This window comes from Mustela lutreola, chromosome X, assembly GCF_030435805.1.
Source record: "Mustela lutreola isolate mMusLut2 chromosome X, mMusLut2.pri, whole genome shotgun sequence".
Classification (NCBI taxonomy): Eukaryota; Metazoa; Chordata; class Mammalia; order Carnivora; family Mustelidae; genus Mustela; species Mustela lutreola.
The window spans coordinates 22337232-22409320 of NC_081308.1; the positions used below are offsets into that span (position 1 = coordinate 22337232).

At 49.6% G+C, this 72089-nt stretch overlaps 2 long non-coding RNA genes across 2 annotated transcripts; both read right to left on the bottom strand.

The window, feature by feature from the left end:
- Positions 1 to 6900: 6900 nt before the first annotated feature.
- Positions 6901 to 13231, bottom strand: LOC131821483 (uncharacterized). The gene is made up of 4 exons (XR_009349922.1): positions 12510 to 13231; positions 10937 to 12032; positions 8362 to 9437; positions 6901 to 7588 (listed from the first exon to the last, which is right to left on the bottom strand). It is a non-coding gene; the product is annotated as an uncharacterized LOC131821483 (long non-coding RNA).
- A 755-nt stretch (positions 13232 to 13986) lies between these two features.
- Positions 13987 to 18850, bottom strand: LOC131821570 (uncharacterized). Its single transcript, XR_009349945.1, has 3 exons — positions 18129 to 18850; positions 16556 to 17651; positions 13987 to 15056 (listed from the first exon to the last, which is right to left on the bottom strand). It is a non-coding gene; the product is annotated as an uncharacterized LOC131821570 (long non-coding RNA).
- Positions 18851 to 72089: the final 53239 nt, after the last annotated feature.

A 72089-nucleotide genomic window follows, 5' to 3' on the forward strand; every position in this document is an offset into this window, starting at 1 on the left:
TGCAATCACGTGGTGATTCTAGCTGTTCCTGAAAAAAATATCTTTACTGGGGCATACTTACACTGACACCTGGTATAAAGCTAACCTAGCAAACACTTTCTTTCCAATACAATTCAGTAAAGAAAATGTTAAGTTGTTTGCTTTCTCCTGCCAAGGGCAAGAGCACACACTCCTTATCTAAGGACTATATCAACTGTACTGCTCTTGTTTCTTTTTCATTTTCATTTAGGCTCCACATCCAGTGTGGAGCCGCATATGGGGCTTGAACTCACAACCCTGAAATCAAGACCTGAGCTGAGATCAACAGTCAGATGCCTAAGTGATGAGCCAATCCAGATACTGCACAGGGACGCCTGAGTGGCTCAGTGGTTTGGGCCTCTGCCTTCCACTCAGGTTATGATCTCAGGGTCCTGGGATCAAGACCCATGTTGGGCTCTCTGTTCCACGGAGAGCCTACTTCTCTCTCTCTGCCTGCCTCTCTGCCTACTTGTGATCTCTGTCTGTCAAATACATAAGTAAAATCTTAAAAAAAAAAAAAAAATATATATATATATATAATGCATAAAAGGGACTCTGGTTTTACTTGGATCACAGCTCTGGTCTATTACATTGATTATGCTAACTGAATCTTGTCACAAGGAAGTAGCAGCACCCTAGATGGCCAAATATAAGCATTAAAATCCTCAAAAGCAAAAAAAAAAAAAAAAAAAAAATACTCAAAAGCTCATTTGCCGCATCACTGAAGTTACTAGGTATCCAATAGTCTAAGTTATATTGGGATAGTCCTTTTAAAGTGGGAAACAAGTCAAACTTACCACAACAAAGAAAGAAGCACAATTCTTGCAACTGTGAAGCAAAATAAACCCTGCTTAGGAGTGCTTTTCCGATCAATTTCAGTAACTAGCCACTTTTGTAGAAGGCCTCAAATGATAGAGAATTCTATAGCAAGCTCAGACTGTGCTTCAAATACATGAGCACGTGATAAAGTGCCCGTGGCATAGAGGCAAAACACAAACACGAATCAGAGCAGAGACCCCCTAGATATTTGGAGAAAGGCAATGCTGCTTTATGCCAAAAAATTTTCCCCTTTCGTTGGATCACAGATTGGGCCCTCATAGACAGAGGGCAAAAACAAAGGTGGCCTCCCAGGATGGATGGGGGGCGGGTTTAAGAAACACGAGAACTTACCCTCGAGGTTTGTTTTAGGGGCCCGATAGATGAGATCTCGACACTGGTCACCAGAATTTTTTTTTTTTTTTTTAAGTAAGCTCCCTGCTCAACGTGGCTCTTCACATCATGATCCCCCAGTGATCTAGAATCGCATGCTCTACCAAATAAGCCAGCCAGGCATCTCCACCACCAGAATCTTAGTTTACAGAAGGGGCCACCGGGCTCAGTCACAAAATACGGAGCAGATGGGCTCGGTAACACGGCACTTTGTCCAGGCTACATCCTGGCTAACAGCTTCAGCATTGTGAGCATGCACAGGCCGAGCATGCGCAGAACATACATTAGGTGCACAGGTGTTGATAGGGCGCCTCTGACCGCCTGAATTAACTCCCGGGTCAACCGGCGGTCATGCCCTCTCATTGACCTCTTCCACCTTTCGAAAATGAGGTTCTAGTTTGGTCTAGACACTGATAAAGAATGAATGTGGGGCACCTGGGTGGCTCAGTGGGTTAAGCTTCTGCTTTCAGCTCAGGTCATGATCTCAGGGTCCTGGGATCGAGCCCCGCATCGGGTTCTCTGCTGGACAGAGAGCCTGCTTCCCTCTCTTTCTGCCTGCCTCTCTGCCTACTTGTGATCTCTGTCAAATAAATAATAAGGAAAAAAAAAAAAAGAATGAATGCATGAATATAGAAAATCAAGTGAGCATGCAACCACAGTTTCCCATGATCAATTATGTGCTATCAGACACATATATGTTTGAACTTATATATCAATATTCCATTTCTTTAGATGAAATGTAGGATACTGGTGCAAAGCAGCTTTAATAGCACAAGTAAATTTTATGAGCATGTGGCTCATACTCCTACTGTACCTACTTCAGCTAGTTCCTCCTCCCTCAAACCCACACCTATGGCTTCCAGGGGAGTTCCCTGAGACAAGTTAAAAGAATCAGGAAAAAATAGACCTGACTTGTGGATGATTCTGCACGTCTGCAGGGACAAGATGGCAGCACAATCTTAGCCATCACAGCCTTACAGACAAGAGAGCTTTAACAGGAATTCCTCTCAATGAGCAGAACCTTGAGTTCACTTTGTCCTCTTCGTATAGAAAGGGACAACACCCATGATACTGTTACACAGTGACTTCTGGACAGTTTTGGTAGTACTAATAAAATTTTGATATTAGCTACTTTTGTTCCTTTAAAGCTCTAGGCACCTGCTCCTTCATGGCCTCATAAATTGTTCCACTAACAGCTTTTCCTCCTCTTGCCTCCCAGTATTAGGGGAGGTAAAATGATTCCAACAGTGTCTTTCTAAGTGTCCGCCATCCTTTATTGGTCCCCTTAATCCTGTCCTTGCCTCTTATATAAAACCTTCACTGAATTCAATCAGACCTTTTTGAGTTAGCATTCTATTTTCTGAGGGAACCATGACCAATGTAGATGTGAGGCAAGCAGAATTGCCCTTCTACTTCTAAGAAGTATAGAGATCCAGTGAAATGTAAAGTTCCCAGAAGAGAGCTGTTGCTGATTAGACTCATAATTAGACCATTCTATGGATGTGGTTTACCACTGAGATGTAGCCTATGTGGAAAATCATCAATTTAACCACCTCAGAACACCCAAATATAACAGCAGGGGAGAAACAGGGTAACGATGACTTCCAAAAGTAATTTTATTTAGAAAAACAGTAAAGAGGAGTTAACATATAGTGGTTATTGATTCCATGCATGTACCATCTCTTTATGGACAAGAATGGTAACAGTTGTAAGTGGAGAGGGCTCTGATTACCTAACACACCTTACCTAACACCTAATACCCATCAGGGGAGTTTTTCTTGTCTACCTCTTTTCATGAGTGTGGACGAGAGACTGTATGTATAGGAAAACCACTACAGTAGGTAAGTGCAGACCCATTTGCCAGATATGGGCTTTCAAACCACCACTGAAAACTGTAATCTGTTTGTTTTTTAACTCTTCTTCGGTTTAGGTGCTCTTTTAGATGTTGGTAATTGAAAGAAATTTAACAGAATATGACACTTGAATGTGAACAATGACTTTATTTTTTTCTGAATCTTCATAAGCAAGCTTCTTTAGTCTGTTATAGAGAAAAGGAAATAAGAAAGTAGGGTAAGCTCATGCCATCATCAGTTTTATTTCAAGACTGAAGGAAACTGCCTAAACCTAAAAAAAGATGGCACATCTGATCTGAATTAAGATTCTTGGGACTGAGTTCATTCATGTGTTCAATAAGAAATTACTGAGCACCAGCATCAGGCACTCTTCCACCATTGGAGATTCAATAATAATAAAGATTGCTTAAATTTTAATAGAGCTATTTAGAATTAAAAGAAAAACGTAAAGCATATTCTATGAGTCTGTAAGTATACGGAGTAATATAAGGCAAGGCAGACGGATAGGGATTTTTGAGGAGTAAAATAAGAATCCTGATATTAACAAGTTGGTCAAAGGAAGTCTCACTGAGAAGGCCTCATGTGACTTACAGCTTGAAAGAAGAAAGGGAGGAAACTACGTGGCTATCTTTAGAAGAGCAGTCTAAGCAAGGTCAAAGGAGGTGAAGGTTGCCAATCAGGGTGTGTGGGCACTAAAGGCACATTTGATTTACTTAATCTTTAGCTCAGGGCTTAGGTTTACAACCCCACCACTGTTGACAGATTGGGCCAGATCATTCTTTTTTTTTTTTTTTTTTTGTGGAGACTGTCCTGTATGTTACAAGATGTTTACCAGCATCCTGGGTTCTACCTGCCAGCTAGTTGAGAGAATCAAAATGTCTTCAAACACTGCTAAATGTCTCTTGGGGAGCAAGATTGTGCCTGCTGAGAACCACTGACTAGGGTAACATAAATAGCGATGGCCAAATATATTTTCTTTAATTGCACAGCAATCATCTGCTAGGCCTGTGAAATGAAGAATAAATTCTTTTAGTTTTGGTTTTTCTTTCTTTTTTTTTTTTTGGCCTTGCTACATACTCAGTTTGAACTCAGTTGGAAGAATTTCATGATAGATGATTTTTCTGGTCCTGAAATGATATTTATTTTTCTAGCCATTCCACCCGTGTTCCACTATGTATGGTTTCTCTAGCTGGGACAAGGATTCAGAGTTCAACTGTGGCCATTACAGTGCAATAGGCCAGACCTCTCTAATATATATCCATTCAACAAGAGCTTTTGTAGATCATGGGTGCAGAGGCAGGAAAAGGTTCCGAGCAAAGCCAGAACCCTTCATGCTACCATGTAACCTCATCACCCTCAGTACCTTGCAAAATTCAGGGGCAAAAACTGGACTGACAAACTGAATACTTAAAGCACCAGCCCCATTCACTCAGATGATTTTTTAAAATTTTAAGTGATAGACCTCTGTAAAACCTAGAATCTAAGAGGTCGAAAACACAGAAAATTGTCCCCTGGGTAGCAGTAATCACAAAAATACTGATAGGTATGCCAACATACACACACAATTCCGTTACAATCCTGATTCACTTTGGATATATTCAGACAGAAGGTTCCAAAATTTCGATATTCTTATGTTAAACACACCCAGCTGAAAATCATATTCAGTAAACATCAAAAGAAATTTCCCTTACATCTCTAAGCCTGGATCCTATCCTTCCTTTCCTCATCAATTCTAATGTATTTGATGCTTAACTTTTTGCTAAACATATTATTGGAAAATATGTATTATTATTTTATGAGCATGTATTTTTAATTTATGTAAATGGAATTTTTCACTGAGCCTCATTTTTAGGATTCATCTGCATCGCTACATGCATTTCTAATCAGTTGTTTCTAACTACTGCATAATGATCAATTATTTCTAAAAGTTCTTTAAAAAAAAAAAAGATTTTATTTATTTATTATTTGAGAGAGAAAGCAAGAGAGCACCAGTGGTGGAGGAGAAGTAGGCTGTCCTCTGAGCAGGGAGGCCAAGATGGGGCTCAATTTCAGGACTCTGGGATCATAACATGAGCTGAAAGCAGATGCTTAATCAACTGAGTCACCCTGGTGTCCCCAAAATTTCTTTACTATATACTCTCCCAGTGACGCACATGCCAGTAGCTTCTAATTCTGTACAAATAATGAAGCAATGTATATCATCCTTTAACTCTCTTCATGGGTCTACCTAGGAATTTTCCTGGAAAACATACATGGTAGAATGGCTGGACCACAGGTCACATTTATTGACTTGGATGATGTAGCACCTGATTACTCTCTGGAATGGCTGTACCAATAGAACATCATACCTCCACGCCCTCACCAACACTTGGGATTATCCAGCTTTCTAAATGTTGCCAATGCATTCTTATTACAAATGACTTATTACAAATGACTGTTAATTAACATTTTCTGATTCACTCTGTACTCTAAACAGCTCTACCAATGTTATTTTCACTTTTTGGATTTCCAATTCTAAAAACTGATCAATTACCTACTAGTGATTATGCATTTTTCTTAAGTTGTAGCTGTTTCTTGTACAATTCAGTACTAATTACTTGTCTATTTTAGACACTGTAAATATCATGTGTTCCCTCATTCCTCAAAAACTGTCATGTTTGTGGTGGTTGTTAATGAACAAAAATCTTCGTCTGCAACGTACTACAAATTGTAAAAAATTTTGCTTTCTCTGCTTTCTATTCAGTAAACATAGGATAATCATCTATGAAGTGCTGAACTCCAGGGAAGAGATTGTTAGTCCCACTCACTGGGGGTTATTACTTGAGGAGAGAGAAGCATAGTTTTAATTAAAGGAAGATTTAAGTGAGAGAAACATTAAAACATTAATATGGGAATATAGGAAGTGGAAAAATATGTATTAATGAAGATAGGCTTTACTGAAGTCAAAAGTGAAAAGAGAAAAAGACTTCATTCTTCTGTGAGAAAGGGAGGCAGGCTTTCTACCCCTCTCTTGGCTATCCTCCTGAATTTTCTCAGTGTTTCCCTAGTGGAAATGACAGCTTCTTAACCTTTTTTAAGAGCATTTATTGAGACAGACACTGTCTTGGAGCCAGTGATGTGGATATGGCTAAGAAACATATCCTGCCTTAAGGTTACAAAAAAAAAATCTAGACACTTTTCTTTTCACACACTGGGTTAGGAACATCCTCAGCTTGTTTTTAGTCAAAGTATTTAACTCTGAAATTCCATAGTTGTTCTTTCTGGATTGTATTCCGCATATCTAAGCATCACCCTTTATAACATTAACAATTGTTCATTTAAATTCTGTATTTGTTTCATTTAACACAGCTGAGTCCCACAGGGAGATGGTGCAGATATAGTTAAAGAATGAGGAAAAGGCAGATAATAAATATAATAATAAATTGGATGGAGATTGATAAAGACTTGGAAGTAGAATGTTGATATAATCAGATTTTCATTTTAAAATGATTATTCAAACTACAGTGTGAGAAATGTGTTAGGCTTATTTTGCTTTGAAAGTAGTGGATAAGATCAGTGTATAAAAGTAAGTATGAATATGTTTTAACAAAGCAGAGGAAAGGCAAGGTAGTCTTTACTATAGAAACATCACCATGATGGAAGAACATTCACAAAGAGAATGTTTATGAGGATTAATTCACTAGCATTTAAAGACTACATTAACAGTTTATATAACATCAGGTGAACTATCGCGGATGACTTTTAGTTTCTGACTTGGCTGATATCGTGTATTATCCCCAGGCATGATGTTGCATGGTCTGTCATAAAGAAATACCACGAGTAAGATCGTATAAACAGAAATTTATTTTCTTACAATTATGCAGCTATATGTCCAAAATCAAAGAACCAGTAGGGTCAGTATTTAGACAAGCCCTTCTTGCTGGCATGGAGAATGCTTTCTTCCCCATATGTGCACATAATAGGTTTCTTCTGTATATACATGCACAGAGATCTCTGGTGTCTCTTCCACTTCTTTTTAAAATAATATTTATTTACTTATATTTAATTACTCTATGCCCAATAGGGCACTAACTCATACACCAGATAAAGAGTTACATGAGCTGGCCAGTGGGCCAAACAGGTACACCTCAAAAATTCCTTTTTCAGGGAAAAAAATTCCTATCATATTAAGGCCCCATGGATATGATATCACTTCCAAAAAATTAACTCCATAAGCATTTTCTCCAAATATAGTCAAGATGTGGAGATATTTCAACGCATTAAAATTAGAATTACAAATGCATAAAATAAAAGATTATGGATCCCAAAAGAAAAGGAGAGTGGACAATAACGGTGAACTCATTGGTTCAAGCATCTATAGCAAAGCCAGGCATGCGACACGCTGCACAGGACCATGAACACACTGTCCACATGTCACCATTAGGAGAACGAGGTGCCCAGTGACCACAGAGACTCCAATTGAAGCAGAGCAGCATCCAGAAATCAGGCCAGGAGCAGGGAATCACCTTCTGGAAGAAAAGAAAGCAACAGAGTAAGGAGATGTTTTGCAAATTGCATATATATCCTTAGTATATACTGGCATCGAGTAACTAATAACGTGATTAGATGGGAATGATTCCGGATAGGCTGCATCACTTCTCTTCTCTAAACCTCTGAAATCCACAGCACACTTGCTGCAAGTTTGATGCAAACATGCTTTTCAAAAACCCCAATGGACACACCCATTGGGATGGGGTAGTTGCAACAGACTATTTAGGGTGGGGCTGGTTTGTGGGCTAGATGAGTAATTTATGAACTACAGACATATTTGGTTGAGCATAAAGAGTATCTACACGTCCCCCGGTTGACACTTAAAATGCCATTTCCCTCTGCAAGTTTTCTCTTGAAATAGAATGATTTTATTCCACTTAAGTGCAGAGAAAAAAAAGTGGCCACATGGCTACTGCCAGAATATTCCTGCAAGTAGGCACAGTCAGAGGGAGTGTGCTCAGGAATCTCCAAAATCCTGATTCACCCACACTGATGAAATTCTCAGAGAACCTCCTTCCAACACAGGCCCTAGAAGGCAATGCAGTGGTGCCCCACAGGAGCAGCATCCACGTCACGTAAGAACTCCTTACCAGCACAGAGGGCCCACATCGCACTTGGTAAGTAAGTACTGGGACAGAAAATCTGGGGCTGGATCAGGGGACCAGCAATGTGAGTTTTAACAGCCTCCCTGATGACCATAGTGCATGCTGCCATGAGCTAGACACCTAATCGAATGGGAGGAACCACTTACTAGGATGCGGTGACCCCGAAGAGGATCCTCTTTTGACAGGACATCTTCTGCACCTCTGGAGCAGCCAATCCTGGGAGCCTAAATGGTGCTGGGGGTTGGGGGTGCCATAGAAACTGCCACACCGGTGAGTTCCTACAGCTTCCTCAGGGGGGCGAGAGTGAGCACCTCTACATCCTCAGAGAAGCTGTCAATCAGGGATCATCTCCAGTGTGTCCTTGGAGCAGGCATCACCCAGAGCCATCTTGGGACAACAGGCTTTCCCGGAGAGCCTCTTCCTTTTCAGAGGTTGGAGGACCACTCCCTGTGTCCCCTATGAACTTCCTGCTGGGCTGGCCCTGAGGTGGGCTAAGGCCCTGAGGCCTCTCAAACGTGGCTCCACGCAAAGGCAAAGTATCTTTCCTCCTTCCCTCCTGAGTTTGGGAAAATGCCTGACAGGGACGTACCTGCCTGCAAAAGGTCTCGCCCGCATCCTGCTGCACCACAGCTCCAGGACGGCACTTTGCTGAGTGAAGAGCGAACGCCTGCAGAAGCGCTGCTGGCCGGGTCCTTCGGCAAGACCGTCACCGTCCGTCACCTCACTTCACAACGTGGGAGTGGGGCAATTCCCCAACTTCGGCGCTTGGCCTTGGCCGTCTCTGGCCAGATGCTCACGCAGAGGAAGCGCTGCCTTCAACACCCGGTTGAACGCAGGCTTGCAGGCAGATGTTTGACCACCAGACCTTCACTCACAATGCGTCTCACTACAGGCAGTCGGGGCCAATGTCCTTTCCCTTCCCACAGGAGAGGAGACAGGGCCTGAAGCGACCGCAAAGCAGTAGTGCTGCATACTGCAGTGGCCTCAGACTGACCGTGGACAAGGCAACGCCATGCCCAGAAGGGCCAAGACCAGGCACCTCCTCGTGGTGTGAAATTGCCCGTCATCTTGCTCAAGAGCACAGCTTCTGGGGCTGGCTCCCCAGGAACCAGGCGGACCTCGACTTTTCCCAACCCTGCGGCCTGAGGACAGTTGGTTCAGGCCCTCCGATTCCAATGCTCCTACATGGGCCAAGCTTCCACACCTCGGCCCTGAAGAGAGACTGAAACGAGATGAAAAACACAAGCTTCAGTACAACATGTGGCCCACAACCCAGCAGCCGTCTTTGCTCCTCATGGACTCACAGTTCAGGCTCTGCCTACGATTGTCAAAGGGCAGTGAGAGAGCTATCTCAGTTGTGTTGGAGTGTGGCCTGTTACACTACAGTGACCTGACTGAGACTTTCTGTCAAGTGCAAAATGCAGGGGCCCACAGACGACAGATGTGCCTTGAAGACCTTAGGAGTCTCAGAAGGTTATCGGAGTGTGTCAGTGTGCCCGTGTGCATGTGTGAGTGTTACTTGAGTTCAATTGCCTACCCGCCTGCATGCCTGTCTGTCTCCGTTTTAAACCGTTTATGTGGCTCTTGCTAAGGGGACAGGGCAGCTGTGTCTCCCTGGCACAGTCAGACCTTAACTCGTAGAGCAGAGCAGTCACGCCACAGTCCCTTCCTCGGGTCGGCGACCCCTGGCCACCTCTACCATACGAGATGCCCACTGTAGCCACCCACACCCACCCGGGCAGACTCTCAGAGGCAGAAGGGGACCCAAACAACGTGGACGTGAAAAGCACACCAGGGATCCCACCTGGTGTCGGAGAGGCCACCTTGAGGAAATCCCTCCCGCGGTCACTCCTCCTAATCAAAATTTCCTGCAAAGGGAAGGCATTTGGGAAGTGAACGGAAAAACCATGGAAGCGTGGATTTTTTGCCATTTAGTTTTGTTTTGTGTTTTTGTTTCTCCCCACGCTGAACTTGTGGTTATCCTGAGGGGTGGGATCGCCAGGGCCCCAGGAGGTACGGGCACCTCCTGCTGGGTCAGATCTCTGGGGTTCCCAGCCCGTTTTGCTCTCTGCCTCCCCTGGCCAACCATACATACATATACAAAGGATCAAAAGGCCTTGTCCCCAGACATCTCAGGAAAACACCTCACATCGACCCACCTCCCGCCCTGGGGCAGAGACGACTGAGAAACAGACCCCGGGCCTTCTCCCTGCGCCACTGGGGAAGCATCTGCTCTCCACGCAATTCCATGTAATTGTCATCCACACCGCACTACACGGCACTGATACGGACACCGTATTTGACTTCACATTCAAGTTCTACTTCCCTTACTAGGCTCAGACTCGAACGGGAACTCTGTTCATTTTTCCCAAGCGTGGTGAGATCGTGGGTGAGTCTGTTCACCTGACACGTGACCCTCAGATCCCGGAATCAGGAATCTCTTGCTTCCCAGGATATCTGCACTGGTCTTATTCTCCCGTAGCCTCCCTTCCCGGGGCATCCTTGCCTGTGCCACTCGTGGTCACCCGAGGGGGACAGTCAGACTGGACGATGTGGGATCCGCCGTGCTCACGGGAAATGTGCACAGTCCCAAGGCCCGCTCGGACATACTGAGCCTTAAACACTGAGAGTACAGGAAGGGGTCCAGCAGCCGTCCTTCCGCAGACATGACGCATGTTCACGTCTGAGAAACGATCGTACGGGGCGTGGGAGAACACTCACTGTGTGCCATGTGGAATCCAGAGTATCTTCACTCATCCTTTAGCCGGAGGCTCCAGAGGAGGCAAATGTGTCTTCCTGTCTTTCTATGGGCCCTCGGGGAGCACGCAGTCACCGCCACCCAGGGAACGTCCTCAGGTCCCTCCTGGTTCTGTACTCTCCTGGTGGTTCTCAGAGAACATGCAAATAAAGGATGACTTTCCACGCTAAGTGGGATGCCCATGTTGAGCGGGACTCTCTGGACCAGTGGATTCTCGGGGGGAAGCTTCTTTGCTTCAGAAGAAGACTATGAGCCACTCACTCACTGCATCTGCACTGAGCATCCGCAGAGCTGGCCTCACAGGGACACAGTATCTGACGCCTCTTGCCCTTGGCCTGCAACAGGGGCAAGCAGACGGATGCTCTGCCTCTCTCTTTCTCTCTCTCCCCCTTGCTAGCTCGTGTCGTTGGAGGACATAGGTGCCATGCAGAAAGAACCCTCTGCAGTTCTGCTTCCGAGGTCCTCCCCAGCAAAGTCTGGAGCTCTGGGCTGACAGGTGAGCGATGGCCCGTTGAGGGCATCAGGCAAGGTCCCTTGCAAGAAAACCCAGCCTCTGCTATCGAAGGAGGAGGCTACGTGCCGCTTGTGGTTTTGGCTTTTGGCACACGGTGCTAAGGTCTCATGTAGGAGGTGCTACAGCTTTCCACATGCAGAGCAACCCACCCTTTGAGGCCCTGGTTGACCCACAGCACCTTCAGGCCAAACACTTTGGAACTCGTGGTACACACGATGCATGTGGACATCTGCCCCAAGAGGGAGAGAGACACACGTGAGATTACCACGGAACAGCAGAGGCTGCGTACCACCGTGGACTCAGATGGACCATGGAGAAAATGTCTCTTTGCCCAGAAGGATAGATAACAGGTCATGGATCTCTAGCAGGCATGAGACCTCCTCCTCGCCATGCTCAAGAGCACACCCTGCGCTCACACTAGGTTCCTCGCCGACCTCTGCCACCAGTTTATCCGTGGCCCCAACAAAGTCATTTCTTTTGGAGCCTTGGTTCCTTTTTCTTGCTAGAGGGTCACACTCAGATTCTGCATTCCTCATTCGGTGAGGCTAAAGTGACACGAGAAACAGAAGCTTCAGTACAATGCCTGGTCCACAACACAGGGGCTCTCACCAGTTGTCACAGGACCAGAGTCCAGATTCGGTTTAAAGTTGTCCATGGGTGAGTTAGCTACGCCCTAACTGTCAAATTGCAGGGCCCAAACAGCAGCATTTGACAGCGTGGAACCTTTGGGGAAATCCTAATTCACGGGTGTCCTACCCAAGCAGACCACCCTGCAGTGTGGGTCATTAACCTGACAATTTTATCCCAAAAATTTTCTTAAGGGAAAAAAGATAAGAATAAAGAATGCAAAACAACATTGTCTGCTAGTCCACCTTCTGAACAGACAATGTTTGCATGGGTGTAGTAGGACATTAACTCAGGAGCAGATCAGGCGTCCCCAAAGTGAGGTCCCTGGGGCAAGCAGTGCCGTGGTGCTGGGAGGCACGGCAAGGTCTTTAGCTCTCCAACCAACCCTGACCTACCTCGGAAGGAGGACTGGAGGCAGTGCGGTTTTGCGAGAAGCCCTCCAAGGACTCCCTCGGTGCTGAAGTTTGAGGAAACTATTCTCTTCATCACTCGCCGTCAGAATCTCAATATGTCAAACCACACGATTTGGCTGCAACATTCCACTGATGAGAAAGGCATCAGAAATGCCCCTGATCAGGCAAGCAAGAAGGGATCAGCTCACGCTAAGAGGGTAAGATGTCAAATTCAGAAGACCCATTTCAAGGACACTACCGGAACTAGGATTCCAAATACCAAAAGAAAGGTAGCTTGGACGAGCAAAGCCAACCAGCACAGATACAGGAGCTCTTAGGATTGAATTCTTAGGATTCAATGAATTCCCATGAATTCTTGGATTCAGCAGCCACAAAGAAGCTGGGGATGGGGCTATATGCAGTGAAAGTACATAAGCTTCCACATGTCCCTGGTGGGGAAACTACTGCGTACGAACTATAGGACTCCCCATGGAATCTCTGAAATGTCAGAAACCTGGATCGAGAAAGCTAAGGTGAGCCGACACTGTCTCTGTACTCTTTGGTTCAAGTGGCTACAGTGGAGCCGGGCACAAGACATGTTGCACGGGACCATGAACACAGTGTCCACGTGTCACCATTGGGAGAACGAGGTGCCCAGTGACCGCAGGGACTCCAGTGGAAGCAGAGCAGCATCCAGAGATCAGGCCAGGAGCAGGGAATCGCATTCTGGAAGAAAGGAAAGCAACAGAGTAAGGAGTAGTTTTGCAAATTTGCATATACATCCTTAGTATATACTGGCATCGAGTAACTAATACCGTGATTGGATGGGAATGATTCCAAATACGCTGCATCACTTCTCTTCTGTAAAGCTCTGAAATCCACAGCACACTTGCTGCAAGTTTGATGCCAACATGCTTTTCAAAAGCCCCTAGTGCGGCACGCCCAATGGGGTGGGGCTGGTTTGTGGGCTAGATGAGTAATTTATGAACTACACTACTTATTTGATTGAGCATAAAGAGTATCTACACATTTCCCGGTTGCCACTTAAAATGCCATTTCCCTCTGCATGTTTTCTCTTAAAATAGAATGATTTTATTCCACTTAAGTGTGGACGAAAACCAATGGCCACGTGGCTGCTGCCAGAATATTGCTGCAAGAGGGACAGTCAGAGGGAGTGTGCTCAGGAATCTCCAACATCCTGATTCACCCACACTGATGAAATTCTCAGAGAACCTCTTTCCAACACAGGCCCTAGAAGGCAATGCAGTGGTGCCCCACAGAAGCAGCATCCACGTCACGTAAGAACTCCTTACCAGCACAGAGGGCCCACATCGCACTTGGTAAGTAAGTACTGGGACAGAAAATCTGGGGCTGGATCAGGGGACCAGCAATGTGAGTTTTAACAGCCTCCCTGATGACCATAGTGCATGCTGCCATGAGCTAGACACCTAATGGAATGGGAGGAACCACTTACTAGGATGCGGTGACCCCGAAGAGGATCCTCTTTTGACAGGACATCTTCTGCACCTCTGGAGCAGCCAATCCTGGGAGCCTAAATGGTGCTGGGGGTTGGGGGTGCCATAGAAACTGCCACACCGGTGAGTTCCTACAGCTTCCTCAGGGGGGCGAGAGTGAGCACCTCTACATCCTCAGAGAAGCTGTCAATCAGGGATCATCTCCAGTGTGTCCTTGGAGCAGGCATCACCCAGAGCCATCTTGGGACAACAGGCTTTCCCGGAGAGCCTCTTCCTTTTCAGAGGTTGGAGGACCACTCCCTGTGTCCCCTATGAACTTCCTGCTGGGCTGGCCCTGAGGTGGGCTAAGGCCCTGAGGCCTCTCAAACGTGGCTCCACGCAAAGGCAAAGTATCTTTCCTCCTTCCCTCCTGAGTTTGGGAAAATGCCTGACAGGGACGTACCTGCCTGCAAAAGGTCTCGCCCGCATCCTGCTGCACCACAGCTCCAGGACGGCACTTTGCTGAGTGAAGAGCGAACGCCTGCAGAAGCGCTGCTGGCCGGGTCCTTCGGCAAGACCGTCACCGTCCGTCACCTCACTTCACAACGTGGGAGTGGGGCAATTCCCCAACTTCGGCGCTTGGCCTTGGCCGTCTCTGGCCAGATGCTCACGCAGAGGAAGCGCTGCCTTCAACACCCGGTTGAACGCAGGCTTGCAGGCAGATGTTTGACCACCAGACCTTCACTCACAATGCGTCTCACTACAGGCAGTCGGGGCCAATGTCCTTTCCCTTCCCACAGGAGAGGAGACAGGGCCTGAAGCGACCGCAAAGCAGTAGTGCTGCATACTGCAGTGGCCTCAGACTGACCGTGGACAAGGCAACGCCATGCCCAGAAGGGCCAAGACCAGGCACCTCCTCGTGGTGTGAAATTGCCCGTCATCTTGCTCAAGAGCACAGCTTCTGGGGCTGGCTCCCCAGGAACCAGGCGGACCTCGACTTTTCCCAACCCTGCGGCCTGAGGACAGTTGGTTCAGGCCCTCCGATTCCAATGCTCCTACATGGGCCAAGCTTCCACACCTCGGCCCTGAAGAGAGACTGAAACGAGATGAAAAACACAAGCTTCAGTACAACATGTGGCCCACAACCCAGCAGCCGTCTTTGCTCCTCATGGACTCACAGTTCAGGCTCTGCCTACGATTGTCAAAGGGCAGTGAGAGAGCTATCTCAGTTGTGTTGGAGTGTGGCCTGTTACACTACAGTGACCTGACTGAGACTTTCTGTCAAGTGCAAAATGCAGGGGCCCACAGACGACAGATGTGCCTTGAAGACCTTAGGAGTCTCAGAAGGTTATCGGAGTGTGTCAGTGTGCCCGTGTGCATGTGTGAGTGTTACTTGAGTTCAATTGCCTACCCGCCTGCATGCCTGTCTGTCTCCGTTTTAAACCGTTTATGTGGCTCTTGCTAAGGGGACAGGGCAGCTGTGTCTCCCTGGCACAGTCAGACCTTAACTCGTAGAGCAGAGCAGTCACGCCACAGTCCCTTCCTCGGGTCGGCGACCCCTGGCCACCTCTACCATACGAGATGCCCACTGTAGCCACCCACACCCACCCGGGCAGACTCTCAGAGGCAGAAGGGGACCCAAACAACGTGGACGTGAAAAGCACACCAGGGATCCCACCTGGTGTCGGAGAGGCCACCTTGAGGAAATCCCTCCCGCGGTCACTCCTCCTAATCAAAATTTCCTGCAAAGGGAAGGCATTTGGGAAGTGAACGGAAAAACCATGGAAGCGTGGATTTTTTGCCATTTAGTTTTGTTTTGTGTTTTTGTTTCTCCCCACGCTGAACTTGTGGTTATCCTGAGGGGTGGGATCGCCAGGGCCCCAGGAGGTACGGGCACCTCCTGCTGGGTCAGATCTCTGGGGTTCCCAGCCCGTTTTGCTCTCTGCCTCCCCTGGCCAACCATACATACATATACAAAGGATCAAAAGGCCTTGTCCCCAGACATCTCAGGAAAACACCTCACATCGACCCACCTCCCGCCCTGGGGCAGAGACGACTGAGAAACAGACCCCGGGCCTTCTCCCTGCGCCACTGGGGAAGCATCTGCTCTCCACGCAATTCCATGTAATTGTCATCCACACCGCACTACACGGCACTGATACGGACACCGTATTTGACTTCACATTCAAGTTCTACTTCCCTTACTAGGCTCAGACTCGAACGGGAACTCTGTTCATTTTTCCCAAGCGTGGTGAGATCGTGGGTGAGTCTGTTCACCTGACACGTGACCCTCAGATCCCGGAATCAGGAATCTCTTGCTTCCCAGGATATCTGCACTGGTCTTATTCTCCCGTAGCCTCCCTTCCCGGGGCATCCTTGCCTGTGCCACTCGTGGTCACCCGAGGGGGACAGTCAGACTGGACGATGTGGGATCCGCCGTGCTCACGGGAAATGTGCACAGTCCCAAGGCCCGCTCGGACATACTGAGCCTTAAACACTGAGAGTACAGGAAGGGGTCCAGCAGCCGTCCTTCCGCAGACATGACGCATGTTCACGTCTGAGAAACGATCGTACGGGGCGTGGGAGAACACTCACTGTGTGCCATGTGGAATCCAGAGTATCTTCACTCATCCTTTAGCCGGAGGCTCCAGAGGAGGCAAATGTGTCTTCCTGTCTTTCTATGGGCCCTCGGGGAGCACGCAGTCACCGCCACCCAGGGAACGTCCTCAGGTCCCTCCTGGTTCTGTACTCTCCTGGTGGTTCTCAGAGAACATGCAAATAAAGGATGACTTTCCACGCTAAGTGGGATGCCCATGTTGAGCGGGACTCTCTGGACCAGTGGATTCTCGGGGGGAAGCTTCTTTGCTTCAGAAGAAGACTATGAGCCACTCACTCACTGCATCTGCACTGAGCATCCGCAGAGCTGGCCTCACAGGGACACAGTATCTGACGCCTCTTGCCCTTGGCCTGCAACAGGGGCAAGCAGACGGATGCTCTGCCTCTCTCTTTCTCTCTCTCCCCCTTGCTAGCTCGTGTCGTTGGAGGACATAGGTGCCATGCAGAAAGAACCCTCTGCAGTTCTGCTTCCGAGGTCCTCCCCAGCAAAGTCTGGAGCTCTGGGCTGACAGGTGAGCGATGGCCCGTTGAGGGCATCAGGCAAGGTCCCTTGCAAGAAAACCCAGCCTCTGCTATCGAAGGAGGAGGCTACGTGCCGCTTGTGGTTTTGGCTTTTGGCACACGGTGCTAAGGTCTCATGTAGGAGGTGCTACAGCTTTCCACATGCAGAGCAACCCACCCTTTGAGGCCCTGGTTGACCCACAGCACCTTCAGGCCAAACACTTTGGAACTCGTGGTACACACGATGCATGTGGACATCTGCCCCAAGAGGGAGAGAGACACACGTGAGATTACCACGGAACAGCAGAGGCTGCGTACCACCGTGGACTCAGATGGACCATGGAGAAAATGTCTCTTTGCCCAGAAGGATAGATAACAGGTCATGGATCTCTAGCAGGCATGAGACCTCCTCCTCGCCATGCTCAAGAGCACACCCTGCGCTCACACTAGGTTCCTCGCCGACCTCTGCCACCAGTTTATCCGTGGCCCCAACAAAGTCATTTCTTTTGGAGCCTTGGTTCCTTTTTCTTGCTAGAGGGTCACACTCAGATTCTGCATTCCTCATTCGGTGAGGCTAAAGTGACACGAGAAACAGAAGCTTCAGTACAATGCCTGGTCCACAACACAGGGGCTCTCACCAGTTGTCACAGGACCAGAGTCCAGATTCGGTTTAAAGTTGTCCATGGGTGAGTTAGCTACGCCCTAACTGTCAAATTGCAGGGCCCAAACAGCAGCATTTGACAGCGTGGAACCTTTGGGGAAATCCTAATTCACGGGTGTCCTACCCAAGCAGACCACCCTGCAGTGTGGGTCATTAACCTGACAATTTTATCCCAAAAATTTTCTTAAGGGAAAAAAGATAAGAATAAAGAATGCAAAACAACATTGTCTGCTAGTCCACCTTCTGAACAGACAATGTTTGCATGGGTGTAGTAGGACATTAACTCAGGAGCAGATCAGGCGTCCCCAAAGTGAGGTCCCTGGGGCAAGCAGTGCCGTGGTGCTGGGAGGCACGGCAAGGTCTTTAGCTCTCCAACCAACCCTGACCTACCTCGGAAGGAGGACTGGAGGCAGTGCGGTTTTGCGAGAAGCCCTCCAAGGACTCCCTCGGTGCTGAAGTTTGAGGAAACTATTCTCTTCATCACTCGCCGTCAGAATCTCAATATGTCAAACCACACGATTTGGCTGCAACATTCCACTGATGAGAAAGGCATCAGAAATGCCCCTGATCAGGCAAGCAAGAAGGGATCAGCTCACGCTAAGAGGGTAAGATGTCAAATTCAGAAGACCCATTTCAAGGACACTACCGGAACTAGGATTCCAAATACCAAAAGAAAGGTAGCTTGGACGAGCAAAGCCAACCAGCACAGATACAGGAGCTCTTAGGATTGAATTCTTAGGATTCAATGAATTCCCATGAATTCTTGGATTCAGCAGCCACAAAGAAGCTGGGGATGGGGCTATATGCAGTGAAAGTACATAAGCTTCCACATGTCCCTGGTGGGGAAACTACTGCGTACGAACTATAGGACTCCCCATGGAATCTCTGAAATGTCAGAAACCTGGATCGAGAAAGCTAAGGTGAGCCGACACTGTCTCTGTACTCTTTGGTTCAAGTGGCTACAGTGGAGCCGGGCACAAGACATGTTGCACGGGACCATGAACACAGTGTCCACGTGTCACCATTGGGAGAACGAGGTGCCCAGTGACCGCAGGGACTCCAGTGGAAGCAGAGCAGCATCCAGAGATCAGGCCAGGAGCAGGGAATCGCATTCTGGAAGAAAGGAAAGCAACAGAGTAAGGAGTAGTTTTGCAAATTTGCATATACATCCTTAGTATATACTGGCATCGAGTAACTAATACCGTGATTGGATGGGAATGATTCCAAATACGCTGCATCACTTCTCTTCTGTAAAGCTCTGAAATCCACAGCACACTTGCTGCAAGTTTGATGCCAACATGCTTTTCAAAAGCCCCTAGTGCGGCACGCCCAATGGGGTGGGGCTGGTTTGTGGGCTAGATGAGTAATTTATGAACTACACTACTTATTTGATTGAGCATAAAGAGTATCTACACATTTCCCGGTTGCCACTTAAAATGCCATTTCCCTCTGCATGTTTTCTCTTAAAATAGAATGATTTTATTCCACTTAAGTGTGGACGAAAACCAATGGCCACGTGGCTGCTGCCAGAATATTGCTGCAAGAGGGACAGTCAGAGGGAGTGTGCTCAGGAATCTCCAACATCCTGATTCACCCACACTGATGAAATTCTCAGAGAACCTCTTTCCAACACAGGCCCTAGAAGGCAATGCAGTGGTGCCCCACAGAAGCAGCATCCACGTCACGTAAGAACTCCTTACCAGCACAGAGGGCCCACATCGCACTTGGTAAGTAAGTACTGGGACAGAAAATCTGGGGCTGGATCAGGGGACCAGCAATGTGAGTTTTAACAGCCTCCCTGATGACCATAGTGCATGCTGCCATGAGCTAGACACCTAATGGAATGGGAGGAACCACTTACTAGGATGCGGTGACCCCGAAGAGGATCCTCTTTTGACAGGACATCTTCTGCACCTCTGGAGCAGCCAATCCTGGGAGCCTAAATGGTGCTGGGGGTTGGGGGTGCCATAGAAACTGCCACACCGGTGAGTTCCTACAGCTTCCTCAGGGGGGCGAGAGTGAGCACCTCTACATCCTCAGAGAAGCTGTCAATCAGGGATCATCTCCAGTGTGTCCTTGGAGCAGGCATCACCCAGAGCCATCTTGGGACAACAGGCTTTCCCGGAGAGCCTCTTCCTTTTCAGAGGTTGGAGGACCACTCCCTGTGTCCCCTATGAACTTCCTGCTGGGCTGGCCCTGAGGTGGGCTAAGGCCCTGAGGCCTCTCAAACGTGGCTCCACGCAAAGGCAAAGTATCTTTCCTCCTTCCCTCCTGAGTTTGGGAAAATGCCTGACAGGGACGTACCTGCCTGCAAAAGGTCTCGCCCGCATCCTGCTGCACCACAGCTCCAGGACGGCACTTTGCTGAGTGAAGAGCGAACGCCTGCAGAAGCGCTGCTGGCCGGGTCCTTCGGCAAGACCGTCACCGTCCGTCACCTCACTTCACAACGTGGGAGTGGGGCAATTCCCCAACTTCGGCGCTTGGCCTTGGCCGTCTCTGGCCAGATGCTCACGCAGAGGAAGCGCTGCCTTCAACACCCGGTTGAACGCAGGCTTGCAGGCAGATGTTTGACCACCAGACCTTCACTCACAATGCGTCTCACTACAGGCAGTCGGGGCCAATGTCCTTTCCCTTCCCACAGGAGAGGAGACAGGGCCTGAAGCGACCGCAAAGCAGTAGTGCTGCATACTGCAGTGGCCTCAGACTGACCGTGGACAAGGCAACGCCATGCCCAGAAGGGCCAAGACCAGGCACCTCCTCGTGGTGTGAAATTGCCCGTCATCTTGCTCAAGAGCACAGCTTCTGGGGCTGGCTCCCCAGGAACCAGGCGGACCTCGACTTTTCCCAACCCTGCGGCCTGAGGACAGTTGGTTCAGGCCCTCCGATTCCAATGCTCCTACATGGGCCAAGCTTCCACACCTCGGCCCTGAAGAGAGACTGAAACGAGATGAAAAACACAAGCTTCAGTACAACATGTGGCCCACAACCCAGCAGCCGTCTTTGCTCCTCATGGACTCACAGTTCAGGCTCTGCCTACGATTGTCAAAGGGCAGTGAGAGAGCTATCTCAGTTGTGTTGGAGTGTGGCCTGTTACACTACAGTGACCTGACTGAGACTTTCTGTCAAGTGCAAAATGCAGGGGCCCACAGACGACAGATGTGCCTTGAAGACCTTAGGAGTCTCAGAAGGTTATCGGAGTGTGTCAGTGTGCCCGTGTGCATGTGTGAGTGTTACTTGAGTTCAATTGCCTACCCGCCTGCATGCCTGTCTGTCTCCGTTTTAAACCGTTTATGTGGCTCTTGCTAAGGGGACAGGGCAGCTGTGTCTCCCTGGCACAGTCAGACCTTAACTCGTAGAGCAGAGCAGTCACGCCACAGTCCCTTCCTCGGGTCGGCGACCCCTGGCCACCTCTACCATACGAGATGCCCACTGTAGCCACCCACACCCACCCGGGCAGACTCTCAGAGGCAGAAGGGGACCCAAACAACGTGGACGTGAAAAGCACACCAGGGATCCCACCTGGTGTCGGAGAGGCCACCTTGAGGAAATCCCTCCCGCGGTCACTCCTCCTAATCAAAATTTCCTGCAAAGGGAAGGCATTTGGGAAGTGAACGGAAAAACCATGGAAGCGTGGATTTTTTGCCATTTAGTTTTGTTTTGTGTTTTTGTTTCTCCCCACGCTGAACTTGTGGTTATCCTGAGGGGTGGGATCGCCAGGGCCCCAGGAGGTACGGGCACCTCCTGCTGGGTCAGATCTCTGGGGTTCCCAGCCCGTTTTGCTCTCTGCCTCCCCTGGCCAACCATACATACATATACAAAGGATCAAAAGGCCTTGTCCCCAGACATCTCAGGAAAACACCTCACATCGACCCACCTCCCGCCCTGGGGCAGAGACGACTGAGAAACAGACCCCGGGCCTTCTCCCTGCGCCACTGGGGAAGCATCTGCTCTCCACGCAATTCCATGTAATTGTCATCCACACCGCACTACACGGCACTGATACGGACACCGTATTTGACTTCACATTCAAGTTCTACTTCCCTTACTAGGCTCAGACTCGAACGGGAACTCTGTTCATTTTTCCCAAGCGTGGTGAGATCGTGGGTGAGTCTGTTCACCTGACACGTGACCCTCAGATCCCGGAATCAGGAATCTCTTGCTTCCCAGGATATCTGCACTGGTCTTATTCTCCCGTAGCCTCCCTTCCCGGGGCAGCCTTGCCTGTGCCACTCGTGGTCACCCGAGGGGGACAGTCAGACTGGACGATGTGGGATCCGCCGTGCTCACGGGAAATGTGCACAGTCCCAAGGCCCGCTCGGACATACTGAGCCTTAAACACTGAGAGTACAGGAAGGGGTCCAGCAGCCGTCCTTCCGCAGACATGACGCATGTTCACGTCTGAGAAACGATCGTACGGGGCGTGGGAGAACACTCACTGTGTGCCATGTGGAATCCAGAGTATCTTCACTCATCCTTTAGCCGGAGGCTCCAGAGGAGGCAAATGTGTCTTCCTGTCTTTCTATGGGCCCTCGGGGAGCACGCAGTCACCGCCACCCAGGGAACGTCCTTCAGTTCCTCCTGGTTTTGCACCCTCCTGGTGGTTCTCAGAGACCATGCAAATAAAGGATGACCTCCCACGCTAAGTGGGATGCCCATGTTGAGCAGGACTCTCTGGACCAGTGTATTGTCAGGGGGGAAGCTTCTTTGCTTCAGAAGAAGACTATGAGCCACTCACTCACTGCATCTGCACTGAGCATCCGCAGAGCTGGCCTCAGTGGGACACAGCATCTGAGGCCTCTTGCCCTTGGTCTGCAACAGGGGCAAGCAGACGGATGCTTTGCCTCTCTCTCTCTCTCTCTCTCTCCCCCTCGCTAGCTTGTGACGTTGGAGGACATAGGTGCCATGCAGAAAGAACCCTCTGCAGTTCTGCTTCTGAGGTCCTCCCCAGCAAAGCTTCTGGAGCTCTGGGTTGACAGGTGAGCAATGGTCCATTGGGGCCATCAGTGCAGGTCCACTGTAAGATAACCCAGCATCTGCCATCAAAGGAGGAGGCTATGTGCCACGTTTGGTTTTGGCTTTCGGCACACGGTGCTAAGGTCTCATGTAGGAGTTGCTACAGCTTTCCACATGCAGAGCAACCCACCCTTTGAGGCCCTGGTTGACGCACAGCACCTTCACACCAAACACTTTGGAACTCGTGGTACACACGATGCAGGTGGACATCTGCCCCAAGAGGGAGAGAGAGACACGCGTGAGATTACCGCAGAACAGCAGAGGCTGCATACCACCGTGGACTCAGACGGACCATGGAGAAAATGTGTCTTTGCCCAGAAGGATAACGGGTCATGGATCTCTAGCAGGTATGAGACCTCCTCCTCGCCGTACTCAAGATCACACCCTGCGCTCACACTTAGGTTCCTCGCTGACCTCTGCCACAAGTTTTCCCGGGGTCCCAACAAAGTCATTTCTTTTTGAGGCTCGGTTCTTTTCTTGCTAGAGGGTCACACTCTTCTGTATTCCCCATTCGGTGAGGCTGTAGTGACATGAGAAACAGAAGCTTCAGTACAATGCCTGGCCCACAACACAGGGACTCTCACCAGTTGTCACAGGACCAGAGTCTAGATTCGGTGTAAAGATGTCCAAGGGTGAGTGAGCTACACACTGTCAAATTGCAGGGCCCAAACAGTAGCATTTGACAGCGTGGAACCTTTGGGGAAATCCTAATTCACGAGTGTCCTATCCATGCAGACCACCCTGGAGTTTGGGTCATTAACCTGACAATTTTATCCCAAAAATGTTTTAAAAAAGAAAGAAAGAATAGGATAAAGAAAACCCAACAACGTTGTCTGCTAGTCCACCTTCTGAACAATGTTTGCATGGGTGTAGTAGGACATTAACTCAGGAGCAGATCAGGCGTTCCCAAAGTGAGGTCCCTGGGACAAGCGGTGCTGTGGGACTGGGAGGCACGGCAAGGTCCTTAGCCCTCCAACCCTGACCTACCTTGGAAAGAAGAGTGGAGGCAGTGCGGTTCTTCAAGAAGCCCTCCAAGTACTCCCTCGGTGCTGACATTTGAGAAAACTATTCTCTTCATCACTCGCCGTCAGGATCTCAGTATGTCAAACCACACTATTTGGTTGTGATGATCCACTTACAAGAAAAGAATCAGAAATGTCCCTGATCGGGCAAGCAAGAAGGAATCAGCTCATGACAAGAAGGCAAGATGTGAAATTCAGAAGACACATTTCAAGGACATTACTGGAATTAGGATTCCAAATACAGAAAGAAAGGTAGCTAAGATCATCAAAGCCAACCAGTACAGGTATAGGAGCTCTTCCTGAGTACTAAGGATTCCACAGCCACACAGAAGCTGGATATGCGACTACACCCAGTGGAAAGTGCACAAGATTCCATATGTCACTGGTGGGAAACTAGTAATCATTTGCACAGGGAAAGGCCTAGAAAAATTGAAGGTTCCCAGAGCAGTCTAAGGGAACAATGGCACCACTGAATCATGAAACACAGCAGTATCAGGAGACATATTTCAACAATGATAATGGAAGTAGGATTCAAATTAAATGCAACAAAAGGTATTGGAAATCAAAAGCCAAAGAAATCACACATGCATTCTGAAGACTTGCACTTAAGCAGACATAGTGAAGCACTGAATGAGAAGAAATGCTCTGAAAATAGCACCAATTGTCATACGACAGTGCTGCGAAAAGGGGTAATTATTTCAACTGGGAATCTCATAAATCTACTAAATACGCCGAGATCAGTCTAGAGGAAACAATCAAACCCTTGAATCATACAACACGATAGGTTCACTAGAAACATTTCAACAATATTAATGGAATTAGGAATCCATTACGTTCAACAAAAAAGTTTGTGGAACTAAAGCCAGGGAGACCAGGAATGCTTTATGAAGACTTTAAAATAATCAACACAGAGAATTTGGGCATAGGAAGAAATGCACTGAAAAGTTCCCAGGGCGTCACAAGACACAGACAGCAACTGAAGGGATCATTTCCCCTGGGAATTGCATGAAATCATAAAATACCCCACATTAGACTAGAGGGAACCAACAGAACTGAATAATGAATGAAGGCAGATTCAGGAAAGACATTTCAAAATATGAATGGAATGGGAATTCCCATCTTGTACCACCAAAGTCAAGGAGAACAGGCACGCTTTCAGAGGACTTTGGGGTGGGAAAAGTAGAAGAACCACACACAGGCATCATAGAAAAGCCCTAAAGGGCACTCAGATCAGTGTGGAGGAATCAACCGGCCTGAAGAACCTGAACACCAGGCAGGCTGAGTAGAGATATTTCAACAATAATGGTGGAATTAGGATTCCACTTACATGAAACAGGACGAGCAGAGAGCACCAATGCCAAGGAGGCTGGGCAGGCTGTCCACACATTTCAGTTAATCAGCACAGAGAAGTTGGGCATGGAAAGAAATGCCCTGAAAAGTGACCAGGGTGTCACACGACACAGGCAGCAATTGCACGAATCACTTCCACTGGGAATTGAATGAAAGCACGTAACACCCACAGATCCGTGTAGAGGGAGCCATCCCAGCTGAATAAGGACACCACAGCAGCTTCAGGAGACACATTTCAACAATATGACTGGAATTCGATTCCATTCGTGTTGCAAAAAAGCCAAGGAGACCAGGCACGCTTTCAGAGGACTTGGGAGTGGGACAAATTGAAGTACCACCCACAGGCATCCTGGAGAAACCCTGAAGGGCCCCCAGATCAGTGTGGAGGAAACAACCGGACTGTGGAACCTGGGCACCATCGCCGACTGAGTGGAGATGTTTCAACAATAATGGTCGAATTAGGATTCCCATTACGTGAAACAAAGGACTTGGAGCATCGGCAACAAGGAGGCCAGGCAGGCTTTCCACACCTTTCAGTTAATCAGCACACAGAAGTTGGGCTTGGGAAGAAATGCCCTGAAAAGTGCCCAAGGTGTCTCAGAACACGCGCAGGAATCCTAGGCATCATTTCCCCGGGATTTCCATGAAAGCACGGAACGGAACGCCACCAGATCACTCTAAAGGAAGCAATCACAGCTGAGTAATGACACCAAGGCAGATTCAGGAGACACATTTCAAGCACATTAATGGATTAAGGATTCCACGTTCGTGCACCAAAAGACTGTACAGCACCAAAGCCAAGGACACCAGGCAAGCTTCAGGGGTCGTTAGGCTCATCAGCCACAGTGAACCCGGGGATGCAAAAAATGCAGTGAAAAGTGCACAACCGTTCCCATGTGCCGAGGGTGGCGGGGGTGTCCGAATACAAGTACCACAAAAGGGATTCCGATAAAGCACCGCAGGGCTCACACCACAGTGTGTAGGGAGAATCAGTCCTTTGGAACCTGGGCACCACAGCACGCTGAGGAGAGATATTTCAACAATAATGGTGGAATCAGGATTCCAATGACGTGAAACAAGAGTTGGGAGCACCAACGCCAAGGAGGCCAGGCATGCTTTCGGAAGACTTTCAGCTGATCATCACAGACCTTTTGGCCCTGGGAAGAAATGCACTGAAAACTGCCCACGGTGTCACACAACAGTGGCAGGAATTCTAGGCATCATTGCCCCTGGGAATTCCATGAAAGCGCGGAAAACCCCCACACTAGACTAGACTAGAGGGAACAAACACAGCTGAATAATGACACCACAGCTGTTTCAGGAGACACATTCCAACAGTATGAATGGCATTGGAATTCCCATCTCGTACCACCAAAGTCAAGGAGACCAGGCATGCTTTCAGAGGACTTTGGGGTGGGAAACTTGAAGGACCACCCATGGGCATCCTGGAGAAGCCTTAAAGGGCCCCAACATCAGTGTGGAGGAAGCAATCGGCCTGCAGACCCTGGTCACCGGGCAGGCTGTGTAGAGATATTTCAACAAGAATGGTGGAATTAGGATTCCACTTCCATGAAAGAGCAGGAGTTGGGAGCACCAATGCCAAGAAGGGGGGCAGGCTATCCACACCTTTCACTTAAACAGCACAGAGAAGTTGGGCATGGGAAGAAATGCCCTGTAAATTGCCCAGGGTGTCACACGACACAGACAGCAATTGCAGGGATCATTTCCCCTGGGAATTGCAAAAAGCACAAAACACCCCCAGATCAGTCTAGAGGAAGCCATCCCAACTGAATAAGGACACCACAGCTGTTTCAGCAGACACATTTCACCAGTATGAATGGCATTGGAATTCCAATCTCGTACCACCAAAATCAAGGAGACCAGGCACGCTTTCAGAGGACTTTGGGGTGGGAAACTTGAAGGACCACCCATGGGCATCCTGGAGAAGCCCTAAAGGGCCCCCACATCAGTGTGGAGGAAGCAATCGGCCTGCAGAACCTGTGCACCGGGCAGGCTGTGTAGAGATATTTCAACAAGAATGGTGGAATTAGGATTCCAATAACGTGACACAGGAGGAGTTGGGAGCACCACCGCCAAGGAGGCCAGGCATGCTTTCGGAAGACTTTCAGCTGATCATCACAGACCATTTGGCCCTGGGAAGAATTGCACTGAAAACTGCCCACGGTGTCACACAACAGTGGCAGGAATTCTAGGGATCATTTCCCCTGGGAATTGCATGAGGGCAGAGAACACACCCAGATCAGTCTAAGGGGGCAAGCCCAGCTGAATAATGCCACCACAGCAGTTTCAGGAGACACATTTCAACAATATGAATAGTATTAGACCTCCAATTACGTGCAACAAAACAGCTTGTGGTACCAAAGTCAAGGAGACCAGGCATGCTTTCAGAGGAATTTGGGGTTGATATATTAGCACTTCCAACCTCGGGGAACCAGAGGAGCCAAGGTGGGCCCGCATACCAGTGTGGAGGAACCAACCGGACTGCACCACCTCGGCACTAGGCACTCTGAGTAGAGATATATCAACAATAATGGTGGAATTAGGATTCCGATTATATTGAAACAGGAGGTATTGGGAGCACTGACGCCAAGGAGGCTGGACACACTTTCCGCGTCTCTCAGATAATCGGCAAAGAGAAGTCGGGAATGGGAGCAAATGCCCTGAAGAGTGCCCAGGGTGTCACACGACACAGGCAGCAATTGTAGGGATCATTGACCCTGGGCATTGCATGAAAGCACCGAAAACCCCCACATTAGACTGGAGGGACCAAACACGGCTGAATAATAACACCACAACAGATTCAGGAGAGTCATTTGAACAATATGAATGGAACTGGAATTCCCATCTCGTACCACCAAAGTCAAGGAGACCAGGCACACTTTCAGAGGACTTTGGGGTGGGAAAAGTAGACGTACCACCCACGGGCGTTCTGGAGAAAACCTAAAGGGCCCCGAGATCAGTGTGGAGGAAGCAATCGCCCTGTAGACCCTGGGCACCGGGCAGGCTGTGCAGAAATATTTCAACAAGAATGGTGGAATTAGGATTCCACTTACATGAAAGAGCAGGAGTTGGGAGCACCAATGCCAAGGAGGCCGGGCAGGCTATCCACACCTTTCACTTAATCAGCACAGAGAAGTTGGGCATGGGAAGAAATGCCTTGTAAATTGCCCAGGGTGTCACACGACACAGACAGCAATAGCAGGGATCATTTCCCCTGAGAATTGCATAAAGCACAAAACACCTCCAGATCAGTCTAGAGTGAGCCATCACAGCTGATTAAGGACAACACAGCTGTTTCAGGAGACACATTTCAAAATATGAATGGCATTGGAATTCCCATCTCCTACCACCAAAGTCAAGGAGACCAGGCACGCTTTCAGAGGACTTTAGGGGGGGAAACTTGAAGGACCACCCATGGGCATCCTGGAGAAAACCTAAAGGGCCCCAACATCAGTGTGGAGGAAGTAATCGGCCTGCAGACCCTGGTCACCGGGCAGGCTGTGTAGAGATATTTCAACAAGAATGGTGGAATTAGGATTCCACTTACATGAAAGAGCAGGAGTTGGGAGCACCAATGCCAAGGAGGCTGGGCAGGCTATCGACACCTTTACTTATCAGCACAGAGAAGTTGGGCATGGGAAGAAATGCCTTGTAAATTGCCCAGGGTGTCACACGACACAGACAGCAATTGCAGGGATCATTTCCCCTGGGAATTGCATAAAGCACAAAACACCCCCAGATCAGTCTAGAGGGAGCCATCCCAGCTGAATAAGGACACCACAGCTGTTTCAGGAGACACATTTCAACAGTATGAATGGCATTGGAATTCCCATCTCGTACAACCAAAGTCAAGGAGACCAGGCACGCTTTCAGGGGGCTTTGGGGTGGGAAACTTGAAGGACCACACATGGGCATCCTGGAGAAGCCTTAAATGGCCCCTAATTCACTGTGGAGGAAGCAATCGGCCTGCAGTCACTGGTCACCAGGCAGGCTGTGTAGAGATATTTCAACAAGAATGGTGGAATTAGGATTCCACTTAAATGAAACAGGACGAGCTGGGAGCACCAATGCCAAGGAGGCTGGGCAGACTGTCCACACCTTTCAGTGAATCAGCACCGAGAAGTTGAGCATGGGAAGAAATGCCCTGAAAAGTGACCAGGGTGTCAAACGACGCAGGCAGCAATGGCAGGGATCATTTCCCCTGGGAATTGCATAAAGCACAAAACACCCCCAGATCAGTCTAGAGGGAGCCATCCCAGCTGAATAAGGACACCACAGCTGTTTCAGGAGACACATTTCAACAGTATGAATGGCATTGGAATTCCCATCTCGTACCACCAAAGTCAAGTAGACCAGGCACGCTTTCAGAGGACTTGGGAGTGGGACAACTTGAAGTACCACCCACGGGCATCCTGGAGAAACCCTGAAGGGCCCCCAGATCTGTGTGGAGGAAACAACCGGACTGTGGAACCTGGGCACCATCGCCGACTGAGTGGAGATATTTCAACAATAATGGTCGAATTAGGATTCCCATTACGTGAAACAAAGGACTTGGAGCATCGGCAACAAGGAGGCCAGGCAGGCTTTCCACGCCTTTCAGTTAATCAGCACACAGAAGTTGGGCTTGGGAAGAAATGCCCTGAAAAGTGCCCAAGGTGTCTCAGAACACTCGCAGGAATCCTAGGCATCATTTCCCCGGGATTTCCATGAAAGCACGGAACGGAACGCCACCAGATCACTCTAAAGGAAGCAATCACAGCTGAGTAATGACACCAAGGCAGATTCAGGAGACACATTTCAAGCACATTAATGGATTAAGGATTCCACGTTCGTGCACCAAAAGAGTGTACAGCACCAAAGCCAAGGACACCAGGCAAGCTTCAGGGGTCGTTAGGCTCATCAGCCACAGTGAACCCGGGGATGCAAAAAATGCAGTGAAATGTGCACAACTGTTCCCATGTGCCGAGGGTGGCGGGGGTGTCCGAATACAAGTACCACAAAAGGGATTCCGATAAAGCACCGCAGGGCTCACACCACAGTGTGTAGGGAGCATCCGTCCTGTGGAACCTGGGCACCACAGCACGCTGAGGAGAGATATTTCAACAATAATGGTGGAATCAGGATTCCAATGACGTGAAACAAGAGTTGGGAGCACCAATGCCAAGGAGGCCGGGCAGGCTATCATCACCTTTCACTTAAAGAGCACAGAGAAGTTGGGCATGGGAAGAAATGCCCTGTAAATTGCCCAGGGTGTCACACGACACAGACAGCAATAGCAGGGATCATTTCCCCTGGGAATTGCATAAAGCACAAATCACCCCCATATCAGTCTAGAGGGAGCCATCCCAGCTGAATAAGGACACCACAGCTGATTCAGGAGACACATTTCAACAGTATGAATGGCATTGGAATTCCCATCTCGTCCACCAAAGTCAAGGAGACCAGGCATGCTTTCAGAGGACTTTAGGGGGGGAAAGTTGAAGGACCACCCATGGGCATCCTGGAGAAACCCTAAAGGGCCCCAACATCAGTGTGGAGGAAGTAATCGGCCTGCAGACCCTGGTCACCGGGCAGGCTGTGTAGAGATATTTCAACAAGAATGGTGGAATTAGGATTCCACTTACATGAAAGAGCAGGAGTTGGGAGCACCAATGCCAAGGAGACTGGGCAGGCTATCCACACTTTCACTTAATCAGCACAGAGAAGTTGGGCATGGGAAGAAATGCCCTGTAAATTGCCCAGGGTGTCACACGACACAGACAGCAATTGCAGGGATCATTTCCCCTGGGAATTGCATAAAGCACAAAACACCCCCAGATCAGTCTAGAGGGAGCCATCCCAGCTGAATAAGGACACCACAGCTGTTTCAGGAGACACATTTCAACAGTAGGAATGGCATTGGAATTCCCATCTCGTACCACCAAAGTCAAGGAGACCAGGCACGCTTTCAGAGGACATTGGGGTGGGAAACTTGAAGGACCACCCATGGGCATCCTGGAGAAGCCTTAAAGGGCCCCAACAACAGTGTGCAGGAAGCAATCGGCCTGCAGACACTGGTCACTGGGCAGGCTGTGTAGAGATATTTCAACAAGAATGGTGGAATTAGGATTCCACTTACATGAAACAGGACGAGCTGGGAGCACCAATGCCAAGGAGGCTGGGCAGACTGTCCACACCTTTCAGTGAATCAGCACAGAGAAGTTGGGCATGGGAAGAAATGCCCTGAAAAGTGAGCAGGGTGTCACACGACGCAGGCAGCAATGGCAGGGATCATGTCCCCTGGGAATTGCATAAAGCACAAAACACCCCCAGATCAGTCTAGAGGGAGCCATCCCAGCTGAATAAGGACACCACAGCTGTTTCAGGAGACACATTTCAACAGTATGAATGGCATTGGAATTCCCATCTAGTAACACCAAAGTCAAGGAGACCAGGCACGCTTTCAGGGGATTTGGGAGTGGGACAACTTGAAGTACCACCGACGGGCATCCTGGAGAAACCCTGAAGGGCCCCCAGATCTGTGTGGAGGAAACAACCGGACTGTGGAACCTGGGCACCATCGCCGACTGAGTGGAGATATTTCAACAATAATGGTCGAATTAGGATTCCCATTACGTGAAACAAAGGACTTGGAGCATCGGCAACAAGGAGGCCAGGCAGGCTTTCCACGCCTTTCAGTTAATCAGCACACAGAAGTTGGGCTTGGGAAGAAATGCCCTGAAAAGTGCCCAAGGTGTCTCAGAACACTCGCAGGAATCCTAGGCATCATTTCCCCGGGATTTCCATGAAAGCACGGAACGGAACGCCACCAGATCACTCTAAAGGAAGCAATCACAGCTGAATAATGACACCAAGGCAGATTCAGGAGACACATTTCAAGCACATTAATGGATTAAGGATTCCACGTTCGTGCACCAAAAGAGTGTATAGCACCAAAGCCAAGGACACCAGGCAAGCTTCAGGGGTCGTGAGGCTCATCAGCCACAGTGAACCCGGGGATGCAAAAAATGCAGTGAAATGTGCACAACTGTTCCCATGTGCCGAGGGTGGCGGGGGTGTCCGAATACAAGTACCACAAAAGGGATTCCGATAAAGCACCGCAGGGCTCACACCACAGTGTGTAGGGAGCATCCGTCCTGTGGAACCTGGGCACCACAGCACGCTGAGGAGAGATATTTCAACAATAATGGTGGAATCAGGATTCCAATGACGTGAAACAAGAGTTGGGAGCACCAATGCCAAGGAGGCCGGGCAGGCTATCATCACCTTTCACTTAAAGAGCACAGAGAAGTTGGGCATGGGAAGAAATGCCCTGTAAATTGCCCAGGGTGTAACACGACACAGACAGCAATAGCAGGGATCATTTCCCCTGGGAATTGCATAAAGCACAAAACACCCCCATATCAGTCTAGAGGGAGCCATCCCAGCTGAATAAGGACACCACAGCTGATTCAGGAGACACATTTCAACAGTATGAATGGCATTGGAATTCCCATCTCGTACCACCAAAGTCAAGGAGACCAGGCATGCTTTCAGAGGACTTTAGGGGGGGAAAGTTGAAGGACCACCCATGGGCATCCTGGAGAAACCCTAAAGGGCCCCAACATCAGTGTGGAGGAAGTAATCGGCCTGCAGACCCTGGTCACCGGGCAGGCTGTGTAGAGATATTTCAACAAGAATGGTGGAATTAGGATTCCACTTACATGAAAGAGCAGGAGTTGGGAGCACCAATGCCAAGGAGGCTGGGCAGGCTATCCACACTTTCACTTAATCAGCACAGAGAAGTTGGGCATGGGAAGAAATGCCCTGTAAATTGACCAGGGTGTCACACGACACAGGCAGCAATTGTAGGGATCATTTCCCCTGGGCATTGCATGAAAGCACGGAACACCCCCACATTAGACTAGAGGGACCAAACACGGCTGAATAATAACACCACAACAGATTCAGGAGAGTCATTTGAACAATATGAATGGAACTGGAATTCCATTTCGTACCACCAAAGTCAAGGAGACCAGGCACGCTTTCAGAGGACTTTGGGGGGGGAAACTTGAAGGACCACCCATGGGCATCCTGGAGAAAATCTAAAGGGCCCCGAGATCAGTGTGGAGGAAGTAATCACCTGCAGAACCTGGTCACCGGGCAGGCTATGTAGAGATATTTCAACAAGAATGGTGGAATTAGGATTCCACTTACATGAAAGAGCAGGAGTTGGGAGCACCAATGCCAAGGAGGCTGGGCAGGCTATCCACACCTTTCACTTAATCAGCACAGAGAAGTTGGGCATGGGAAGAAATGCCCTGTAAATTGCCCAGGGTGTCACACGACACAGACAGCAATAGCAGGGATCATTTCCCCTGGGAATTGCATAAAGCACAAAACACCCCCAGATCAGTCTCGAGGGAGCCATCCCAGCTGAATAAGGACACCACAGCTGTTTCAGGAGACACATTTCAACAGTATGAATGGCATTGGAATTCCCATCTCGTACAACCAATGTCAAGGAGACCAGGCAAGCTTTCAGAGGACTTTGGGGTGGGATACTTGAAGGACCACCCATGGGCATCCTGGAGAAGCCTTAAAGGACCCAACATCAGTGTGGAAGAAGCAATCGGCCTGCAGAGCCTGGTCACGGGGCAGGCTGTGTAGAGATATTTCAACAAGAATGGTGGAATTAGGATTCTACTTACATGAAACAGGACAAGCTGGGAACACCAATGCCAAGGAGGCTGGGCAGACTTTACACACCTTTCAGTGAATCAGCACAGAGAAGTTGGGCATGGTAAGAAATGCCCTGAAAAGTGACCAGGGTGTCACATGACGCAGGCAGCAATTGCAGGGATAATTTCCCCTGGGAATTGCATAAAGCACAAAACACCCCCAGATCAGTCTAAAGGGAGCCATCCCAGCTGAATAAGGACACCACAGCTGTTTCAGGAGACACATTTCAACAGTATGAATGGCATTGGAATTCCCATCTAGTAACACCAAAGTCAAGGAGACCAGGCACGCTTTCAGAGGACTTGGGAGTGGGACAAATTGAAGTACCACCCACGGGCATCCTGGAGAAACCCTGAAGGGCCCCCAGATCAGTGTGGAGGAAACAACCTGACTGTGGAACCTGGGCACCATCGCCGACTGAGTGGAGATGTTTCAACAATGTGGTGGAATTAGGATTCCCATTACGTGAAACAAAGGACTTTGGAGCATCGGCAACAAGGAGGCCAGGCAGGCTTTCCACGCCTTTCAGTTAATCAGCACACAGAAGTTGGGCTTGGGAAGAAATGCCCTGAAAAGTGCCCACGGTGTCTCAGAACACTCGCAGGAATCCTAGGCATCATTTCCCCGGGATTTCCATGAAAGCACGGAACGGAACGCCACCAGATCACTCTAAAGGAAGCAATCACAGCTGAGTAATGACACCAAGGCAGATTCAGGAGACACATTTCAAGCACATTAATGGATTAAGGATTCCACGTTCGTGCACCAAAAGAGTGTACAGCACCAAAGCCAAGGACACCAGGCAAGCTTCAGGGGTCGTTAGGCTCATCAGCCACAGTGAACCCGGGGATGCAAAAAATGCAGTGAAAAGTGCACAACCGTTCCCATGTGCCGAGGGTGGCGGGGGTGTCCGAATACAAGTACCACAAAAGGGATTCCAATAAAGCACCGCAGGGCTCACACCACAGTGTGTAGGGAGCATCCGTCCTGTGGAACCTGGGCACCACAGCACGCTGAGGAGAGATATTTCAACAATAATGGTGGAATCAGGATTCCAATGACGTGAAACAAGAGTTGGGAGCACCAACGCCAAGGAGGCCAGGCATGCTTTCGGAAGACTTTCAGCTGATCATCACAGACCATTTGGCCATGAGAAGAATTGCACTGAAAACTGCCCACGGTGTCACACAACAGTGGCAGGAATTCTAGGATCATATCCCCCTGGGAATTGCATGAGGGCAGAGAACACACTCAGATCAGTCTAAGGGGGCCATGCCAGCTGAATAATGCCACCACAGCAGTTTCAGGAGACACATATTAACAATATGAATGGAATTAGACCTCCAATTACGTGCAACAAAACAGCTTGTGGCACCAAAGTCTAGGAGACCAGGCATGCTTTCAGAGGAATTTGGGGCCAATATATTAGCACTTCCACCCTCGGGCGAACCAGAGGAGCCAAGGTGGGCCTAAATATCAGTGTGGAGGAACCAACCGGACTACACAACCTCGGCACCAGGCACTCTGAGTAGAGATATTTCAACAATAATGGTGGAATTAGGATTCTGATTATATTGAAACCGGAGGTGTTGGGAGCACTGACGCCAAGGAGGCGGGACACACTTTCTGCGCCTCTCAGATAATCAGCACAGTGTAGTCGGGAATGGGAGCATATGCCCTGAAGAGTGCCCAGGGTGTCACACGACACAGGCAGCAACTGTAGGGATCATTTCCCCTGGGCATTGCATGAAAGCACGGAACACCCCCACATTAGACTAGAGGGACCAAACACGGCTGAATAATAACACCACAACAGATTCAGGAGAGTTATTTGAACAATATGAATGGAACTGGAATTCCATTTCGTACCACCAAAGTCAAGGAGACCAGGCACACTTTCAGAGGACTTTGGGGTGGGAAAAGTAGATGTACCACAGCTCGGGCGTTCTGGAGAAACCCTAAAGGGCCCCGAGATCAGTGTGGAGGAAGCAATCGCCCTGTAGACACTGGGCACCGGGCAGGCTGTGCAGAGATATTTCAACAAGAATGGTGGAATTAGGATTCCACTTCCATGAAAGAGCAGGAGTTGGGAGCACCAATGCCAAGAAGGGGGGCAGGCTATCCACACCTTTCACTTAAACAGCACAGAGAAGTTGGGCATGGGAAGAAATGCCCTGTAAATTGCCCAGGGTGTCACACGACACAGACAGCAATTGCAGGGATCATTTCCCCTGGGAATTGCATAAAGCACAAAACACCCCCAGATCGGTCTAGAGGGAGCCATCCCAGCTGAATAAGGACACCACAGTTGTTTCAGGAGACACATTTCAAAAGTATGAATGGCAGGGATTTCCCATCTCGTACCACCAAAGTCAAGGAGACCAGGCATGCTTTCAGTGGACTTTGTGGGGGGAAACTTGAAGGACCATCCATGGGCATCCTGGAGAAGCCCTAAAGGGCCCCAACCTCAGTGTGGAGGAAGCAATCGGCCTGCAGAACCTGGTCACCGGGCAGGCTGTGTAGAGATATTTCAACAAGAATGGTGGAATTAGGATTCCACTTACATGAAACAGGACGAGATGGGAGCACCAATGCCAAGGAGGCTGGGCTGGCTGTCCACACCTTTCAGTTAATCAGCACAGAGGAGTTGGGCATGGGAAGATGCCCTGGAAAGTGACCAGGGTGTCACACGACGCAGGCAGCAATTGCAGGGATAATTTCCCCTGGGAATTGCATAAAGCACAAAACACCCCCAGATCAGTCTAGAGGGAGCCATCCCAGCTGAATAAGGACACCACAGTTGTTTCAGGAGACACATTTTAACAGTATGAATGGCATTGGAATTCCCATCTAGTAACACCAAAGTCAAGGAGACCAGGCACGCTTTCAGGGGATTTGGGAGTGGGACAACTTGAAGTACCACCCACGGGCATCCTGGAGAAACCCTGAAGGGCCCCCAGATCAGTGTGGAGGAAACAATCGGACTGTGGAACCTGGGCACCATCGCCGACTGAGTGGAGATATTTAAACAATAATGGTGGAATTAGGATTCCCATTATGTGAAACAAAGGACTTTGGAGCATCAGCAACAAGGAGGCCAGGCAGGCTTTCCACGCCTTTCAGTTAATCAGCACACAGAAGTTGGGCTTGGGAGGAAATGCCCTGAAAAGTGCCCAAGGTGTCTCAGAACACTCGCAGGAATCTTAGGAATCATTTCCCAGGGATTTCCATGAAAGCAGGGAACAGAACGCCACCAGATCAGTCTAAAGGAAGCAATCACAGCTGAGTAATGACACCAAGGCAGATTCAGGAGAAACATTTCAAGCACATTAATGGATTAAGGATTCCACGTTCATGCACCAAAAGAGTGTACAGCACCAAAGCCAAGGACACCAGGCAAGCTTCAGGGGTCGTTAGGCTCATCAGCCACAGTGAACCCGGGGATGCAAAAAATGCAGTGAAAAGTGCACAACCGTTCCCATGTGCCGAGGGTGGCGGGGGTGTCCGAATACAAGTACCACAAAAGGGATTCCGATAAAGCACCGCAGGGCTCACACCACAGTGTGTAGGGAGCATCCGTCCTGTGGAACCTGGGCACCACAGCACGCTGAGGAGAGATATTTCAACAATAATGGTGGAATCAGGATTCCAATGACGTGAAACAAGAGTTGGGAGCACCAACGCCAAGGAGGCCAGGCATGCTTTCGGAAGACTTTCAGCTGATCATCACAGACCATTTGGCCATGAGAAGAATTGCACTGAAAACTGCCCACGGTGTCACACAACAGTGGCAGGAATTCTAGGATCATATCCCCCTGGGAATTGCATGAGGGCAGAGAACACACTCAGATCAGTCTAAGGGGGCCATGCCAGCTGAATAATGCCACCACAGCAGTTTCAGGAGACACATATTAACAATATGAATGGAATTAGACCTCCAATTACGTGCAACAAAACAGCTTGTGGCACCAAAGTCTAGGAGGCCAGGCATGCTTTCAGAGGAATTTGGGGCCAATATATTAGCACTTCCACCCTCGGGCGAACCAGAGGAGCCAAGGTGGGCCTAAATATCAGTGTGGAGAAACCAACTGGACTACACAACCTCGGCACCAGGCACTCTGGTTAGAGATATTTCAACAATAATGGTGGAATTAGGATTCCGATTATATTGAAACAGGAGGTGTTGGGAGCACTGACGCCAAGGAGTCTGGACACACTTTCCGCGTCTCTCAGATAATCGGCAAAGAGAAGTCGGGAATGGGAGCAAATGCCCTGAAGAGTGCCCAGGGTGTCACACGACACAGGCAGCAATTGTAGGGATCATTTCCCCTGGGCATTGCATGAAAGCACGGAACACCCCCACATTAGACTAGAGGGACCAAACACGGCTGAATAATAACACCACAACAGATTCAGGAGAGTCATTTGAACAATATGAATGGAACTGGAATTCCATTTCGTACCACCAAAGTCAAGGAGACCAGGCACGCTTTCAGAGGACTTTGGGGGGGGAAACTTGAAGGACCACCCATGGGCATCCTGGAGAAAATCTAAAGGGCCCCGAGATCAGTGTGGAGGAAGTAATCACCTGCAGAACCTGGTCACCGGGCAGGCTGTGTAGAGATATTTCAACAAGAATGGTGGAATTAGGATTCCACTTACATGAAAGAGCAGGAGTTGGGAGCACCAATGCCAAGGAGGCTGGGCAGGCTATCCACACCTTTCACTTAATCAGCACAGAGAAGTTGGGCATGGGAAGAAATGCCCTGTAAATTGCCCAGGGTGTCACACGACACAGACAGCAATAGCAGGGATCATTTCCCCTGGGAATTGCATAAAGCACAAAACACCCCCAGATCAGTCTAGAGGGAGCCATCCCAGCTGAATAAGGACACCACAGCTGTTTCAGGAGACACATTTCAACAGTATGAATGGCATTGGAATTCCCATCTCGTACAACCAATGTCAAGGAGACCAGGCAAGCTTTCAGAGGACTTTGGGGTGGGAAACTTGAAGGACCACCCATGGGCATCCTGGAGAAGCCTTAAAGGACCCAACATCAGTGTGGAAGAAGCAATCGGCCTGCAGAGCCTGGTCACGGGGCAGGCTGTGTAGAGATATTTCAACAAGAATGGTGGAATTAGGATTCCACTTACATGAAACAGGACAAGCTGGGAACACCAATGCCAAGGAGGCTGGGCAGACTGTACACACCTTTCAGTTAATCAGCACAGAGAAGTTGGGCATGGTAAGAAATGCCCTGAAAAGTGACCAGGGTGTCACATGACGCAGGCAGCAATTGCAGGGATCATTTCCCCTGGGAATTGCATAAAGCACAAAACACCCCCAGATCAATCTAGAGGGAGCCATCCCAGCTGAATAAGGACACCACAGCTGTTTCAGGAGACACATTTCAACAGTATGAATGTCATTGGAATTCCCATCTAGTAGCACCAAAGTGAAGGAGACCAGGCACGCTTTCAGCGGACTTTGAGGGGGGAAACTTGAAGGACCACCCATGGGCATCCTGGAGAAACCCTAAAGGGCCCCAACATCAGTGTGGAGGAAGTAATCGGCCTGTAGACCCTCGTCACCGGGCAGGCTGTGTAGAGATATTTCAACAAGAATGGTGGAATTAGGATTCCACTTACATTAAGGAGGAGGAATTGGGAGCTCCAATGCCAAGGAGGCCGGGCAGGCTATCCACACCTTTCACTTAATCAGCACAGAGAAGTTGGGCATGGGAAGAAATGCCCTGTAAATTGCCCAGGGTGTCACACGACACAGACAGGAATCGCAAGGATCATTTCCCCTGGGAATTGCATAAAGCACAAAACACCCCCAGATCAGTCTAAAGGGAGCCATCCCAGCTGAATAAGGACACCACAGCTGTTTCAGGAGACACATTTCAACAGTAGGAATGGCATTGGAATTCCCATCTCGTACCACCAAAGTCAAGGAGACCAGGCACGCTTTCAGAGGACTTTGGGGTGGCAAACTTGAAGGACCACCCATGGGCATCCTGGAGAAGCCTTAAAGGGCCCCGACATCAGTGTGGAGGAAGCAATCGGCCTGCAGACACTGGTCACCGGGCAGGCTGTGTAGAGATATTTCAACAAGAATGGTGGAATTAGGATTCCACTTACATGAAACAGGACGATCTGGGAGCACCAATGCCAAGGAGTCTGGGCAGACTGTCCACACCTTTCAGTGAATCAGCACAGAGAAGTTGGGCATGGGAAGAAATGCCCTGAAAAGTGACCAGGGTGTCACACGACGCAGGCAGCAATTGCAGGGATCATTTCCCCTGGGAATTGCATAAAGCACAAAACACCCCCAGATCAGTCTCGAGGGAGCCATCCCAGCTGAATAAGGACACCACAGCTGTTTCAGGAGACACATTTCAACAGTATGAATGGCATTGGAATTCCCATCTAGTAACACCAAAGTCAAGGAGACCAGGCACGCTTTCAGAGGACTTGGGAGTGGGACAACTTGAAGTACCACCCACGGGCATCCTGGAGAAACCCTGAAGGGCCCCCAGATCAGTGTGGAGGAAACAACCGGACTGTGGAACCTGGGCACCATCGCCGACTGAGTGGAGATGTTTCAACAATAATGGTGGAATTAGGATTCCCATTACGTGAAACAAAGGACTTTGGAGCATCGGCAACAAGGAGGCCAGGCAGGCTTTCCACGCCTTTCAGTTAATCAGCACACAGAAGTTGGGCTTGGGAAGAAATGCCCTGAAAAGTGCCCACGGTGTCTCAGAACACTCGCAGGAATCCTAGGCATCATTTCCCCGGGATTTCCATGAAAGCACGGAACGGAACGCCACCAGATCACTCTAAAGGAAGCAATCACAGCTGAGTAATGACACCAAGGCAGATTCAGGAGACACATTTCAAGCACATTAATGGATTAAGGATTCCACGTTCGTGCACCAAAAGAGTGTACAGCACCAAAGCCAAGGACACCAGGCAAGCTTCAGGGGTCGTTAGGCTCATCAGCCACAGTGAACCCGGGGATGCAAAAAATGCAGTGAAAAGTGCACAACCGTTCCCATGTGCCGAGGGTGGCGGGGGTGTCCGAATACAAGTACCACAAAAGGGATTCCGATAAAGCACCGCAGGGCTCACACCACAGTGTGTAGGGAGCATCCGTCCTGTGGAACCTGGGCACCACAGCACGCTGAGGAGAGATATTTCAACAATAATGGTGGAATCAGGATTCCAATGACGTGAAACAAGAGTTGGGAGCACCAACGCCAAGGAGGCCAGGCATGCTTTCGGAAGACTTTCAGCTGATCATCACAGACCATTTGGCCATGAGAAGAATTGCACTGAAAACTGCCCACGGTGTCACACAACAGTGGCAGGAATTCTAGGATCATATCCCCCTGGGAATTGCATGAGGGCAGAGAACACACTCAGATCAGTCTAAGGGGGCCATCCCAGCTGAATAATGCCACCACAGCAGTTTCAGGAGACACATATTAACAATATGAATGGAATTAGACCTCCAATTACGTGCAACAAAACAGCTTGTGGCACCAAAGTCTAGGAGACCAGGCATGCTTTCAGAGGAATTTGGGGCCAATATATTAGCACTTCCACCCTCGGGCGAACCAGAGGAGCCAAGGTGGGCCTAAATATCAGTGTGGAGGAACCAACCGGACTACACAACCTCGGCACCAGGCACTCTGGTTAGAGATATTTCAACAATAATGGTGGAATTAGGATTCCGATTATATTGAAACCGGAGGTGTTGGGAGCACTGACGCCAAGGAGGCGGGACACACTTTCTGCGCCTCTCAGATAATCAGCACAGAGTAGTCGGGAATGGGAGCATATGCCCTGAAGAGTGCCCAGGGTGTCACACGACACAGGCAGCAATTGTAGGGATCATTTCCCCTGGGCATTGCATGAAAGCACGGAACACCCCCACATTAGACTAGAGGGACCAAACACGGCTCAATAATAACACCACAACAGATTCAGGAGAGTCATTTGAACAATATGAATGGAACTGGAATTCCATTTCGTACCACCAAAGTCAAGGAGAACAGGCACACTTTCAGAGGACTTTGGGGTGGGAAAAGTAGATGTACCACAGCTCGGGCGTTCTGGAGAAACCCTAAAGGGCCCCGAGATCAGTGTGGAGGAAGCAATCGCCCTGTAGACACTGGGCACCGGGCAGGCTGTGCAGAGATATTTCAACAAGAATGGTGGAATTAGGATTCCACTTCCATGAAAGAGCAGGAGTTGGGAGCACCAATGCCAAGAAGGGGGGCAGGCTATCCACACCTTTCACTTAATCAGCACAGAGAAGTTGGGCATGGGAAGAAATGCCCTGTAAATTGCCCAGGGTGTCACACGACACAGACAGCAATTGCAGGGATCATTTCCCCTGGGAATTGCATAAAGCACAAAACACCCCCAGATCGGTCTAGAGGGAGCCATCCCAGCTGCATAAGGACACCACAGCTGTTTCAGGAGACACATTTCAAAAGTATGAATGGCAGGGATTTCCCATCTCGTACCACCAAAGTCAAGGAGACCAGGCATGCTTTCAGTGGACTTTGTGGGGGGAAACTTGAAGGACCACCCATGGGCATCCTGGAGAAGCCCTAAAGGGCCCCAACCTCAGTGTGGAGGAAGCAATCGGCCTGCAGAACCTGGTCACCGGGCAGGCTGTGTAGAGATATTTCAACAAGAATGGTGGAATTAGGATTCTACTTACATGAAACAGGACGAGATGGGAGCACCAATGCCAAGGAGGCTGGGCAGGCTGTCCACACCTTTCAGTTAATCAGCACAGAGGAGTTGGGCATGGGAAGATGCCCTGGAAAGTGACCAGGGTGTCACACGACGCAGGCAGCAATTGCAGGGATCATGTCCCCTGGGAATTGCATAAAGCACAAAACACCCCCAGATCAGTCTAGAGGGAGCCATCCCAGCTGAATAAGGACACCACAGCTGTTTCAGGAGACAAATTTCAACAGTATGAATGGCATTGGAATTCCCATCTCGTACCACCAAAGTCAAGGAGACCAGGCACGCTTTCAGAGGACTTGGGCGTGGGACAACTTAAAGTACCACCCACGGGCATCCTGGAGAAACCCTGAAGGGCCCCCAGATCAGTGTGGAGGAAACAATCGGACTGTGGAACCTGGGCACCATCGCGGACTGAGTGGAGATATTTAAACAATAATGGTGGAATTAGGATTCCCATTATGTGAAACAAAGGACTTTGGAGCATCAGCAACAAGGAGGCCAGGCAGGCTTTCCACGCCTTTCAGTTAATCAGCACACAGAAGTTGGGCTTGGGAAGAAATGCCCTGAAAAGTGCCCAAGGTGTCTCAGAACACTCGCAGGAATCTTAGGAATCATTTCCCAGGGATTTCCATGAAAGCAGGGAACGGAACGCCACCAGATCAGTCTAAAGGAAGCAATCACAGCTGAGTAATGACACCAAGGCAGATTCAGGAGATACATTTCAAGCACATTAATGGATTAAGGATTCCACGTTCATGCACCAAAAGAGTGTACAGCACCAAAGCCAAGGACACCAGGCAAGCTTCAGGGGTCGTTAGGCTCATCAGCCACCGTGAACCCCGGGGATGCAAAAAATGCAGTGAAAAGTGCACAACCGTTCCCATGTGCCGAGGGTGGCGGGGGTGTCCGAATACAAGTACCACAAAAGGGATTCCGATAAAGCACCGCAGGGCTCACACCACAGTGTGTAGGGAGCATCCGTCCTGTGGAACCTGGGCACCACAGCACGCTGAGGAGAGATATTTCAACAATAATGGTGGAAGCAGGATTCCAATGACGTGAAACAAGAGTTGGGAGCACCAACGCCAAGGAGGCCAGGCATGCTTTCGGAAGACTTTCAGCTGATCATCACAGACCATTTGGCCATGAGAAGAATTGCACTGAAAACTGCCCACGGTGTCACACAACAGTGGCAGGAATTCTAGGATCATATCCCCCTGGGAATTGCATGAGGGCAGAGAACACACTCAGATCAGTCTAAGGGGGCCATGCCAGCTGAATAATGCCACCACAGCAGTTTCAGGAGACACATATTAACAATATGAATGGAATTAGACCTCCAATTACGTGCAACAAAACAGCTTGTGGCACCAAAGTCTAGGAGACCAGGCATGCTTTCAGAGGAATTTGGGGCCAATATATTAGCACTTCCACCCTCGGGCGAACCAGAGGAGCCAAGGTGGGCCTAAATATCAGTGTGGAGGAACCAACCGGACTACACAACCTCGGCACCAGGCACTCTGAGTAGAGATATTTCAACAATAATGGTGGAATTAGGATTCTGATTATATTGAAACCGGAGGTGTTGGGAGCACTGACGCCAAGGAGGCGGGACACACTTTCTGCGCCTCTCAGATAATCAGCACAGTGTAGTCGGGAATGGGAGCATATGCCCTGAAGAGTGCCCAGGGTGTCACACGACACAGGCAGCAACTGTAGGGATCATTTCCCCTGGGCATTGCATGAAAGCACGGAACACCCCCACATTAGACTAGAGGGACCAAACACGGCTGAATAATAACACCACAACAGATTCAGGAGAGTTATTTGAACAATATGAATGGAACTGGAATTCCATTTCGTACCACCAAAGTCAAGGAGACCAGGCACACTTTCAGAGGACTTTGGGGTGGGAAAAGTAGATGTACCACAGCTCGGGCGTTCTGGAGAAACCCTAAAGGGCCCCGAGATCAGTGTGGAGGAAGCAATCGCCCTGTAGACACTGGGCACCGGGCAGGCTGTGCAGAGATATTTCAACAAGAATGGTGGAATTAGGATTCCACTTCCATGAAAGAGCAGGAGTTGGGAGCACCAATGCCAAGAAGGGGGGCAGGCTATCCACACCTTTCACTTAAACAGCACAGAGAAGTTGGGCATGGGAAGAAATGCCCTGTAAATTGCCCAGGGTGTCACACGACACAGACAGCAATTGCAGGGATCATTTCCCCTGGGAATTGCATAAAGCACAAAACACCCCCAGATCGGTCTAGAGGGAGCCATCCCAGCTGAATAAGGACACCACAGTTGTTTCAGGAGACACATTTCAAAAGTATGAATGGCAGGGATTTCCCATCTCGTACCACCAAAGTCAAGGAGACCAGGCATGCTTTCAGTGGACTTTGTGGGGGGAAACTTGAAGGACCATCCATGGGCATCCTGGAGAAGCCCTAAAGGGCCCCAACCTCAGTGTGGAGGAAGCAATCGGCCTGCAGAACCTGGTCACCGGGCAGGCTGTGTAGAGATATTTCAACAAGAATGGTGGAATTAGGATTCCACTTACATGAAACAGGACGAGATGGGAGCACCAATGCCAAGGAGGCTGGGCTGGCTGTCCACACCTTTCAGTTAATCAGCACAGAGGAGTTGGGCATGGGAAGATGCCCTGGAAAGTGACCAGGGTGTCACACGACGCAGGCAGCAATTGCAGGGATAATTTCCCCTGGGAATTGCATAAAGCACAAAACACCCCCAGATCAGTCTAGAGGGAGCCATCCCAGCTGAATAAGGACACCACAGTTGTTTCAGGAGACACATTTTAACAGTATGAATGGCATTGGAATTCCCATCTAGTAACACCAAAGTCAAGGAGACCAGGCACGCTTTCAGGGGATTTGGGAGTGGGACAACTTGAAGTACCACCCACGGGCATCCTGGAGAAACCCTGAAGGGCCCCCAGATCAGTGTGGAGGAAACAATCGGACTGTGGAACCTGGGCACCATCGCCGACTGAGTGGAGATATTTAAACAATAATGGTGGAATTAGGATTCCCATTATGTGAAACAAAGGACTTTGGAGCATCAGCAACAAGGAGGCCAGGCAGGCTTTCCACGCCTTTCAGTTAATCAGCACACAGAAGTTGGGCTTGGGAGGAAATGCCCTGAAAAGTGCCCAAGGTGTCTCAGAACACTCGCAGGAATCTTAGGAATCATTTCCCAGGGATTTCCATGAAAGCAGGGAACAGAACGCCACCAGATCAGTCTAAAGGAAGCAATCACAGCTGAGTAATGACACCAAGGCAGATTCAGGAGAAACATTTCAAGCACATTAATGGATTAAGGATTCCACGTTCATGCACCAAAAGAGTGTACAGCACCAAAGCCAAGGACACCAGGCAAGCTTCAGGGGTCGTTAGGCTCATCAGCCACAGTGAACCCGGGGATGCAAAAAATGCAGTGAAATGTGCACAACTGTTCCCATGTGCCGAGGGTGGCGGGGGTGTCCGAATACAAGTACCACAAAAGGGATTCCGATAAAGCACCGCAGGGCTCACACCACAGTGTGTAGGGAGCATCCGTCCTGTGGAACCTGGGCACCACAGCACGCTGAGGAGAGATATTTCAACAATAATGGTGGAATCAGGATTCCAATGACGTGAAACAAGAGTTGGGAGCACCAACGCCAAGGAGGCCAGGCATGCTTTCGGAAGACTTTCAGCTGATCATCACAGACCATTTGGCCATGAGAAGAATTGCACTGAAAACTGCCCACGGTGTCACACAACAGTGGCAGGAATTCTAGGATCATATCCCCCTGGGAATTGCATGAGGGCAGAGAACACACTCAGATCAGTCTAAGGGGGCCATGCCAGCTGAATAATGCCACCACAGCAGTTTCAGGAGACACATATTAACAATATGAATGGAATTAGACCTCCAATTACGTGCAACAAAACAGCTTGTGGCACCAAAGTCTAGGAGACCAGGCATGCTTTCAGAGGAATTTGGGGCCAATATATTAGCACTTCCACCCTCGGGCGAACCAGAGGAGCCAAGGTGGGCCTAAATATCAGTGTGGAGAAACCAACTGGACTACACAACCTCGGCACCAGGCACTCTGGTTAGAGATATTTCAACAATAATGGTGGAATTAGGATTCCGATTATATTGAAACAGGAGGTGTTGGGAGCACTGACGCCAAGGAGTCTGGACACACTTTCCGCGTCTCTCAGATAATCGGCAAAGAGAAGTCGGGAATGGGAGCAAATGCCCTGAAGAGTGCCCAGGGTGTCACACGACACAGGCAGCAATTGTAGGGATCATTTCCCCTGGGCATTGCATGAAAGCACGGAACACCCCCACATTAGACTAGAGGGACCAAACACGGCTGAATAATAACACCACAACAGATTCAGGAGAGTCATTTGAACAATATGAATGGAACTGGAATTCCATTTCGTACCACCAAAGTCAAGGAGACCAGGCACGCTTTCAGAGGACTTTGGGGGGGGAAACTTGAAGGACCACCCATGGGCATCCTGGAGAAAATCTAAAGGGCCCCGAGATCAGTGTGGAGGAAGTAATCACCTGCAGAACCTGGTCACCGGGCAGGCTGTGTAGAGATATTTCAACAAGAATGGTGGAATTAGGATTCCACTTACATGAAAGAGCAGGAGTTGGGAGCACCAATGCCAAGGAGGCTGGGCAGGCTATCCACACCTTTCACTTAATCAGCACAGAGAAGTTGGGCATGGGAAGAAATGCCCTGTAAATTGCCCAGGGTGTCACACGACACAGACAGCAATAGCAGGGATCATTTCCCCTGGGAATTGCATAAAGCACAAAACACCCCCAGATCAGTCTAGAGGGAGCCATCCCAGCTGAATAAGGACACCACAGCTGTTTCAGGAGACACATTTCAACAGTATGAATGGCATTGGAATTCCCATCTCGTACAACCAATGTCAAGGAGACCAGGCAAGCTTTCAGAGGACTTTGGGGTGGGAAACTTGAAGGACCACCCATGGGCATCCTGGAGAAGCCTTAAAGGACCCAACATCAGTGTGGAAGAAGCAATCGGCCTGCAGAGCCTGGTCACGGGGCAGGCTGTGTAGAGATATTTCAACAAGAATGGTGGAATTAGGATTCCACTTACATGAAACAGGACAAGCTGGGAACACCAATGCCAAGGAGGCTGGGCAGACTGTACACACCTTTCAGTTAATCAGCACAGAGAAGTTGGGCATGGTAAGAAATGCCCTGAAAAGTGACCAGGGTGTCACATGACGCAGGCAGCAATTGCAGGGATCATTTCCCCTGGGAATTGCATAAAGCACAAAACACCCCCAGATCAATCTAGAGGGAGCCATCCCAGCTGAATAAGGACACCACAGCTGTTTCAGGAGACACATTTCAACAGTATGAATGTCATTGGAATTCCCATCTAGTAGCACCAAAGTGAAGGAGACCAGGCACGCTTTCAGCGGACTTTGAGGGGGGAAACTTGAAGGACCACCCATGGGCATCCTGGAGAAACCCTAAAGGGCCCCAACATCAGTGTGGAGGAAGTAATCGGCCTGTAGACCCTCGTCACCGGGCAGGCTGTGTAGAGATATTTCAACAAGAATGGTGGAATTAGGATTCCACTTACATTAAGGAGGAGGAATTGGGAGCTCCAATGCCAAGGAGGCCGGGCAGGCTATCCACACCTTTCACTTAATCAGCACAGAGAAGTTGGGCATGGGAAGAAATGCCCTGTAAATTGCCCAGGGTGTCACACGACACAGACAGCAATCGCAAGGATCATTTCCCCTGGGAATTGCATAAAGCACAAAACACCCCCAGATCAGTCTAAAGGGAGCCATCCCAGCTGAATAAGGACACCACAGCTGTTTCAGGAGACACATTTCAACAGTAGGAATGGCATTGGAATTCCCATCTCGTACCACCAAAGTCAAGGAGACCAGGCACGCTTTCAGAGGACTTTGGGGTGGCAAACTTGAAGGACCACCCATGGGCATCCTGGAGAAGCCTTAAAGGGCCCCGACATCAGTGTGGAGGAAGCAATCGGCCTGCAGACACTGGTCACCGGGCAGGCTGTGTAGAGATATTTCAACAAGAATGGTGGAATTAGGATTCCACTTACATGAAACAGGACGATCTGGGAGCACCAATGCCAAGGAGTCTGGGCAGACTGTCCACACCTTTCAGTGAATCAGCACAGAGAAGTTGGGCATGGGAAGAAATGCCCTGAAAAGTGACCAGGGTGTCACACGACGCAGGCAGCAATTGCAGGGATCATTTCCCCTGGGAATTGCATAAAGCACAAAACACCCCCAGATCAGTCTCGAGGGAGCCATCCCAGCTGAATAAGGACACCACAGCTGTTTCAGGAGACACATTTCAACAGTATGAATGGCATTGGAATTCCCATCTAGTAACACCAAAGTCAAGGAGACCAGGCACGCTTTCAGAGGACTTGGGAGTGGGACAACTTGAAGTACCACCCACGGGCATCCTGGAGAAACCCTGAAGGGCCCCCAGATCAGTGTGGAGGAAACAACCGGACTGTGGAACCTGGGCACCATCGCCGACTGAGTGGAGATGTTTCAACAATAATGGTGGAATTAGGATTCCCATTACGTGAAACAAAGGACTTTGGAGCATCGGCAACAAGGAGGCCAGGCAGGCTTTCCACGCCTTTCAGTTAATCAGCACACAGAAGTTGGGCTTGGGAAGAAATGCCCTGAAAAGTGCCCACGGTGTCTCAGAACACTCGCAGGAATCCTAGGCATCATTTCCCCGGGATTTCCATGAAAGCACGGAACGGAACGCCACCAGATCACTCTAAAGGAAGCAATCACAGCTGAGTAATGACACCAAGGCAGATTCAGGAGACACATTTCAAGCACATTAATGGATTAAGGATTCCACGTTCGTGCACCAAAAGAGTGTACAGCACCAAAGCCAAGGACACCAGGCAAGCTTCAGGGGTCGTTAGGCTCATCAGCCACAGTGAACCCGGGGATGCAAAAAATGCAGTGAAAAGTGCACAACCGTTCCCATGTGCCGAGGGTGGCGGGGGTGTCCGAATACAAGTACCACAAAAGGGATTCCGATAAAGCACCGCAGGGCTCACACCACAGTGTGTAGGGAGCATCCGTCCTGTGGAACCTGGGCACCACAGCACGCTGAGGAGAGATATTTCAACAATAATGGTGGAATCAGGATTCCAATGACGTGAAACAAGAGTTGGGAGCACCAACGCCAAGGAGGCCAGGCATGCTTTCGGAAGACTTTCAGCTGATCATCACAGACCATTTGGCCATGAGAAGAATTGCACTGAAAACTGCCCACGGTGTCACACAACAGTGGCAGGAATTCTAGGATCATATCCCCCTGGGAATTGCATGAGGGCAGAGAACACACTCAGATCAGTCTAAGGGGGCCATGCCAGCTGAATAATGCCACCACAGCAGTTTCAGGAGACACATATTAACAATATGAATGGAATTAGACCTCCAATTACGTGCAACAAAACAGCTTGTGGCACCAAAGTCTAGGAGACCAGGCTTGCTTTCAGAGGAATTTGGGGCCAATATATTAGCACTTCCACCCTCGGGCGAACCAGAGGAGCCAAGTTGGGCCTAAATATCAGTGTGGAGGAACCAACCGGACTACACAACCTCGGCACCAGGCACTCTGAGTAGAGATATTTCAACAATAATGGTGGAATTAGGATTCCGATTATATTGAAACCGGAGGTGTTGGGAGCACTGACGCCAAGGAGGCGGGACACACTTTCTGCGCCTCTCAGATAATCAGCACAGAGTAGTCGGGAATGGGAGCATATGCCCTGAAGTGTGCCCAGGGTGTCACACGACACAGGCAGCAATTGTAGGGATCATTTCCTCTGGGCATTGCATGAAAGCACGGAACACCCCCACATTAGACTAGAGGGACCAAACACGGCTGAATAATAACACCACAACAGATTCAGGAGAGTCATTTGAACAATATGAATGGAACTGGAATTCCATTTCGTACCACCAAAGTCAAGGTGACCAGGCACACTTTCAGAGGACTTTGGGGTGGGAAAATAGACGTACCACCCACGGGCGTTCTGGAGAAAACCTAAAGGGCCCCGAGATCAGTGTGGAGGAAGCAATCGCCCAGTAGACCCTGGGCACCGGGCAGGCTGTGTAGAGATATTTCAACAAGAATGGTGGAAGTAGGATTCCACTTCCATGAAAGAGCAGGAGTTGGGAGCACCAATGCCAAGGAGGCCGGGCAGGCTATCCACACCTTTCACTTAATCAGCACAGAGAAGTTGGGCATGGGAAGAAATGCCCTGTAAAATGCCCAGGGTGTCACACGACACACACAGCAATAGCAGGGATCATTTCCCCTGGGAATTGCATAAAGCACAAAACACCCCCAAATCAGTCTAGAGGGAGCCATCCCAGCTGAATAAGGACACCACAGCTGATTCAGAAGACACATTTCAACAGTATGAATGGCATTGGAATTCCCATCTCGTACCACCAAAGTCAAGGAGACCAGGCATGCTTTCAGAGGACTTTAAGGGGGGGAAAGTTGAAGGACCACCCATGGGCATCCTGGAGAAAACCTAAAGGGCCCCAACATCAGTGTGGAGGAAGTAATCGGCCTGCAGACCCTGGTCACCGGGCAGGCTGTGTAAAGATATTTCAACAAGAATGTTGGAATTAGGATTCCACTTACATGAAAGAGCAGGAGTTGGGAGCACCAATGCCAAGGAGGCTGGGCAGGCTATCCACACCTTTCACTTAATCAGCACAGAGAAGTTGGGCATGGGAAGAAATGCCCTGTAAATTGCCCAGGGTGTCACACGACACAGACAGCAATTGCAGGGATCATTTCCCTGGGAATTGCATAAAGCACAAAACACCCCCTGATCAGTCTAGAGGGAGCCATCGCAGCTGAATAAGGACACCACAGCTGTTTCAGGAGACACATTTCAACAGTAGAAATGGCATTGGAATTCCCATCTCGTACCACCAAAGTCAAGGAGACCAGGCACGCTTTCAGAGGACATTGGGGTGGGAAACTTGAAGGACCACCCATGGGCATCCTGGAGAAGCCTTAAAGGGCCCCAACAACAGTGTGGAGGAAGCAATCGGCCTGCAGACACTGGTCACTGGGCAGGCTGTGTAGAGATATTTCAACAAGAATGGTGGAATTAGGATTCCACTTACATGAAACAGGACGAGCTGGGAGCACCAATGCCAAGGAGGCTGGGCAGACTGTCCACACCTTTCAGTGAATCAGCACAGAGAAGTTGGGCATGGGAAGAAATGCCCTGAAAAGTGACCAGGGTGTCACACGACGCAGGCAGCAATGGCAGGGATCATTTCCCCTGGGAATTACATAAAGCACAAAACACCCCCAGATCAGTCTAGAGGGAGCCATCCCAGCTGAATAAGGACACCACAGCTGTTTCAGGAGACACATTTCCACAGTATGAATGGCATTGGAATTCCCATCTAGTAACACCAAAGTCAAGGAGACCAGGCACGCTTTCAGGGGATTTGGGAGTGGGACAACTTGAAGTACCACCCACGGGCATCCTGGAGAAACCCTGAAGGGCCCCCAGATCAGTGTGGAGGAAACAACCGGACTGTGGAACCTGGGCACCATCGCCGACTGAGTGGAGATATTTCAACAATAATGGTCGAATTAGGATTCCATTACGTGAAACAAAGGACTTGGAGCATCGGCAACAAGGAGGCCAGGCAGGCTTTCCACGCCTTTCAGTTAATCAGCACACAGAAGTTGGCTTGGGAAGAAATGCCCTGAAAAGTGCCCAAGGTGTCTCAGAACACTCGCAGGAATCCTAGGCATCATTTCCCCGGGATTTCCATGAAAGCACGGAACGGAATGCCACCAGATCACTCTAAAGGAAGCAATCACAGCTGAGTAATGACACCAAGGCAGATTCAGGAGACACATTTCAAGCACATTAATGGATTAAGGATTCCACGTTCGTGCACCAAAAGAGTGTATAGCACCAAAGCCAAGGACACCAGGCAAGCTTCAGGGGTCGTTAGGCTCATCAGCCACAGTGAACCCGGGGATGCAAAAAATGCAGTGAAAAGTGCACAACCGTTCCCATGTGCCGAGGGTGGCGGGGGTGTCCGAATACAAGTACCACAAAAGGGATTCGATAAAGCACCGCAGGGCTCACACCACAGTGTGTAGGGAGCATCCGTCCTGTGGAACCTGGGCACCACAGCACGCTGAGGAGAGATATTTCAACAATAATGGTGGAAGCAGGATTCCAATGACGTGAAACAAGAGTTGGGAGCACCAACGCCAAGGAGGCCAGGCATGCTTTCGGAAGACTTTCAGCTGATCATCACAGACCATTTGGCCATGAGAAGAATTGCACTGAAAACTGCCCACGGTGTCACACAACAGTGGCAGGAATTCTAGGATCATATCCCCCTGGGAATTGCATGAGGGCAGAGAACACACTCAGATCAGTCTAAGGGGGCCATGCCAGCTGAATAATGCCACCACAGCAGTTTCAGGAGACACATATTAACAATATGAATGGAATTAGACCTCCAATTACGTGCAACAAAACAGCTTGTGGCACCAAAGTCTAGGAGACCAGGCATGCTTTCAGAGGAATTTGGGGCCAATATATTAGCACTTCCACCCTCGGGCGAACCAGAGGAGCCAAGTTGGGCCTAAATATCAGTGTGGAGGAACCAACCGGACTACACAACCTCGGCACCAGGCACTCTGAGTAGAGATATTTCAACAATAATGGTGGAATTAGGATTCCGATTATATTGAAACCGGAGGTGTTGGGAGCACTGACGCCAAGGAGGCGGGACACACTTTCTGCGCCTCTCAGATAATCAGCACAGAGTAGTCGGGAATGGGAGCATATGCCCTGAAGTGTGCCCAGGGTGTCACACGACACAGGCAGCAATTGTAGGGATCATTTCCTCTGGGCATTGCATGAAAGCACGGAACACCCCCACATTAGACTAGAGGGACCAAACACGGCTGAATAATAACACCACAACAGATTCAGGAGAGTCATTTGAACAATATGAATGGAACTGGAATTCCATTTCGTACCACCAAAGTCAAGGAGACCAGGCACACTTTCAGAGGACTTTGGGGTGGGAAAATAGACGTACCACCCACGGGCGTTCTGGAGAAAACCTAAAGGGCCCCGAGATCAGTGTGGAGGAAGCAATCGCCCAGTAGACCCTGGGCACCGGGCAGGCTGTGTAGAGATATTTCAACAAGAATGGTGGAAGTAGGATTCCACTTCCATGAAAGAGCAGGAGTTGGGAGCACCAATGCCAAGGAGGCCGGGCAGGCTATCCACACCTTTCACTTAATCAGCACAGAGAAGTTGGGCATGGGAAGAAATGCCCTGTAAAATGCCCAGGGTGTCACACGACACACACAGCAATAGCAGGGATCATTTCCCCTGGGAATTGCATAAAGCACAAAACACCCCCAAATCAGTCTAGAGGGAGCCATCCCAGCTGAATAAGGACACCACAGCTGATTCAGAAGACACATTTCAACAGTATGAATGGCATTGGAATTCCCATCTCGTACCACCAAAGTCAAGGAGACCAGGCATGCTTTCAGAGGACTTTAGGGGGGGAAAGTTGAAGGACCACCCATGGGCATCCTGGAGAAAACCTAAAGGGCCCCAACATCAGTGTGGAGGAAGTAATCGGCCTGCAGACCCTGGTCACCGGGCAGGCTGTGTAAAGATATTTCAACAAGAATGTTGGAATTAGGATTCCACTTACATGAAAGAGCAGGAGTTGGGAGCACCAATGCCAAGGAGGCTGGGCAGGCTATCCACACCTTTCACTTAATCAGCACAGAGAAGTTGGGCATGGGAAGAAATGCCCTGTAAATTGCCCAGGGTGTCACACGACACAGACAGCAATTGCAGGGATCATTTCCCCTGGGAATTGCATAAAGCACAAAACACCCCCTGATCAGTCTAGAGGGAGCCATCGCAGCTGAATAAGGACACCACAGCTGTTTCAGGAGACACATTTCAACAGTAGAAATGGCATTGGAATTCCCATCTCGTACCACCAAAGTCAAGGAGACCAGGCACGCTTTCAGAGGACATTGGGGTGGGAAACTTGAAGGACCACCCATGGGCATCCTGGAGAAGCCTTAAAGGGCCCCAACAACAGTGTGGAGGAAGCAATCGGCCTGCAGACACTGGTCACTGGGCAGGCTGTGTAGAGATATTTCAACAAGAATGGTGGAATTAGGATTCCACTTACATGAAACAGGACGAGCTGGGAGCACCAATGCCAAGGAGGCTGGGCAGACTGTCCACACCTTTCAGTGAATCAGCACAGAGAAGTTGGGCATGGGAAGAAATGCCCTGAAAAGTGACCAGGGTGTCACACGACGCAGGCAGCAATGGCAGGGATCATTTCCCCTGGGAATTACATAAAGCACAAAACACCCCCAGATCAGTCTAGAGGGAGCCATCCCAGCTGAATAAGGACACCACAGCTGTTTCAGGAGACACATTTCCACAGTATGAATGGCATTGGAATTCCCATCTAGTAACACCAAAGTCAAGGAGACCAGGCACGCTTTCAGGGGATTTGGGAGTGGGACAACTTGAAGTACCACCCACGGGCATCCTGGAGAAACCCTGAAGGGCCCCCAGATCAGTGTGGAGGAAACAACCGGACTGTGGAACCTGGGCACCATCGCCGACTGAGTGGAGATATTTCAACAATAATGGTCGAATTAGGATTCCCATTACGTGAAACAAAGGACTTGGAGCATCGGCAACAAGGAGGCCAGGCAGGCTTTCCACGCCTTTCAGTTAATCAGCACACAGAAGTTGGGCTTGGGAAGAAATGCCCTGAAAAGTGCCCAAGGTGTCTCAGAACACTCGCAGGAATCCTAGGCATCATTTCCCCGGGATTTCCATGAAAGCACGGAACGGAATGCCACCAGATCACTCTAAAGGAAGCAATCACAGCTGAGTAATGACACCAAGGCAGATTCAGGAGACACATTTCAAGCACATTAATGGATTAAGGATTCCACGTTCGTGCACCAAAAGAGTGTATAGCACCAAAGCCAAGGACACCAGGCAAGCTTCAGGGGTCGTTAGGCTCATCAGCCACAGTGAACCCGGGGATGCAAAAAATGCAGTGAAAAGTGCACAACCGTTCCCATGTGCCGAGGGTGGCGGGGGTGTCCGAATACAAGTACCACAAAAGGGATTCCGATAAAGCACCGCAGGGCTCACACCACAGTGTGTAGGGAGCATCCGTCCTGTTTGGGCACCCACAGCCACGCTGAGGAGAGATATTTCAACAATAATGGTGGAAGCAGGATTCCAATGACGTGAAACAAGAGTTGGGAGCACCAACGCCAAGGAGGCCAGGCATGCTTTCGGAAGACTTTCAGCTGATCATCACAGACCATTTGGCCATGAGAAGAATTGCACTGAAAACTGCCCACGGTGTCACACAACAGTGGCAGGAATTCTAGGATCATATCCCCTGGGAATTGCATGAGGGCAGAGAAACACACTCAGATCAGTCTAAGGGGGCCATGCCAGCTGAATAATGCCACCACAGCAGTTTCAGGAGACACATATTAACAATATGAATGGAATTAGACCTCCAATTACGTGCAACAAAACAGCTTGTGGCACCAAAGTCTAGGAGACCAGGCATGCTTTCAGAGGAATTTGGGGCCAATATATTAGCACTTCCACCCTCGGGCGAACCAGAGGAGCCAAGTTGGGCCTAAATATCAGTGTGGAGGAACCAACCGGACTACACAACCTCGGCACCAGGCACTCTGAGTAGAGATATTTCAACAATAATGGTGGAATTAGGATTCCGATTATATTGAAAACCGGAGGTGTTGGGAGCACTGACGCCAAGGAGGCGGGACACACTTTCTGCGCCTCTCAGATAATCAGCACAGAGTAGTCGGGAATGGGAGCATATGCCCCTGAAGTGTGCCCAGGGTGTCACACGACACAGGCAGCAATTGTAGGGAATCATTTCCTCTGGGCATTGCATGAAAGCACGGAACACCCCCACATTAGACTAGAGGGACCAAACACGGCTGAATAATAACACCACAACAGATTCAGGAGAGTCATTTGAACAATATGAATGGAACTGGAATTCCATTTCGTACCACCAAAGTCAAGGAGACCAGGCACACTTTCAGAGGACTTTGGGGTGGGAAAATAGACGTACCACCCACGGGCGTTCTGGAGAAAACCTAAAGGGCCCCGAGATCAGTGTGGAGGAAGCAATCGCCCAGTAGACCCTGGGCACCGGGCAGGCTGTGTAGAGATATTTCAACAAGAATGGTGGAAGTAGGATTCCACTTCCATGAAAGAGCAGGTGAGCACCAATGCCAAGGAGGCCGGGCAGGCTATCCACACCTTTCACTTAATCAGCACAGAGAAGTTGGGCATGGGAAGAAATGCCCTGTAAAATGCCCAGGGTGTCACACGACACACACAGCAATAGCAGGGATCATTTCCCCTGGGAATTGCATAAAGCACAAAACACCCCCAAATCAGTCTAGAGGGAGCCATCCCAGCTGAATAAGGACACCACAGCTGATTCAGAAGACACATTTCAACAGTATGAATGGCATTGGAATTCCCATCTCGTACCACCAAAGTCAAGGAGACCAGGCATGCTTTCAGAGGACTTTAGGGGGGGAAAGTTGAAGGGACCACCCATGGGCATCCTGGAGAAAACCTAAAGGGCCCCAACATCAGTGTGGAGGAAGTAATCGGCCTGCAGACCCTGGTCACCGGGCAGGCTGTGTAAAGATATTTCAACAAGAATGTTGGAATTAGGATTCCACTTACATGAAAGAGCAGGAGTTGGGAGCACCAATGCCAAGGAGGCTGGGCAGGCTATCCACACCTTTCACTTAATCAGCACAGAGAAGTTGGGCATGGGAAGAAATGCCCTGTAAATTGCCCAGGGTGTCACACGACACAGACCAGCAATTGCAGGGATCATTTCCCCTGGGAATTGCATAAAGCACAAAACACCCCCTGATCAGTCTAGAGGGAGCCATCGCAGCTGAATAAGGACACCACAGCTGTTTCAGGAGACACATTTCAACAGTAGAAATGGCATTGGAATTCCCATCTCGTACCACCAAAGTCAAGGAGACCAGGCACGCTTTCAGAGGACATTGGGGTGGGAAACTTGAAGGACCACCCCATGGGCATCCTGGAGAAGCCTTAAAGGGCCCCAACAACAGTGTGGAGGAAGCAATCGGCCTGCAGACACTGGTCACTGGGCAGGCTGTGTAGAGATATTTCAACAAGAATGGTGGAATTAGGATTCCACTTACATGAAACAGGACGAGCTGGGAGCACCAATGCCAAGGAGGCTGGGCAGACTGTCCACACCTTTCAGTGAATCAGCACAGAGAAGTTGGGCATGGGAAGAAATGCCCTGAAAAGTGACCAGGGTGTCACACGACGCAGGCAGCAATGGCAGGGATCATTTCCCCTGGGAATTACATAAAGCACAAAACACCCCCAGATCAGTCTAGAGGGAGCCATCCCAGCTGAATAAGGACACCACAGCTGTTTCAGGAGACACATTTCCACAGTATGAATGGCATTGGAATTCCCATCTAGTAACACCAAAGTCAAGGAGACCAGGCACGCTTTCAGGGGATTTGGGAGTGGGACAACTTGAAGTACCACCCACGGGCCATCCTGGAGAAACCCTGAAGGGCCCCCAGATCAGTGTGGAGGAAACAACCGGACTGTGGAACCTGGGCACCATCGCCGACTGAGTGGAGATATTTCAACAATAATGGTCGAATTAGGATTCCCATTACGTGAAACAAAGGACTTGGAGCATCGGCAACAAGGAGGCCAGGCAGGCTTTCCACGCCTTTCAGTTAATCAGCACACAGAAGTTTGGGCTTGGGAAGAAATGCCCTGAAAAGTGCCCAAGGTGTCTCAGAACACTCGCAGGAATCCTAGGCATCATTTCCCCGGGATTTCCATGAAAGCACGGAACGGAATGCCACCAGATCACTCTAAAGGAAGCAATCACAGCTGAGTAATGACACCAAGGCAGATTCAGGAGACACATTTCAAGCACATTAATGGATTAAGGATTCCACGTTCGTGCACCAAAAGAGTGTATAGCACCAAAGCCAAGGACACCAGGCAAGCTTCAGGGGTCGTTAGGCTCATCAGCCACAGTGAACCCGGGGATGCAAAAAATGCAGTGAAAAGTGCACAACCGTTCCCATGTGCCGAGGGTGGCGGGGGTGTCCGAATACAAGTACCACAAAAGGGATTCCGATAAAGCACCGCAGGGCTCACACCACAGTGTGTAGGGAGCATCCGTCCTGTGGAACCTGGGCACCACAGCACGCTGAGGAGAGATATTTCAACAATAATGGTGGAAGCAGGATTCCAATGACGTGAAACAAGAGTTGGGAGCACCAACGCCAAGGAGGCCAGGCATGCTTTCGGAAGACTTTCAGCTGATCATCACAGACCATTTGGCCATGAGAAGAATTGCACTGAAAACTGCCCACGGTGTCACACAACAGTGGCAGGAATTCTAGGATCATATCCCCCTGGGAATTGCATTAGGGCAGAGAACACACTCAGATCAGTCTAAGGGGGCCATGCCAGCTGAATAATGCCACCACAGCAGTTTCAGGAGACACATATTAACAATATGAATGGAATTAGACCTCCAATTACGTGCAACAAAACAGCTTGTGGCACCAAAGTCTAGGAGACCAGGCATGCTTTCAGAGGAATTTGGGGCCAATATATTAGCACTTCCACCCTCGGGCGAACCAGAGGAGCCAAGTTGGGCCTAAATATCAGTGTGGAGGAACCAACCGGACTACACAACCTCGGCACCAGGCACTCTGAGTAGAGATATTTCAACAATAATGGTGGAATTAGGATTCCGATTATATTGAAACCGGAGGTGTTGGGAGCACTGACGCCAAGGAGGCGGGACACACTTTCTGCGCCTCTCAGATAATCAGCACAGAGTAGTCGGGAATGGGAGCATATGCCCTGAAGTGTGCCCAGGGTGTCACACGACACAGGCAGCAATTGTAGGGATCATTTCCTCTGGGCATTGCATGAAAGCACGGAACACCCCCACATTAGACTAGAGGGACCAAACACGGCTGAATAATAACACCACAACAGATTCAGGAGAGTCATTTGAACAATATGAATGGAACTGGAATTCCATTTCGTACCACCAAAGTCAAGGAGACCAGGCACACTTTCAGAGGACTTTGGGGTGGGAAAATAGACGTACCACCCACGGGCGTTCTGGAGAAAACCTAAAGGGCCCCGAGATCAGTGTGGAGGAAGCAATCGCCCAGTAGACCCTGGGCACCGGGCAGGCTGTGTAGAGATATTTCAACAAGAATGGTGGAAGTAGGATTCCACTTCCATGAAAGAGCAGGAGTTGGGAGCACCAATGCCAAGGAGGCCGGGCAGGCTATCCACACCTTTCACTTAATCAGCACAGAGAAGTTGGGCATGGGAAGAAATGCCCTGTAAAATGCCCAGGGTGTCACACGACACACACAGCAATAGCAGGGATCATTTCCCCTGGGAATTGCATAAAGCACAAAACACCCCCAAATCAGTCTAGAGGGAGCCATCCCAGCTGAATAAGGACACCACAGCTGATTCAGAAGACACATTTCAACAGTATGAATGGCATTGGAATTCCCATCTCGTACCACCAAAGTCAAGGAGACCAGGCATGCTTTCAGAGGACTTTAGGGGGGGAAAGTTGAAGGACCACCCATGGGCATCCTGGAGAAAACCTAAAGGGCCCCAACATCAGTGTGGAGGAAGTAATCGGCCTGCAGACCCTGGTCACCGGGCAGGCTGTGTAAAGATATTTCAACAAGAATGTTGGAATTAGGATTCCACTTACATGAAAGAGCAGGAGTTGGGAGCACCAATGCCAAGGAGGCTGGGCAGGCTATCCACACCTTTCACTTAATCAGCACAGAGAAGTTGGGCATGGGAAGAAATGCCCTGTAAATTGCCCAGGGTGTCACACGACACAGACAGCAATTGCAGGGATCATTTCCCCTGGGAATTGCATAAAGCACAAAACACCCCCTGATCAGTCTAGAGGGAGCCATCGCAGCTGAATAAGGACACCACAGCTGTTTCAGGAGACACATTTCAACAGTAGAAATGGCATTGGAATTCCCATCTCGTACCACCAAAGTCAAGGAGACCAGGCACGCTTTCAGAGGACATTGGGGTGGGAAACTTGAAGGACCACCCATGGGCATCCTGGAGAAGCCTTAAAGGGCCCCAACAACAGTGTGGAGGAAGCAATCGGCCTGCAGACACTGGTCACTGGGCAGGCTGTGTAGAGATATTTCAACAAGAATGGTGGAATTAGGATTCCACTTACATGAAACAGGACGAGCTGGGAGCACCAATGCCAAGGAGGCTGGGCAGACTGTCCACACCTTTCAGTGAATCAGCACAGAGAAGTTGGGCATGGGAAGAAATGCCCTGAAAAGTGACCAGGGTGTCACACGACGCAGGCAGCAATGGCAGGGATCATTTCCCCTGGGAATTACATAAAGCACAAAACACCCCCAGATCAGTCTAGAGGGAGCCATCCCAGCTGAATAAGGACACCACAGCTGTTTCAGGAGACACATTTCCACAGTATGAATGGCATTGGAATTCCCATCTAGTAACACCAAAGTCAAGGAGACCAGGCACGCTTTCAGGGGATTTGGGAGTGGGACAACTTGAAGTACCACCCACGGGCATCCTGGAGAAACCCTGAAGGGCCCCCAGATCAGTGTGGAGGAAACAACCGGACTGTGGAACCTGGGCACCATCGCCGACTGAGTGGAGATATTTCAACAATAATGGTCGAATTAGGATTCCCATTACGTGAAACAAAGGACTTGGAGCATCGGCAACAAGGAGGCCAGGCAGGCTTTCCACGCCTTTCAGTTAATCAGCACACAGAAGTTGGGCTTGGGAAGAAATGCCCTGAAAAGTGCCCAAGGTGTCTCAGAACACTCGCAGGAATCCTAGGCATCATTTCCCCGGATTTCCATGAAAGCACGGAACGGAATGCCACCAGATCACTCTAAAGGAAGCAATCACAGCTGAGTAATGACACCAAGGCAGATTCAGGAGACACATTTCAAGCACATTAATGGATTAAGGATTCCACGTTCGTGCACCAAAAGAGTGTATAGCACCAAAGCCAAGGACACCAGGCAAGCTTCAGGGGTCGTTAGGCTCATCAGCCACAGTGAACCCGGGGATGCAAAAAATGCAGTGAAAAGTGCACAACCGTTCCCATGTGCCGAGGGTGGCGGGGGTGTCCGAATACAAGTACCACAAAAGGGATTCCGATAAAGCACCGCAGGGCTCACACCACAGTGTGTAGGGAGCATCCGTCCTGTGGAACCTGGGCACCACAGCACGCTGAGGAGAGATATTTCAACAATAATGGTGGAATCAGGATTCCAATGACGTGAAACAAGAGTTGGGAGCACCAACGCCAAGGAGGCCAGGCATGCTTTCGGAAGACTTTCAGCTGATCATCACAGACCATTTGGCCATGAGAAGAATTGCACTGAAAACTGCCCACGGTGTCACACAACAGTGGCAGGAATTCTAGGATCATATCCCCCTGGGAATTGCATGAGGGCAGAGAACACACTCAGATCAGTCTAAGGGGGCCATGCCAGCTGAATAATGCCACCACAGCAGTTTCAGGAGACACATATTAACAATATGAATGGATAATTAGACCTCCATTACGTGCAACAAAACAGCTTGTGGCACCAAAGTCTAGGAGACCAGGCATGCTTTCAGAGGAATTTGGGGCCAATATATTAGCACTTCCACCCTCGGGCGAACAGAGGAGCCAAGTTGGGCCTAAATATCAGTGTGGAGGAACCAACCGGACTACACAACCTCGGCACCAGGCACTCTGAGTAGAGATATTTCAACAATAATGGTGGAATTAGGATTCCGATTATATTGAAACCGGAGGTGTTGGGAGCACTGACGCCAAGGAGGCGGGACACACTTTCTGCGCCTCTCAGATAATCAGCACAGAGTAGTCGGGAATGGGAGCATATGCCCTGAAGTGTGCCCAGGGTGTCACACGACACAGGCAGCAATTGTAGGGATCATTTCCTCTGGGCATTGCATGAAAGCACGGAACACCCCCACATTAGACTAGAGGGACCAAACACGGCTGAATAATAACACCACAACAGATTCAGGAGAGTCATTTGAACAATATGAATGGAACTGGAATTCCATTTCGTACCACCAAAGTCAAGGAGACCAGGCACACTTTCAGAGGACTTTGGGGTGGGAAAATAGACGTACCACCCACGGGCGTTCTGGAGAAAACCTAAAGGGCCCCGAGATCAGTGTGGAGGAAACAATCGCCCAGTAGACCCTGGGCACCGGGCAGGCTGTGTAGAGATATTTCAACAAGAATGGTGGAAGTAGGATTCCACTTCCATGAAAGAGCAGGAGTTGGGAGCACCAATGCCAAGGAGGCCGGGCAGGCTATCCACACCTTTCACTTAATCAGCACAGAGAAGTTGGGCATGGAAGAAATGCCCTGTAAAATGCCCAGGGTGTCACACGACACACACAGCAATAGCAGGGATCATTTCCCCTGGGAATTGCATAAAGCACAAAACACCCCCAAATCAGTCTAGAGGGAGCCATCCCAGCTGAATAAGGACACCACAGCTGATTCAGAAGACACATTTCAACAGTATGAATGGCATTGGAATTCCCATCTCGTACCACCAAAGTCAAGGAGACCAGGCATGCTTTCAGAGGACTTTAGGGGGGGAAAGTTGAAGGACCACCCATGGGCATCCTGGAGAAAACCTAAAGGGCCCCAACATCAGTGTGGAGGAAGTAATCGGCCTGCAGACCCTGGTCACCGGGCAGGCTGTGTAAAGATATTTCAACAAGAATGTTGGAATTAGGATTCCACTTACATGAAAGAGCAGGAGTTGGGAGCACCAATGCCAAGGAGGCTGGGCAGGCTATCCACACCTTTCACTTAATCAGCACAGAGAAGTTGGGCATGGGAAGAAATGCCCTGTAAATTGCCCAGGGTGTCACACGACACAGACAGCAATTGCAGGGATCATTTCCCCTGGGAATTGCATAAAGCACAAAACACCCCCTGATCAGTCTAGAGGGAGCCATCGCAGCTGAATAAGGACACCACAGCTGTTTCAGGAGACACATTTCAACAGTAGAAATGGCATTGGAATTCCCATCTCGTACCACCAAAGTCAAGGAGACCAGGCACGCTTTCAGAGGACATTGGGGTGGGAAACTTGAAGGACCACCCATGGGCATCCTGGAGAAGCCTTAAAGGGCCCCAACAACAGTGTGGAGGAAGCAATCGGCCTGCAGACACTGGTCACTGGGCAGGCTGTGTAGAGATATTTCAACAAGAATGGTGGAATTAGGATTCCACTTACATGAAACAGGACGAGCTGGGAGCACCAATGCCAAGGAGGCTGGGCAGACTGTCCACACCTTTCAGTGAATCAGCACAGAGAAGTTGGGCATGGGAAGAAATGCCCTGAAAAGTGACCAGGGTGTCACACGACGCAGGCAGCAATGGCAGGGATCATTTCCCCTGGGAATTACATAAAGCACAAAACACCCCCAGATCAGTCTAGAGGGAGCCATCCCAGCTGAATAAGGACACCACAGCTGTTTCAGGAGACACATTTCCACAGTATGAATGGCATTGGAATTCCCATCTAGTAACACCAAAGTCAAGGAGACCAGGCACGCTTTCAGGGGATTTGGGAGTGGGACAACTTGAAGTACCACCCACGGGCATCCTGGAGAAACCCTGAAGGGCCCCCAGATCAGTGTGGAGGAAACAACCGGACTGTGGAACCTGGGCACCATCGCCGACTGAGTGGAGATATTTCAACAATAATGGTCGAATTAGGATTCCCATTACGTGAAACAAAGGACTTGGAGCATCGGCAACAAGGAGGCCAGGCAGGCTTTCCACGCCTTTCAGTTAATCAGCACACAGAAGTTGGGCTTGGGAAGAAATGCCCTGAAAAGTGCCCAAGGTGTCTCAGAACACTCGCAGGAATCCTAGGCATCATTTCCCCGGGATTTCCATGAAAGCACGGAACGGAATGCCACCAGATCACTCTAAAGGAAGCAATCACAGCTGAGTAATGACACCAAGGCAGATTCAGGAGACACATTTCAAGCACATTAATGGATTAAGGATTCCACGTTCGTGCACCAAAAGAGTGTATAGCACCAAAGCCAAGGACACCAGGCAAGCTTCAGGGGTCGTTAGGCTCATCAGCCACAGTGAACCCGGGGATGCAAAAAATGCAGTGAAAAGTGCACAACCGTTCCCATGTGCCGAGGGTGGCGGGGGTGTCCGAATACAAGTACCACAAAAGGGATTCCGATAAAGCACCGCAGGGCTCACACCACAGTGTGTAGGGAGCATCCGTCCTGTGGAACCTGGGCACCACAGCACGCTGAGGAGAGATATTTCAACAATAATGGTGGAAGCAGGATTCCAATGACGTGAAACAAGAGTTGGGAGCACCAACGCCAAGGAGGCCAGGCATGCTTTCGGAAGACTTTCAGCTGATCATCACAGACCATTTGGCCATGAGAAGAATTGCACTGAAAACTGCCCACGGTGTCACACAACAGTGGCAGGAATTCTAGGATCATATCCCCCTGGGAATTGCATGAGGGCAGAGAACACACTCAGATCAGTCTAAGGGGGCCATGCCAGCTGAATAATGCCACCACAGCAGTTTCAGGAGACACATATTAACAATATGAATGGAATTAGACCTCCAATTACGTGCAACAAAACAGCTTGTGGCACCAAAGTCTAGGAGACCAGGCATGCTTTCAGAGGAATTTGGGGCCAATATATTAGCACTTCCACCCTCGGGCGAACCAGAGGAGCCAAGTTGGGCCTAAATATCAGTGTGGAGGAACCAACCGGACTACACAACCTCGGCACCAGGCACTCTGAGTAGAGATATTTCAACAATAATGGTGGAATTAGGATTCCGATTATATTGAAACCGGAGGTGTTGGGAGCACTGACGCCAAGGAGGCGGGACACACTTTCTGCGCCTCTCAGATAATCAGCACAGAGTAGTCGGGAATGGGAGCATATGCCCTGAAGTGTGCCCAGGGTGTCACACGACACAGGCAGCAATTGTAGGGATCATTTCCTCTGGGCATTGCATGAAAGCACGGAACACCCCCACATTAGACTAGAGGGACCAAACACGGCTGAATAATAACACCACAACAGATTCAGGAGAGTCATTTGAACAATATGAATGGAACTGGAATTCCATTTCGTACCACCAAAGTCAAGGAGACCAGGCACACTTTCAGAGGACTTTGGGGTGGGAAAATAGACGTACCACCCACGGGCGTTCTGGAGAAAACCTAAAGGGCCCCGAGATCAGTGTGGAGGAAGCAATCGCCCAGTAGACCCTGGGCACCGGGCAGGCTGTGTAGAGATATTTCAACAAGAATGGTGGAAGTAGGATTCCACTTCCATGAAAGAGCAGGAGTTGGGAGCACCAATGCCAAGGAGGCCGGGCAGGCTATCCACACCTTTCACTTAATCAGCACAGAGAAGTTGGGCATGGGAAGAAATGCCCTGTAAAATGCCCAGGGTGTCACACGACACACACAGCAATAGCAGGGATCATTTCCCCTGGGAATTGCATAAAGCACAAAACACCCCCAAATCAGTCTAGAGGGAGCCATCCCAGCTGAATAAGGACACCACAGCTGATTCAGAAGACACATTTCAACAGTATGAATGGCATTGGAATTCCCATCTCGTACCACCAAAGTCAAGGAGACCAGGCATGCTTTCAGAGGACTTTAGGGGGGGAAAGTTGAAGGACCACCCATGGGCATCCTGGAGAAAACCTAAAGGGCCCCAACATCAGTGTGGAGGAAGTAATCGGCCTGCAGACCCTGGTCACCGGGCAGGCTGTGTAAAGATATTTCAACAAGAATGTTGGAATTAGGATTCCACTTACATGAAAGAGCAGGAGTTGGGAGCACCAATGCCAAGGAGGCTGGGCAGGCTATCCACACCTTTCACTTAATCAGCACAGAGAAGTTGGGCATGGGAAGAAATGCCCTGTAAATTGCCCAGGGTGTCACACGACACAGACAGCAATTGCAGGGATCATTTCCCCTGGGAATTGCATAAAGCACAAAACACCCCCTGATCAGTCTAGAGGGAGCCATCGCAGCTGAATAAGGACACCACAGCTGTTTCAGGAGACACATTTCAACAGTAGAAATGGCATTGGAATTCCCATCTCGTACCACCAAAGTCAAGGAGACCAGGCACGCTTTCAGAGGACATTGGGGTGGGAAACTTGAAGGACCACCCATGGGCATCCTGGAGAAGCCTTAAAGGGCCCCAACAACAGTGTGGAGGAAGCAATCGGCCTGCAGACACTGGTCACTGGGCAGGCTGTGTAGAGATATTTCAACAAGAATGGTGGAATTAGGATTCCACTTACATGAAACAGGACGAGCTGGGAGCACCAATGCCAAGGAGGCTGGGCAGACTGTCCACACCTTTCAGTGAATCAGCACAGAGAAGTTGGGCATGGGAAGAAATGCCCTGAAAAGTGACCAGGGTGTCACACGACGCAGGCAGCAATGGCAGGGATCATTTCCCCTGGGAATTACATAAAGCACAAAACACCCCCAGATCAGTCTAGAGGGAGCCATCCCAGCTGAATAAGGACACCACAGCTGTTTCAGGAGACACATTTCCACAGTATGAATGGCATTGGAATTCCCATCTAGTAACACCAAAGTCAAGGAGACCAGGCACGCTTTCAGGGGATTTGGGAGTGGGACAACTTGAAGTACCACCCACGGGCATCCTGGAGAAACCCTGAAGGGCCCCCAGATCAGTGTGGAGGAAACAACCGGACTGTGGAACCTGGGCACCATCGCCGACTGAGTGGAGATATTTCAACAATAATGGTCGAATTAGGATTCCCATTACGTGAAACAAAGGACTTGGAGCATCGGCAACAAGGAGGCCAGGCAGGCTTTCCACGCCTTTCAGTTAATCAGCACACAGAAGTTGGGCTTGGGAAGAAATGCCCTGAAAAGTGCCCAAGGTGTCTCAGAACACTCGCAGGAATCCTAGGCATCATTTCCCCGGGATTTCCATGAAAGCACGGAACGGAATGCCACCAGATCACTCTAAAGGAAGCAATCACAGCTGAGTAATGACACCAAGGCAGATTCAGGAGACACATTTCAAGCACATTAATGGATTAAGGATTCCACGTTCGTGCACCAAAAGAGTGTATAGCACCAAAGCCAAGGACACCAGGCAAGCTTCAGGGGTCGTTAGGCTCATCAGCCACAGTGAACCCGGGGATGCAAAAAATGCAGTGAAAAGTGCACAACCGTTCCCATGTGCCGAGGGTGGCGGGGGTGTCCGAATACAAGTACCACAAAAGGGATTCCGATAAAGCACCGCAGGGCTCACACCACAGTGTGTAGGGAGCATCCGTCCTGTGGAACCTGGGCACCACAGCACGCTGAGGAGAGATATTTCAACAATAATGGTGGAATCAGGATTCCAATGACGTGAAACAAGAGTTGGGAGCACCAACGCCAAGGAGGCCAGGCATGCTTTCGGAAGACTTTCAGCTGATCATCACAGACCATTTGGCCATGAGAAGAATTGCACTGAAAACTGCCCACGGTGTCACACAACAGTGGCAGGAATTCTAGGATCATATCCCCCTGGGAATTGCATGAGGGCAGAGAACACACTCAGATCAGTCTAAGGGGGCCATGCCAGCTGAATAATGCCACCACAGCAGTTTCAGGAGACACATATTAACAATATGAATGGAATTAGACCTCCAATTACGTGCAACAAAACAGCTTGTGGCACCAAAGTCTAGGAGACCAGGCATGCTTTCAGAGGAATTTGGGGCCAATATATTAGCACTTCCACCCTCGGGCGAACCAGAGGAGCCAAGTTGGGCCTAAATATCAGTGTGGAGGAACCAACCGGACTACACAACCTCGGCACCAGGCACTCTGAGTAGAGATATTTCAACAATAATGGTGGAATTAGGATTCCGATTATATTGAAACCGGAGGTGTTGGGAGCACTGACGCCAAGGAGGCGGGACACACTTTCTGCGCCTCTCAGATAATCAGCACAGAGTAGTCGGGAATGGGAGCATATGCCCTGAAGTGTGCCCAGGGTGTCACACGACACAGGCAGCAATTGTAGGGATCATTTCCTCTGGGCATTGCATGAAAGCACGGAACACCCCCACATTAGACTAGAGGGACCAAACACGGCTGAATAATAACACCACAACAGATTCAGGAGAGTCATTTGAACAATATGAATGGAACTGGAATTCCATTTCGTACCACCAAAGTCAAGGAGACCAGGCACACTTTCAGAGGACTTTGGGGTGGGAAAATAGACGTACCACCCACGGGCGTTCTGGAGAAAACCTAAAGGGCCCCGAGATCAGTGTGGAGGAAGCAATCGCCCAGTAGACCCTGGGCACCGGGCAGGCTGTGTAGAGATATTTCAACAAGAATGGTGGAAGTAGGATTCCACTTCCATGAAAGAGCAGGAGTTGGGAGCACCAATGCCAAGGAGGCCGGGCAGGCTATCCACACCTTTCACTTAATCAGCACAGAGAAGTTGGGCATGGGAAGAAATGCCCTGTAAAATGCCCAGGGTGTCACACGACACACACAGCAATAGCAGGGATCATTTCCCCTGGGAATTGCATAAAGCACAAAACACCCCCAAATCAGTCTAGAGGGAGCCATCCCAGCTGAATAAGGACACCACAGCTGATTCAGAAGACACATTTCAACAGTATGAATGGCATTGGAATTCCCATCTCGTACCACCAAAGTCAAGGAGACCAGGCATGCTTTCAGAGGACTTTAGGGGGGGAAAGTTGAAGGACCACCCATGGGCATCCTGGAGAAAACCTAAAGGGCCCCAACATCAGTGTGGAGGAAGTAATCGGCCTGCAGACCCTGGTCACCGGGCAGGCTGTGTAAAGATATTTCAACAAGAATGTTGGAATTAGGATTCCACTTACATGAAAGAGCAGGAGTTGGGAGCACCAATGCCAAGGAGGCTGGGCAGGCTATCCACACCTTTCACTTAATCAGCACAGAGAAGTTGGGCATGGGAAGAAATGCCCTGTAAATTGCCCAGGGTGTCACACGACACAGACAGCAATTGCAGGGATCATTTCCCCTGGGAATTGCATAAAGCACAAAACACCCCCTGATCAGTCTAGAGGGAGCCATCGCAGCTGAATAAGGACACCACAGCTGTTTCAGGAGACACATTTCAACAGTAGAAATGGCATTGGAATTCCCATCTCGTACCACCAAAGTCAAGGAGACCAGGCACGCTTTCAGAGGACATTGGGGTGGGAAACTTGAAGGACCACCCATGGGCATCCTGGAGAAGCCTTAAAGGGCCCCAACAACAGTGTGGAGGAAGCAATCGGCCTGCAGACACTGGTCACTGGGCAGGCTGTGTAGAGATATTTCAACAAGAATGGTGGAATTAGGATTCCACTTACATGAAACAGGACGAGCTGGGAGCACCAATGCCAAGGAGGCTGGGCAGACTGTCCACACCTTTCAGTGAATCAGCACAGAGAAGTTGGGCATGGGAAGAAATGCCCTGAAAAGTGACCAGGGTGTCACACGACGCAGGCAGCAATGGCAGGGATCATTTCCCCTGGGAATTACATAAAGCACAAAACACCCCCAGATCAGTCTAGAGGGAGCCATCCCAGCTGAATAAGGACACCACAGCTGTTTCAGGAGACACATTTCCACAGTATGAATGGCATTGGAATTCCCATCTAGTAACACCAAAGTCAAGGAGACCAGGCACGCTTTCAGGGGATTTGGGAGTGGGACAACTTGAAGTACCACCCACGGGCATCCTGGAGAAACCCTGAAGGGCCCCCAGATCAGTGTGGAGGAAACAACCGGACTGTGGAACCTGGGCACCATCGCCGACTGAGTGGAGATATTTCAACAATAATGGTCGAATTAGGATTCCCATTACGTGAAACAAAGGACTTGGAGCATCGGCAACAAGGAGGCCAGGCAGGCTTTCCACGCCTTTCAGTTAATCAGCACACAGAAGTTGGGCTTGGGAAGAAATGCCCTGAAAAGTGCCCAAGGTGTCTCAGAACACTCGCAGGAATCCTAGGCATCATTTCCCCGGGATTTCCATGAAAGCACGGAACGGAATGCCACCAGATCACTCTAAAGGAAGCAATCACAGCTGAGTAATGACACCAAGGCAGATTCAGGAGACACATTTCAAGCACATTAATGGATTAAGGATTCCACGTTCGTGCACCAAAAGAGTGTATAGCACCAAAGCCAAGGACACCAGGCAAGCTTCAGGGGTCGTTAGGCTCATCAGCCACAGTGAACCCGGGGATGCAAAAAATGCAGTGAAAAGTGCACAACCGTTCCCATGTGCCGAGGGTGGCGGGGGTGTCCGAATACAAGTACCACAAAAGGGATTCCGATAAAGCACCGCAGGGCTCACACCACAGTGTGTAGGGAGCATCCGTCCTGTGGAACCTGGGCACCACAGCACGCTGAGGAGAGATATTTCAACAATAATGGTGGAAGCAGGATTCCAATGACGTGAAACAAGAGTTGGGAGCACCAACGCCAAGGAGGCCAGGCATGCTTTCGGAAGACTTTCAGCTGATCATCACAGACCATTTGGCCATGAGAAGAATTGCACTGAAAACTGCCCACGGTGTCACACAACAGTGGCAGGAATTCTAGGATCATATCCCCCTGGGAATTGCATGAGGGCAGAGAACACACTCAGATCAGTCTAAGGGGGCCATGCCAGCTGAATAATGCCACCACAGCAGTTTCAGGAGACACATATTAACAATATGAATGGAATTAGACCTCCAATTACGTGCAACAAAACAGCTTGTGGCACCAAAGTCTAGGAGACCAGGCATGCTTTCAGAGGAATTTGGGGCCAATATATTAGCACTTCCACCCTCGGGCGAACCAGAGGAGCCAAGTTGGGCCTAAATATCAGTGTGGAGGAACCAACCGGACTACACAACCTCGGCACCAGGCACTCTGAGTAGAGATATTTCAACAATAATGGTGGAATTAGGATTCCGATTATATTGAAACCGGAGGTGTTGGGAGCACTGACGCCAAGGAGGCGGGACACACTTTCTGCGCCTCTCAGATAATCAGC